The 68906-nt window shown below is 54.3% G+C and overlaps 3 protein-coding genes across 6 annotated transcripts; 1 reads left to right on the top strand and 2 right to left on the bottom strand.

Annotated features, from left to right (window-relative positions):
- Positions 1-26838: 26838 nt before the first annotated feature.
- Positions 26839-31490, top strand: VGF (VGF nerve growth factor inducible). 2 transcript variants are annotated; one of them, XM_083581013.1, is made up of 2 exons: positions 26839-26919; positions 29556-31490. In XM_083581013.1, the coding sequence occupies exon 2, from the start codon at positions 29577-29579 to the stop codon at positions 31299-31301; it is 1725 nt and encodes a 574-aa protein (XP_083437139.1). In that variant the 5' UTR covers positions 26839-26919; positions 29556-29576; the 3' UTR covers positions 31302-31490. The 2 variants fall into 2 exon arrangements, with proteins under 2 accessions (XP_083437139.1, XP_083437140.1); XM_083581014.1 differs by lacking the exon at positions 26839-26919 and adding an exon at positions 27746-27867.
- Positions 31491-46025: 14535 nt separating this feature from the next.
- AP1S1 (adaptor related protein complex 1 subunit sigma 1) lies at positions 46026-53659 on the bottom strand. Of its 2 annotated transcripts, none has more exons than XM_083581282.1 (5): positions 53553-53659; positions 51185-51363; positions 49741-49849; positions 47502-47645; positions 46026-46820 (listed from the first exon to the last, which is right to left on the bottom strand). In XM_083581282.1, exons 1-5 carry the CDS (start codon positions 53553-53555, stop codon positions 46773-46775), a joined length of 483 nt encoding a protein of 160 aa, XP_083437408.1. In that variant the 5' UTR covers positions 53556-53659; the 3' UTR covers positions 46026-46772. The 2 variants fall into 2 exon arrangements, with proteins under 2 accessions (XP_083437408.1, XP_083437409.1); XM_083581283.1 differs by having other exon boundaries at positions 47508-47645.
- Positions 53660-55439: 1780 nt separating this feature from the next.
- Positions 55440-68677, bottom strand: SERPINE1 (serpin family E member 1). 2 transcript variants are annotated; one of them, XR_014540798.1, is made up of 10 exons: positions 68482-68632; positions 67766-68073; positions 63770-64003; positions 62784-62978; positions 61713-61911; positions 60808-60908; positions 59887-59973; positions 58680-58763; positions 56576-57438; positions 55440-56538 (listed from the first exon to the last, which is right to left on the bottom strand). XR_014540798.1 is itself a non-coding variant. In XM_083581080.1 (9 exons), the coding sequence occupies exons 2-9, from the start codon at positions 68070-68072 to the stop codon at positions 57401-57403; spliced, it is 1245 nt and encodes a 414-aa protein (XP_083437206.1). In that variant the 5' UTR covers position 68073; positions 68482-68677; the 3' UTR covers positions 55440-57400. The 2 variants fall into 2 exon arrangements, 1 of the variants encoding a protein (XP_083437206.1); XM_083581080.1 differs by having other exon boundaries at positions 55440-57438; positions 68482-68677.
- Positions 68678-68906: the final 229 nt, after the last annotated feature.

The raw sequence follows: 68906 nt of genomic DNA, 5'->3' as shown, positions 1-68906 counted from the left end.
TCCCCACGACGGGGTGAGCTCCTGTTGCTCGGTCCCTGCTCCTGCCAACCTAGCAGTTCAAAAGCACATCAAAGTGCAAGTAGATAAATAGGTACCGCTCCAGAGGGAAGGTAAACTGCGTTTCCGTGCGCTGCTCTGGTTCGCCAGAAGCGGCTTAGTCATGCTGGCCACATGACCCGGAAGCTGTACGCCGGCTCCCTCGGCCAGTAAAGCGAGATGAGCGCCGCAACCCCAGTCGGCCACAACTGGACCTAATGGCCAGGGGTCCCTTTACCTTTACCTTTTACCTAATGGGTGGAGCAGAGTTTCTTAATTGCCTTTGTTCCATGCTGGTGGGGCAGGGGGGCATCTGCCCCCTGAAAGGCAACCTGCTCTTCTTGCCAGCCACATTTCCCTTCTCACAGACAGTGAGAATGGTCCCTCTCTGCTGCCTTGCAAGGGATCCGGCCCCTAAGCAGGCGACCATCTGGCCCAGAGAGCTTCTCTGTCGTCTCTGGCATTGCGACGACAGCGTGGTGAGACTTGGGCGAACAGGCCAGCAAGAATGCAGCCAAGATGTGTGTAGGGTGTGCAGCCATGTTGCAAATGCATCTTTTGCTACACAAGCACAGGACTAGTACACAGAAAGTTCTTAAATTTCCTAGAGAGGACCCTCTGTGTGCAGCCACTTCCTTTGCCTGTGTAGGAAAACTGTAACAAATACCTTACACATCTTTTTGCCCCTGATAAGACTCTCTCCCTTTCCACTATGCTCCCAAGATAAGTAGACATGTGTCTGGGGGCTGCAGTCACAAACACCCTATTTTGATACTACCAACTTTTATTTTACTGTAACTTGTAAGTCTTTTTCTGCACACTACTTTGCTGTATTTGCTGCCTGCATTGAAATGTAAGTAAACCCTTTTTTGTTTTGTTTAACTTACTTACTTTACGATGTGAAGAGGGGGATGTCGGCAGACCACAATTAAAAGGAGATACAAAGGTATAACTGTCTAATTTCTAAGCTTATGTAAACTGCAAACTGTATACAGTGGTACCTCGGTTTAAGAACAGTCCTGTTTATGAACAATTCGGTTTACGAACTCTGCAAAACTGGAAGTAGTGTCCCGGTTTGAGAACATTACCTCAGTCTAAGAATGGAATCTGAACGGTGGAAGGGCACCAGCGATGGGAGGCCTAATTAGGGAAAGCACGCCTCAGTTTAAGAATGGCTTCGGTTTAAGAATGTACTTCAGGAACGGATTAAGTTCGTAAACTGAGGTACCACTGTATGTGTTTTTACTCTCCTAGAAAAAGGCTTCACAGCCTGCTTATTTTTGTATTTCTCCCACACACATGCGATAGGAGGTTTAAATGTTACTCTACAGATTTAACCCTCAATCTATCTCCCATATAATGTGGCTCTCCAGTTCCATAGAATTCTAGAGTCTGGAGGGACCCCTAGAGAGCATCTAGGCCAACCCTCTGCAACAGCTAAATAATTCTGGACAGATGGCCATCTAGCCTCTGCTTAAAAACCTTCAAAGTAGGAGAGTCCCATCACCTTCTGAGATGTCTTCTTTCCTGCTTGGGCCAGACTCAGAAACTTACTCAAATGATCTTCGTTTCATTTCACTTTTAATTTGTGTTATAAGAATTCGAAGGTCTCAAATATAAATTAAATGCTCATAAATGTACAAGGCAAACACATACATAAGTATATAAACCACGTGTCTGAAATGGTGCAGGAGAGCAATCCTGAAGCCATTTTGACTCCCCCAAATTGACCTCAAATATTTCTCTGCAAGGAGGAAGGAAATGGGAAAGCCCCTCCCTTGTCTTTTGCTTACCTGTTTTTAGGGCATATCTGTGTATGAATAGGGTGAGCCTGTGACCTGGATTCAGGGACTAAAGTATTTACCATCACAAAAGAATGGCTGGGCTGCCCAGGTAAAGCAATCAGTGACCATTGTCAGGTATCCCAGCAGACAGGATTTCTGCTGTAGAGTGCCTCCTTCTGTGATGTATGTATGGTGTTTTGGGAGGCGGTCTTGGGCTACAGGGTGGGCAATCTCAAAAGCCTATATAGGGGCTTGTGCACCATTGTTCTGGGTCCTCCTCCTCCTCCTGCATATGAAGGGGGCACCCTGTTGCAACAGTTTAATAAAGATCAGGCTTACTAGCCGCTTTGCTTCTCAATATTCTCTGGTTGGCCTCTGTTAATTTCTCCTACCGATGGGGAACCCGCTTAAGGACTCTATACGGGTTCTTGGGTACCCCATCAGGGACAAAGGAGCAGGTTTTTCCCTATAACATTTGCACACCGTCTTTCTGCACTACCACAGGCAAGGCAACTTACAACAACAATCAGATCTTCTGCTAGGGGATGTATCTATTTCATTTTAAAAATGTCAAGACGACATTTTTACAGGCACCACTGGATTCCTCCTACAAACTGCTCCCATTTCGCTGGTCCTGAGTCACAGGAGAGCAGTTTAAAGGTTACTGCAATATGGAGGATAATCTCTTCGTCTTGGGAAATTATCTCAGGAAGATTCCTGCTTTTGCGCAGGGAGCCTGGCATCTGGGCGGCCAGAAAGGATAATTCAACTCCCGGTAGCTGAGTCATCGTCTCAGCCGCTTGCTGCCATTGTTTCCTGGGCTCTGACTTTCCCTAATCTCTGCCTTTTGTGCAAAGCCTTTTCCAATCTCGTGTTCGCAGCTCCAGAACCTGTTGACTGATATGCAAAGTTGGGGAGGGGGGTGCACGGAAGTGATCAAATAGCAGCACAGGAAAAAGGAGGGGGGGGGGAGATTGTATGTTCACTCCTCTGTCTGGTTGTTGTTGTTTTGTTACTTTCCAGTTGCAAATGAATCAGCTATAAAAAAAGAGAACATGAAAATAATAACATCAACAATGACAACAACAGGTTGGTAAGAGCAGGAGACTCTTACTAATTTCAGGGTCGTGGGTTCAAGCCCCACTTTGGGCAAAAAGATTCCTGCACTGCAGGGGGGTGGACTAGATGACCCCATGGGACCCCATCCAACTCTACAGTTCTCTGATTCTGTCACCAAAACAGGGGGAAATAACCCCATGTTAAAGCCATGGTTTCCCCAGTAGTGATGTATGGAAGTGAGAGCTGGACCATAAAGAAGGCTGATCGCCAAAGAATTGATGCTTTTGAATTCTGGTGCTGGAGGAGACTCTGGAGAGTCCCATGGACTGCAAGAAGATCCAACCTCTCCATTCTGAAGGAAATCAGCCCTGAGTGCTCACTGGAAGGACAGATCCTGAAGCTGAGGCTCCAAGACTTTGGCCACCTCATGAGAAGAGAAGACTCCCTGGAAAAGACCCTGATATTGGGAAAGATGGAGGGCGCAAGGAGAAGGGGACGCCAGAGGATGAGATGGTGGGACAGTGTTCTCGAAGCTACCAGCATGAGTTTGACCAAACTGTGGGAGGCAGTGGAAGACAGGAGGGCCTGGCGTGCTCTGGTCCAGGGGGGCACGAAGAGGCGGACACGACTAAACAACAAACAACAAACCCTTCTCAGCAAGCTGTGTGGCTGGACCAATGGTGGTGTAGTGGTTAGAACGCTGGACTATGACCTGGGAAGGACCAGGGTTCGAATCGCCACTGAGCTATGAAGCTCACTGGGTGACTTTGGGGGGCTGGCCCCCTGTATCGCAGCCTAACCTCTACACCACAGGGGTCTTGTGGGGATTAAATGAGGAGGAACCAGGAGCCAGGAAGAACTTTCTGACGGTAAGAGTTGTTTGACAGTGGAAAGGACTCCCTTCCTTGGAGGTTTTTAAGCAGAGGTTGAGTGGGCATCTGTCATGGATGCTTTAGCTGAGATTCTTGCGTTGGAGATGGTTGGGCGAGAGGACCCTCAGGTCATCTAGACCAGGGTTTCCCAAACTGGGGCCACAGGATATTCCAAGGGGACCACATGTGAAAATCGTGTAAATGAGGGGCCACAGAACGAGGTGAGGGAAGTGAGAAGTGAAGAAGAAAACCCCCTGAAAGTCTGGCTCTCCGCTTGGCCTATTCCAAGTGGATAAGGGGGCCTAGCGCTCCTTTTTGCCGCATGTGTTTTCCTGGAGCAGTCCTGGTTTGTGTCCCGTGGGAGAGGGTGATCGCTGAGGCTCCCGTTTTGACCAGTGGAGCCCGTGATCCAGGACCCCCAGGTCAGGTAAGTGTGGTGGTGGGTGGCAATGGGTAGAGCTGGAGCTGCTTGTTGCTGCCGCCAGTGTTGGGCCGGGTGGCAGCCTGGGCCTGACTCTGCAACCCACCCCAGTGCCTAGTGGATCAGGGCCTTCGGATGTTGTCAAGGGGTGCAGGGCCTAGCTGACTGGGGTCGTCTGGTTAGGGAGCAGGTTTTTTGCTAGGAGAGGGGAAACCTCATATCTGTATTGATTTTTACTTATTTTGGGGGGACAGCTGCCCCCCTGCCCACGCCCATGGGGGGGCCACAGGAAGCTAACGAGGTCGGAAGGGAGCCATGGTTGAAAACCTTCCCATCCTGGAATTCGAGGCAGCACCGGCCTCCCCCATTTGGAAGAAAAGTGACGTCCTCCCCATCTTAAAGTGGGAGGGGGAGAGCTCCCATCAAGCCCAGTGTCTAAAATGGCCTTGATTTCTACACTGCCTTTGGGCTGCATGACCCCTGAGGGAACCTTTTCAACTCTGCAAACCCAAGTCTACGATTCCAAGCCTTCGGAAGGCGGTGGGCGCTCCTTCACTGGGGATTTCCAAGCCACCTGCCAGGTAAGATCCTCACAGAACTCCAGCCCAATGGTTGCCATCAATTTGATTCAGAATTGATTTTAGAATGAATTGATTTTAGAATGTGTTGTTACTTTTATTGTTGTTAGCCGCTCTGAGCCCGGCTTCGGCTGGGGAGGGCAGGATGTAAATATAATTATTATTTTTTATTTAGCTGCGATTCCTGCATTGCTTGGAGGGGTTGGATTAGATGATCCTTGGAGGTGTCCCTTCAAACTACACATTCTTTGACCTGAGTGACCCACGTTGGAGCCCGCGTGCCCTACCGGGGCTGCTTCCATCCTGCTGTCTCTTCTCAGCGTATTTTCCTCCCCAAACCCCCGCGCTTTTAAAATAAACAAGCAAACATGGTCCGAGCACAACAGGCCCCTGCGAAGGACGCCGCCCCCCCCCCCCCCCCGCCTCGCGGATCCTGCAAAGGCAACTCGGGAGTGATAAGAAGTTATTCGTCACGGAGCGAAAACCGCCGCGTCTGACTGTGTGTCCCTTTGAACGAGGCACCGGGAGGCGAGAGGATGAAGCGAGGGCCGGGGGGGGGGGGGCGGCATCTGCGCAGGAGCAACGGGCACCGCGATGCCCCCCCCCCCCCCGCTTTGAAGAGACTCCTCCGAGTCGGGAGGGGGACGCGCGGAGAGCCTTTCGCGTAAGGTGCCTGCGATGGCGTCATAGAGGGCAGGGAGATTAATTGCCAATCAAAGCCCCGGGATGAGCTCAGCATGACAGCCCAGAGGAAGGCAGAGAGAAAGAAGGGGGGGGGGAGAAAGACCCGTCGCTGCCTCTGCTGCTGAGAGCAGAGGGCACCCAGAGGACAGCAGCAGGACCCCAGCAAAGTCTCCTGGCTAAAGGAGGAGGAGGAGGAGAAGGAGACAAGATGTCTCTGCAGCGATGCTTCTAGGTACCAGTTGCTAGAAGCCGCAGGAGGGGAGAAAGCGCTCTTGCGCTCGGATCCTGCCCCAGGGCTTCCCCATTTGTGGCATCTACAGTAAGGTTACCAGACTTCCCCGTTTCCCGGGGACAGTCACCGGATTTACAAATCAGTCCCCATACAAAATCCATTGAAGTTGAAAAGTGTCCCCGGATTCATTGACAAAAATCTGGTAACCTTAATCTACAGGATACTGGACTAGGTGGGTGTTCCCCCCCCCGGGGGGGGGGCTGATGCAGCAGGCTGGACCCAGCTAGGGTCGCCCAGATTCAGGACAGGCAAGAGAGGAAGTCAGGCAGCGCAAAGCTAATCTCTGGAACTCCCTTCCACAGCAGGCACACAGTAGGCGCTCACAAGCCACCTTCTCTCAGCAGCCGGGAGCATGAAAACGAGACACCGGAAGGAGCTATCAGGAGTGGACACGGCCAACTGGTACCCAAATGTGCGGGGAAACTGCCCTGCCAGAAAAGTTGACCAACCTTACAGGGACCAGCAAAGGAACCATAGAACTGTAGAGCTGGAAGGGGTCGCGAGGGTCATCTAGTCCAACCCCCTGCAGTGCTCAAACCCATTACCCTGGGACTAAGCGTCTCATGCTCTATCGACAGAGGCTATTTGCATGGTTCCCCTTTATCGCATACACAGCACAACAGGACAATGACCTGTCCGCCCACCTCAACAGCATGCAATTAACATGGCTAATCTGACCCAACAACAACAACAACAACAACAACATAATTTATTATTTGTACCCCGCCCATCTGGCTGGGTTTCCCCAGCCACTCTGGGCAGCTTCCCACAAAGATGAAAAATACATTAAAATGTCACACATTAAAAACTTCCCTGAACAGGGCTGCCTTCAGATGTCTTCTAAATGTCAGGTAGTTGTTTATCTCTTTGACATCTAATGGGAGGGCGTTCCACAGGGCGGGCGCCACCACCGAGAAGGCCCTCTTCCTGGTTCCCTGTAACTTGGCTTCATGCAATGAGGGACCCGCCAGAAGGCCCTTGGTTCTGGACCTCAGTGTCCGGGCTGAGCAATGCAGGTGGAGACGCTCCTTCAGGTCTACTGGGCCTTTGAGGCCGTTTAGGGCTTTCAAGGTCAGCACCAAGAACTTTGAATTGTGCCCGGAAACGTACTGTTTCCCAGCACCTGTCGCTCTTGGGGTTAAGCTCTGGAGCCCCCGTCCCAGACAGCAAGTGCCACAGGTGAGTCTTTTGCTTGCCTGCTCATTAGGCTGCTCACGAAAGGCAGTGTGGCTCTGTGGTTAGAGCGTTGGACTAGGACCAGGGTTTGAATCTCCGTTCAGCCATGAAGCTCACCTTGGGCCAGTCACTGCCTCCTGGCCCTACCTACCTCACAGGGTGATTGTGGGGTTAAATGAGGAGGGGGGAACCATGTGGGCTGTCTTGAGCTCCTTGGAGGAAAAGGTGAGATACGAATGCAATAAGAAAATTAAATAGGCCACAGGGGCTGAGGGGCTTCGCTGAATCCACCGGACTCCCCATTTCGCTTGCAATTCTCTCACTGCCATGGAAGGGGAGGGGTTGTTTGCCGTCTCCCCACACGGCCAAAGCAGCATCAGTGCTTCCCCTGCCACAAAACCATTAGAGACAGCGATGCTTTCTCATCTTGGGAGTTGCCAGTCAAGCCTGGTCATGCGCTTGTTCTGTGGGATTTCCAGTCAAACTCACAAATGCACGATTCCCAGACAGGCACACGAGGACCTGACTCTCATAGAGTTCCTGAATCAATATAGAAAGGACTGTGTGAGGTCACCTCCTTAATGCTTTGGCGGCAATTTCTAACAAAGGAGATAATTTTATGTAGTTCCTTCCTGCCTGAACTCTCACTCTCTCTTCTTTCAAGCCAGCGATGTGAGCAGACGCACATGCCTGGGTTCTACCCAGAGCCCAGACTCCATTTTGGAAACTAATTTTGTCTTTTGTAACTTTTTTCACCAACATACTGCTTTCATGTATTTGCTGCCTGCACTGAAATGTAAGTAAAACCTTTGTTTAACTTACAAAAATGTGTCCTTCATTCTTAGCAACAAGTACAAAGAGGACCACAAATAAATGGGGATAAAATGTGTTATTTCTAGCTTCCAGTAAGATGCAAAAGGGCATAAGTGTTCTTACTCTGCTACAAGGGCTTCATAGTCTGTTAACTCTCCTTCCTTAGAAGTTTTTATGCAGAGGTTGGATGGCCATCTGTCATGGAAACTTTGGCTGTGATTCCTGCATTGCAGGGGGTTGGATTAGATGACCGTTGGGTCCCTTCCAACTCTTAAGATTCTATGATTCTGCTCTCATATTTCTCTCACAACTGAGGGATAGGAAGTTCAAATTTAAGAGGTACCTGGGCAATTGCCAGTGGGGCAAAACTGTGCAAGGAATCCCTTTCTAGAGAGAAGTTTTTCTCCACCTCACATAACACAAAAACCAGCTCAGCTGAATGCTGGAGGACATCCAGCTCAGCTGAATGCTGGAGGATTCTGTGGGACAGGTTTTAATGGGTAGGACTAATTGCAATTGTGTGGATTGAACAGAGTTTCAAAATCCCACCCTTGTCAGTAAAAATTAAAAGCATGGGAATTGGGCTGCAAATACTACTTTTGAGCAAGTCCAGCTATGAAGCTTCCCCCTTTTTACCCCACTTAACAAAGAATCAGTTAACAATTTATAAAGTAAGTTTAAAAGTAAGGTTGACTTCCTTCATAATCATGCTCTGGTTCACAGCAACAGTAGCTGAAAAAACTATGCAGGCAAAGCACATTTACAGCAGAACCAGCTTCAGGCATGTGCAGTGGACACTCGGGTTGCGAATGTGATCTGTGTGAGATGCACATTCGCAACCCGCAGTGTTTGCAACCCACAGCGGCGCGTCTGTGCAAGCGCAGGTTGCGATTTGGCACTTCTGCTCATGCGCAAAGTGTGATTTAGCGCTTCCGCTAAATGCGCGACCGCTGAAACCTGGAAGTAACCCATTCTGGTACTTCCAGGTTTTGACGCGTCCGTAACCCGAAAAAAACGCAACCTGAAGCGTCTGTAACCCAAGGTATGACTGTACTTAAAGCTGGAGCAATGCTGGTCAAATGAAGTGAGAGAGAGGAACAGGAAGCACAACATGCTCCTTCCTCTCTAGGAAAGGAGGGGAAATGACATCACAAGGAGCCCTCTCTACCAATTGTATTTCTATGGTCTGAGTATCTGCCCATCTGCAATACAGCTCTGTGGGCTTAGCCCTTTCTCATGCGAACTAGCAAGAATATGCATTTGTTAGGTTTGGCGTCTAATCTCCCACAGAACAGGGGCCAAACAGATGTCCAAATTGGAAACCAGAGCAACTCTCCCACCTGTGGCATTTAAAAGTATCGCTGCCTCTGACCGTGGACGAATTGTCAAATCATAGAGTTGGAAGGGACAATGTGGGTCATCTTGTGCAACCCCCTGCAATTCAGGAATCTTTTGCCCAACATGGGGCTCAAACCCACAGCCCTGAGATTAATGGTCTCGTGCTCTGCTGACAGAGCCATCCCAGCAGACAGCTGTGTTTTTTTGGAAGCTTGACACCAGCCTAGTGCCTGCTCCATGTGGCTATTTGGGTTGTGGATGTGCAAGGAGGCTGCAGGGGAGTCTGCCACACTGCCACCCCCTTCATGGCAGAACTTACTGGCAGTGTCCGGCCCTGAAAGGCTGAGAGGGAGAACCACACCCTGTGGAGCCCAGAGCAGAGGCGGATTTAGGGGAGTGCGGCCAGTTCTCCTGCACTGGGCGCTGAGCCAAGAGGACATTGCAACCACAAGAAGCAAGAAACCAGCAGCGTCAACAGAGATTCATGAAGTATACACACTCAGCATAAACTTGCTCCTCGCACCTAGTCTATGTGGGATGTGAAACACAAGAGCAGTCAAGTACAACATGCCTAGAGTGAACATGCTTACACATGGGGAGGGATGTTTGTTCCGCCAGCAAGTAAACCTCCTGTTTCCTTCTGGACTGGGACAGACTTCCTCTGCATGTGACTAGAGGTGGGCGTGGCCTCACCTGTGCAGGTAACAACAAAAGCACAGGGCAGGGCAGCCATCTCTGTCTTTTAGACTACATGCATCGAAGAAGCAACATCTGCTTAGCCAAAGATGCTCTCTTGGCAAAGGGACTGTCTCCTTATGAGATATTTTCTAGGTATATGTTACTTTTCTAAGCTAAGTCTGCTTTCTGGGATCCTATTGTGAACAGAATGGTGTGTGAGTAAACCTTTCTATACTTTTATAGAAGACCGTGTCGTGTCTTATCTTTTATGAGGGAATAAGGGGAAAATACCAGAACAGTTATTATAGAGGCTTTAGCGAGCCTGAGCAAACACATCCGCTGCAAGTTTAAAAGGGGGAATGTTACTCTGCTAAATTGTGAACTTGTTTACACAAGTTGGAAAGGCTATAATCAGACAATATATCCTCTCCTGCATCCCTGAACATTCCCACAGTCTATTTTCTAAGTCTCAGGTCCTTCCCTCTGCCTATGGCGAGTCCCAAGGAACCCTCTCTGTTTCTGCCTGGTTTTCTGTTCCGTTACGTTGAATAACCATCCCTTCTTTTAGGGATGAAAGCTGGAGCTGGCAGGTTTTCAACAGCCACACTGTTGGTTGGTGCTGGTGTTCCCTCTATTAAGTCTGACTCCAGTCTTTGCTCAGCGCTGGAACATTTGCTTATCTGCCCCCATTCCTCTCCCTCCAGCCTCCCAGACTCCAGTATTTCCCAGCTCTCCTTCTCCTCTGGGGCGGATCCAGTCTCCCACCACCACGAACCTGGGTCCAAACGGTCCTTTCCTCCACTTTCTCTGGAGGCCTCTTAGTCTGGTGGTCTCCACCACTCCTCATCCACCCAGACCCTGACAAACGGAAGGTGTGTGTGTGTGCCCATTTTTGGTGCCACTGGAATTTCAAAGCCCAAAGTCTGCCCCTTCCCAGCGGCTTCGTGGCCCTCTGCCCGCCTGCCTCATCTTCCCCTGAGCTCCATCAGGGGAACCTGTTTCCCAGAAGGCCAGCCCTGCTTGCTGACGAGAACCGCCCATCCATTAAAGGAGGCTGGAGTGCGTCAGCTCCAGGCACCTGCCCAATGGGTAGCTGGCAGCCTGCCGAGATGGCTCATGGCCCGTGTGCCCGTCCGCTCCCTCCACACCCGCCCTGCCCGACTGGGGGAGCTGGGTGCAAGTCTTCCAACTGCTGGGGGGGTGGGCACAGAAGGGGAGAGTTGCTCTTGCACCCAGGTTCTGCTTGTAGGCTTCTTCCCTTTGGGGCAGGGGACAGCAAACTTTTTCAGCAGGGGGTTCATGTTACAAGAAAGAAGATTCTGACTCAACATCAGCAAGAACTTTCTGATAGTAAGAGCAATTTGACATTGGAAGGTGATGGGCTCTCCTTCCTTGGGGGCTTTTAAGCATACGTTTGATGGCCATCCATCAGGGATGCTTTAGCTGAGATTCCTGCATCACAGGGGGTTGGACTAGATGACCCCAGGGGGTCCCTTCCAACTCTACCATTCCATGACTTTCCCCAGCCATTCTGGGCGGCTTACAGCATATATTGAAACATAATAAAATATCAAACATCAAAAACTTCATGAAACAGGGCTGCCTTCAGATGTCTTCTAAAAGTTGTATAGTTATTTATCTCCTTGACATCTGGTGGGAGGGCATTCCACAGGGTGGGCGCCACCACCAAGAAGGCCCTCTGCCTCGTTCCCTGTAACTTCGCTTCTTGCAGGGAGGGAACCAGATTCTGTGATTTGGCTGGCCCCTGGGGGGGGCAGGATGCTGGGCTAGGAGGCACCCCTGGGGCCTATTCCCTCTCCCAGCCTCAGCCACCCAGCCCTTTCTTTCAGGGAACAGCAACATCCCTCCTCCCAGGGTTTTTGTGAAAACTACCAGGAGATCAAGTTGCAAAGCAGAGCGCAGTTTGCTTGTTATAGAGGCCTGCTGCACTTCCTGGTCTAGCCCGCAGGGCTGTTGGGAGGAAAGGTAAAGAGCTTGCATTCACAGTTTCTCCACTTTGGCTCCCCCCACTGCTCCCCCCACCCCCAAAAGCTGTGAGGGGCTGCCTGTAGCTACTGAGAAAGATGGAAAGGATTTTTTCCCCTGCACATTCTCAGAGGTAGAGCTCTGTTAGGCTCCCACCACGTCGTCCCCTTCCAGGGAAGCCCTGGATGATTCTCTAAAGTTCTGTGCGGGGGGGGGGGAGGAGGCTTCGAAGACCCTCCCACCTCCCCACAAGTGATCCAGAGACTCAGCTGGGAGACGGGAGGGAGGTCCACTACTGACCTCTCCCACCCTGGCCAGATCTCACCCCTCCTAGCTGCCCTTCTCTATGGGGCGCCTCTGGTGGTGGTGGGAAAAGCTTTCGTGGCCCCCTAGCCTTCCTCCTCTCCGTCGCCCTATATTTAGCTGCCGCTGGTCTCTGAAGCGCTCTCGGAGCGGCGTGACTCACTCTCTGCAGCCGCTTCCTGCGTCACCGGAGCGGGAGGAGGAAGAGGAGGAGGCTGGGGGGGGCTGTGCTGACCGGCGGGTGGGAGCAGCTTTCAGATGCAAACCCCTCACCCCAGGAGTGCACCCCAGGCCCGCATGCGGAGAGCAGCCCCGAAGCCTCTGCTGTCCCCGGTCGAAAACCTTCTCCGGGGCTCACAGCCGCACTGAGCCCAGTTCCCAATACAGGGAAGTGGGGGGGGGGGGAGTCAGTTGCTGCCTTTTGCCCCCCTACTCCATTCATGGAGGAGCGAATTGCCTCCTCCACCTTTCCTTAGAGCATGTACAGAGTCCCCTTCCCTCGCCCCCACTAAGTGCAGGGGGTTGTCGCGGGGCTTAAAAACCACGTGCCCTTTGCTAAGAACCAGGACCCGGCCCTCGGTACCCCCCCCCCCCGCCGCCTCCCAGCGAGGTAAGGGTCGATTGGTCTGCGCCGGTTCCGCCAAACAGCGACAGCGATGCTGGCGAGGTTTGTGCGGAGGGATCGTTTTTTCCCATTTAATCCTGACCACATCGGAACGCGGCTCTTTCAACCTCTGACGGCGGGGGCGGGGGGGAGAGTGTTTGCTTCTCGCGCTCCTGAAATGGCCCCCGGCACCTCTTCTGATAAATTAATCGCTTCCTCCCCCCCCCCGCCCGCCCCGCCCCTCACTCCAAGGTGGCAGCGAAAGGCCGAGGCGACACCGGAAAAGCGGTTCATCCTTCGCAAACCTTCATTAACTGTGACTCATCCGTCCGTCTTCGCCCCCACCTTCGCCCCCCCCCCCACCCGAGATACCTGCAATGAGCCTGTTTGCATGTGGATATTTGTGGGGAGGGAGGGGGGACGAGAGAGAGAGTGGAAAGAGGCCAATACTCTTCTGCAGGGATTGGAGCTCGCTCGCGTGTGCCTTCCGCCCGCCCCCCGCCCCATCCTGTAATGGCATTCATTTCTCCTGCCTGTTCCCCCCCCCCGCGCTCCCCGCCTCAGGACGAAGCAGTGGCAAGCAGCTGATAACATTTCGGAGCGCGCGCGGCCGCGTGATTCATCGCTTCCTAAAGCCCTAAACGGAGATCGGAGCGTAACAGCGAGGGAGAGAGCGCGGCTCTCCAGATTACACGCAAACTCCCCCCCCCTCGCCCCATCCACTATACACGCGTCCACGCAACGCCACCGCCGGCACGCTTCGTTTCATTCACACCACCCATTCAGAGGTTCGTTTCACGCTTTCCCGAGTGCCCCTGAGCAGCTGCAAAGTACTTTTCCGGAATAACTGCAAACAACCTTATTCTATGTTTTGCGTTTCTGTCTTCTCTGCGGCCAATAAAGGCTGATTGATTGAACTGCAACCAGCCCCCCACCGCTGTCTGTAGCAGCTGGGGCTTCCAAAGGGGGGCAGGTTCCAAGTCATGTCTGAGCCCCCACAGCACCTCTCTTGAGCCCCGCCAGCGCTTGAGAGGAAGCCGGGAATGGCCAGGGGGCGGCCAGGGAGAACCGCCCGGGGCAGCTGTCCGAGGTGCTGAAGGAAGCCGCTCCCCGGAGCAAGAAGCCGGCAAAGGCGCCGGGTGACCCTGTTTTCCTAGGCCCCGATTCCCCCGTAAACGCAGCCCGCCTGACCGAGAGGCCGAACCCCACGCCCTGCCTGCTTCTCGCGGGTTCGTTCCCTGCCGGCCACGCGGCAAAGAGGGAGATCTATAAAGGGCAGCAAGCGACCGGGATGCTGGAGAAAGAGCGCGCCGGCAGGTTCCCTCGCCACGCCGGAATGCGCAAAACTAAGGCAGGCTCCTTCTAGTCCCAGGCACAAAACGCAAAGCTCATTTACACCCCGGAGAAACACTTGATGCGCCGCCGCTCATGGGATCGAGGAAAGAGCCCTGCTCAAAGGATCGGGACCTCTCCGTGGCTCCCAGGCGCAAAGAAACCGTGATCCTAAACAGGCTGGATCCTGCCGGAGAGAGCAAAACTGGCACCTCTCCCGTGCAGGCGCTTGGCACTAGCTCGGCCGTTAAAAAGTGCTGATAGATCAGGCCCCCTCCCCTTGAATTTGGACGACCGGCTCTTCCCCCTGCGCTCAGATCCTGACAGATTTTCAAGCGGAGTGGGGGGGACACATCGGAGCTGTTGGATAATGGGGCGGATGACCTCGGAAAGTGGTGGGTCTCCTTCCTCGGAGTTTTATAAACAGAGGTTGGCGCGGGGGAGGCACCTGTCAGGGACTCCGTGACTCCCGCATTGCAGGGAGGTTGGGCTCGATGACCTTTGGGGGTCCCCTCTCCAACCGTTTGGTTCTGCGCTTTCAAGAAGATCTGAAGCACACCGGCCGTATAAGAGGGGAGCGCGCAAATATTGCAGCAACAGGCTCTGAACTGAGTGTGAGACTTTTGTAGGGCAGAAATGGCTCTTGCGCTTGGAATGGGAGCGGGGTGGGTCCGTTGCAAAGAGCAGGGGTCCTGCATTGTAGGGGAGAGCGGGGGGGGGCGCACACCAGGGACGGGGAGCGAAGCACCCCAGGAGTAGCAGCGTCTAGAGGCGGCGGAGAAACAGCTTCGCCTGGTGGGCTGCAGCAGCGCTGGTGTAGCGTGACACGTCTCTCTCTCTCCGCTGGCACGTGCTGCGCCACAGCCGCCCACTCGCCCACCGGGACCGGGACACGCACACACACACACACACACACACACACACTGGGCCCCCCACCTCGGGCTATTTCCAGATCCCTATTTTGCCATCACGTGCCCCACCAGCTGGAAGGAGAGTGACGGGGAGGAGAAACAGCCAGGATGACTCTTCTGCAGCGTGTGTGTGTGTGTGGGGGGGGTCTTTTTGCCTCTCACCTTGACAAGGATGGAGGGGGGGGAGGGAGGTGCTTCGCCGCTTTATTTCGAGGCCTCCTCCTCCTCACCCCTGGACTTTCTGCCACCGGAGAGGCAAGTTGGCAAGAGCAGCCCTTTCCGTGCGCATCAGCCTTTCACACGACCCAGCCAGCACTCTGGTGAAACTCAGAAGGCATGATGCGGGTGGGGGGGGCAAGAGCGTCACTCTCTCCCGCACGCCTGTAACATGGAGGTTCTCTTGAGCCCCGGACAGAGCTCCCCCCCCCCGCCCCATGGATCTGTCCCTTTTTAAAAGCCTCCTTCGCCCGATGTCAGTGAGCCAAACCCTGGCCGGCACGAAGCACGCACCTCCTTTGGCCCCACCCTGAATCCGATTCCACTCCGTCCCAGTGGGAAGCCTGCAGATTCCCAGAATGGTAGAGTTGGGAGGGATCCTCAGGGATCATCTAGTCCAGCCCCTCTGCAGTGCAGGAACCCCACCGGGAAATCGCAGCCTGGGGGCTCTAGGGAAGAGAGCGGGGCGGAGGAAACTCCCTCTCCGCAGCATCCCTGCTTCTTAATATATAACCCCCCCACCCCCGCCATAGCCTGCTCTTCCTGGGGGAGGCGCCTCCTCCTCAGTCACGTCAGTTGCCCCTCCAGGAAGTTTCCCGGAGCTCCTGTCCGGCCTTCCCCTCTCTCTTCCCCTTTGAAGGGCCCCCCAGGATCATTGTAGTCCAGGGGTCAGCAAACTTTTTCAACAGGGGGCCGGTCCCATGAGACCTTGTGGGGGGCCGGACCATAATAATAAAAAATGATAATAATGAACGAATTCCTACGCCCCACAAACAACCCAGAGATGCATTTTAAATAAAAGGACACCTTCTACTCATGTAAAAACACGGTGATTCCCGGACCGTCCGCGGGCCGGATTTAGAAGGTGATTGGGCCGCATCCGGCCCCCGGGCCTTAGTTTGCCTACCCATGCTTTGGTCCAACCCGGGAAGAAGCTCCAATGATTCCCCCCAATTTCTTTTCACCAACCCCCCCCCCAACGCCCACTCCCTCACATCCCTTCCCTTCCTTTCCTGGCCCGTCCTCTCTCTCCTGAGCTGGGGCCAAGGGCGAACCCCCCCCCCCGCGCCACGGAGCTCCCCCGACGCGAGAGGGAAGCGCCAGCCGAGGATGAGTCTCCCTCTCAGCCTCCCCCCCCCCCCCGCCTTGCTCTTTTCGCTGTTGGCGGCAGCAGCAGGCACTCACAACACGCGCAACACACGCAGACACACAACTAGCTCCGGCTGCTGCTTTCCTCCTCCTCCCTACAAATCCCCCTGAGTCGAGGCGGAGAGGGGGGGGTCCGCCTCCCTCCTGCCCCTCCCACCCCAGAGCTATAAACTGTGCCTAATTAACCAGAAAGGATGTCTCATCATCATCATCACCGCCATCATCATCTCCTCCTCAATGGCTTGGCTCGGCTGCTGCCCGCCTGTGACTCACACGCTCAGCCTCCCGCCCCGCGGAGAGAGGGGGGGGGCGGCTCCAGAAGCAACAGGAACGCAAGAACATCAGGAGGGCCTGGCTGCTGGATGAGGCCAAAGGGGGCCCATCGAGGCCAGCGTCCTGTCTTGGCCAGTCAGGAGCCCCAAAGGGAAAGCAGGCTAGTGGCCATTGATAGTCTCCTCCATGGATTTGCCCCCATCGTCTTTTAAAGCCATCCAGGCTGTCGGCCATGCCTGTCTCCAGTGGCAGAGAGTTCCTCAGTTCAACTCTGCGCTGCATGAAGAAGTAGAAAAAGCGGCGGCAGCACCATACCAGCCCCCCCTCCAGCTGACCCTGTTATCACCCCTCCAACACACACAGCACTGACAGGCAGCAGGGGCACCCACCCACGTTGTTAAAGCAAGAGCACTAAAAGCCTCACACCGGGCTAAATTGGAGCCTCCTGGCCCAGCAATGCCTACCTGAGGAGCCAGCCCTGACCTGCAGCCAGCCTCCTGAGCCCACTTGATCCACATGCTAGAGACAGCTCCTCTCACCATGATGTGCGCTGCCAATCAGTGCAGGCAGTACTGAACTGGGTGGACCACTGTGCATAAGCCAGTTCCCGACATACATTGCAGGGGTTGGGCTAGATGACCCTTGTGGGCCCCTTCCAAAGCCACAATTCTAGGATTCTACACATGGTGGGTGTGGGAGGATCTGCGGCCAAATCACGAACGGGACTCTGTGAGGTCATATCCTCTAAACTTTTGTGGCGGGAACAATAGAAAACTTAATATTCTTTCTGCCACCGCACACTCTGATTCTGACCTACAGTGGGGTAGCATCTCTGCAAGTTCCATTCTGAACTGGACTATGGACTTTCGTAACATCTCAGGATTATCGGCTGCCCGCTTTTCATCGCTGTCACTGTTGAAACATGGCAAGACTTTTAATGTGAGTAAACCACATATTTTTCTTGTTTACTTTAACAGTCTGGAGAGTGGTTTCTTTGTTAAGATGGAAACATAAAGGGAGAACGTAATCCAGGCCTGCCTAATGTATCCTTGGATATCATCATTTGTTCCAGAAGCTTGTACAACCTTCTCCTAAAAGCTTCTAGAGATGAGCTGTGCACAGATGGTGATATCACTCTGCTGAAATAGGTATTTGCATTCTCACACAAAGTGAGAAAGAGGGAGGGTAATAAATGAATAAAATATCCTCTCCTGCTGATCAAAATCCGCCCAACAGTGCGAAAGAGACCTCTGGGCCTTGAGAAGCCGGAGTGATGCTGCCGGTCAGATGCAGGAACACAAGAGGGTCAGGTGGATGGACAGTCTCTGGCCTGGCAAGGCAGCTCCCTTAATTGCGTCCGGGAAAGCGCAGTGGGGCTTGCCCTGAATCCATGGCCACTCCACACATCAAGAGGGCATCCCCACCTCACCTCTGAGGACGATGCAAACATCTGCACATGGCAAGGTGCAGTGGGGCAGGGGGTCCTGCTCCAGACCTGCCCCCTCAGTCATCTATGGGTGGGAGAAGTGTTCCCAGATTTGCCGCTGACCCACACACCGCTCTTCCTTCCTCCCTGGCTACCTAGTGAGGCTCTAAGTCCAGATGGAGCCTCTTTGTAGAGATGGGTCAGAAGAAGGTGCCCCCGCACCCTGCAAATTACCAGACCAAAATATTGCCGCAGGATTGAGTTAGTGGGGCGTCACTTGCACCCAGGACTCGGTTCTGCAACCTGTTTCGAATCAGACCTGCAGCCTCTCTCTCTTGCCCTCCAAACTCTGCTTGTGCTGCCCAGCAACAGAGAATCACCCCCAAACCTGGGATCAGGGCAAGGGGGGCATAAGCCCCAGCATCTCCCCTTCTATAAACTGGGGTGGGGGACCAGCAAAATGAATCCCTGGCTGTGCCTCTGCCTCTTCTCTTTCCTCTCCGCTCAACGAACAGAGGAGCGCCCCAGGCCTCTGACTCATGACTTCTGATTTCTCGCAGAGAGTGTTTAGTGCCATAAATAATCTTCACAGGAGTCTGTTATTCTTGATGGGTGCAAAAAATCACAGCTTATTTGTTTACCCAAAAAAAGAAAAAAGAAAAAATATTCCCGGGCTGTGGGGAGGCTGGAAATCTGCTGCCACCCCCATCGCACAAGTCCGTCCACTTTGGGGAAGGGCAGAAGAGGTCAAAGGTTCAGAGGGAGGGAGGCAGGCAGGCAGAGGTCCCCATGTGTATGGGGGGGGATTCAGGGCAGCTGGTTGTGTTGAAGGGCAGAATGGGGGGGGTGAATGGATGAGACATGGAGGGAGTAAGGGGAGGGCAAGCAGGGCCTCTGAGAGAGGGAGAGCTGTTTCTTAGAATCGTAGAATTGGAAGGGAACCCAAAGGTCATTTTGCCCATTGCAGGAATCGCAAACCAGAAGAAACGGGTGGAAGAGAAAGGGGGTGAATGGATGAACGAATGGGCAGAAACAGGAAGGGCCTACGTGGAGGCAGGCAAGAGAGTCCCCAGAGCAGAATAATGGAGAAGAAAAGGAGGCAGGTGTGATGAGGAGGCAGGTGTTCTTCAGGTAGGGCTGGGGCGAGGCAGCCCCTACTTCATGTCATGCCTCTTGGAGGATTGATCTGCTAGCTGTATGATGACACTGTATGATGTCATATCCTCTAAACTTTTGTGGCAGGAAGGGGAATGATAGAAAACTTCTTCTTCCTCTCACACTCTTCTCCTTACCTGTGATGGGGGAAAAATGCCTGTGAGCTCTCCTCAAGAGAACACACACCATTTTTGGACTACGTGCTTTGGTAATTGTTCAAGATTACTGCCTGTCTGATTTTCATCACTGGAGTTGTTGAATCCTGGCAAGACTTATAGGTGAGTAAGCTTTATATTTTTATTGTTTACTTAAACAGTCTGAGAGTGTTAAGAGGGAAACAGAAGGGAGAAGAGTGATCCAAGTCTGCATAGCACATGTTTGGATATCTTAATTGTTCTAGGTCACACCTTTTTGGAATTTTGTATTTTGTAACTAAGAAGTACTATTTTGATGTATTTGCTGTCTGCGTTGAATTGTAAGTAAACTTTTTTTTGTTTTTGCTGAAAGGGGTGGTTCATTCTTAGCAACGGGGACAAAGAGGGGTAGGTCAGCAGACCACTAACAGGGATAAAAAAGTGTATATTCCTAATTCCTAGCTTCTAGTAAGTTGCCAAAGAGGTTTCACAGCCTGTTCACTCTCACAATTCTCCCAAACACATGGGACAGGAGGTTTACATTTTAATTGACAGCTTTAAAGCTCAGTCCATCTCCATCATGAAGGTTGCAGTGTTATGGACGTTCCAGCTTAGAGAAAAGCCGAGTAAGAGGCAAAGTGATAGAAGTTTGAAAAATTATGGATGGCATGAAGAAAGTGGAAAGAGAAAAAATTGCTCCCTCTCTCCTACCACAGAGACTCGTGGGCATCCAGTGGAGCTGAACACTGGAAGATTCAGGGCAGATTGAAGAAAGTCCTTCTTCATGCAGTGCAGGGTTAACATGTGGAACTCCCTGCTACAGGAGACCTGGACAAATTCACAGAGGAGAGGGCTGCCAATGACTACCAGCTGTGAAGGTTCTGCTCTGCCTCACAGCTGGAGTCAGTGACACTTCTGAATCCCAGCTGCTGGAATAATTTTGCTCTTGTGCTGACGTCCCCCTTGAGAGTTTCCCAGAAGAGGCATCCGTTTAGCCACTGTGAGAACAGGACGCTGGACTAGATAGGCCATTGGCCTGATCCAGCAAAACCTAATTTAGCCCAGGCAGGGAAGGGGCTCACCCACAGGGGGGCCTTGAAGGGAAGGAGCGAGGCCATAGGGAGCATTTTCCCCTCAAGTCTTACCTCCAAGCCCCTCGGCCAAACTTCTCAGGAAGATTGTCTGGGTGTGTGGCCCTTGCAACCTCTGTAAGGGATTGGGGGGCCACGGCCTGGAGTTTGCCTTTGCAAACCTCCCAGATTTTATTCCCTGGTGAATGGCTGGTGGGAACCCCCTTTGTCTGCCTTTTCACTTTGTGTGGATGTTTTTTTGGGGGCAGGCAGAGGTATTGCAGAGTAGTGGGCCGCATAGGAGGAAGGGGGTGTAGCTGACAGAGCAGCCAGAAGGCCTGCCAGAAAGCGAGCGAAGTGGTCCTAAGCAGACCACTCATTCCCTTCCCCTCCTCTCCCATCTGTCCACCCACCTACTGGATCTGGCCAAGCATGAAATTGAATCCGGGAGCCTCTGCTGAATCGGGCTGCCCCTTTGCTCCACAGGTCCAGCACCCCCACCCCACAATTCCTCCACCTGCGGCTCCTCACTCTGGGCCAGCCCCCTCCTGCTGCAGTCGAGGAAGAGAGGCAGAGATCCAGGGAGAGCAGCCCTGCTTTACGCCAGCCAGGCAGGGATCCAGCCCCTTTGATTCATTCACACAATCAGAGGCTCCTGCTGCAAGAGTGACTCACTCACCAGGCATCAATCTAAGCTCTGACAGCCCGGAAATCCGGCATTAGCCCCGGGAGGGAGCAGCTAATTTTCCAGGAGAAAGGATGGGAAATGGCCGAGGAGGAGGTAGGAGTGATTGTGTGAGTCAATGTGGGCGTTGGAGGAGGGCGTCAGGTAGCCCATGGCACGGAAAGGGACCAGGGGTCACACGTGGGGAGGCTGTTCACACCCCCCCACCCTCTGAGCCCAGGCTCCCTTCCCTATTGCCCCCTGCAGGCTCACAGCTTCTAGACCTCACTGCTCACCCCAAACCCATGGCTTCTCACCTCACCCTTTATGGAGTAAGGTAAAGGTAAAGGGACTCCTGATCATTAGGTCCAGTCGTGACCGACTCTGGGGTTGCGGCGCTCATCTCACTTTATTGGCCGAGGGAGCCGGTGTACAGCTTCCGGGTCATGTGGCCAGCATGACTAAGCCGCTTCTGGCGACACCAGAGCAGCGCACGGAAACGCCGTTTACCTTCCCGCTGGGGTGGTACCTATTTATCTACTTGCACTTTGACGTGCTTTCAAACTGCTAGGTGGGCAGGAGCAGGGACCGAGCAGCGGGAGCTCACCCCGTCGTGGGGATTCGAACCACCAACCTTCCGATCGGCAAGCCCTGGGCCTATCTGGGCAACTCAACCAACAAGGAACCCCTCCTCTGGTCTCCGCAGTCTTAACAACCCTGTTTCATGGAGGAGGGGGCTATCGATGGCTAATAGCCACAGTGGCCCCGCTCTGCCTCTATGGTCTGGGACAGTGATGCTTCTGAACCAGTTGATGGAAACCCCAGGGGGGGAAAGGGCTCTTGTGTTTGGGTCCTGCTTGCTGGTTTTGCAACAGGGCATCTAGTGGGCCACTGTGAGAACAGGGTGTTGGACTGGATGGGCCCCCTTTGGCCTGACCCAGCAGATTCTTCTAATTCTCTTCTATGTGGAGGGGCAGAATAAGGAGTTGTGGCTTGTGCCAGCAAGGGGGTCTCCACTGGCCCGTGGTGGGTGGGAGAAGTGGGGGAGATACACAGTGATGAAAATCAGGCAGGTAATAATTCTTAAATGTTTACCAAAGGAGGAGGTAAATTTTTAAAATTATTATTTACCCTCTCCTTTGGTAATCCTCAAAGGGACACAGGTGGCACTGGGGGTTAAACCACAGAGCCTAGGACTTGCCGATCAGAAGGTCAGCGGTTCGAATCCCTGCAACGGGGTGAGCTCCCGTTGTTCGGTCCCTGCTCCTGCCAACCTAGCAGTCCGAAAGCACGTCCAAGTGCAAGTAGATAAATAGGTACCACTCCAGCGGGAAGGTAAACGACCTTTCCGTGCACTGCTCTGGTTCGCCAGAAGCGGCTTAGTCCTGCTGGCCACATGACCCAGAAGCTGTACGCCAGCTCCCTCGGCCAATAAAGCGAGATGAGCGCCGCAACCCCAGAGTCGGCCACGAGTGGACCTAATGGTCAGGGGTCCCTTTACCTTTACCTTGGTAATCCTCACAGAACTCTAGTCCAATGGTTGCCATTACAGTGGTACCTCGGGTTACATACGCTTCAGGTTACAGACGCTGGTAACCCAGAAATAGTACCTTGGGTTAATAACTTTGCTTCAGGATGAGAACAGAAATCGTGTTCCAGCGGCGCGGCAGCAGCAAGTGGCCCCAGTAGCTAAAGTGGTCTTCAGGTTAAGAACAGTTTCAGGTTAAGAACAGACCTCCGGAACGAATTAAGTACTTAACCCAAGGTACCACTGTAATTTGATTTTGAATTGATTTTAGAATGCTGTGTTACTTTTATTGTTGTTCGCCGCTCTGAGCCCGGCTTCGGCTAGGGAGGGCGCGATATAAATAAAATATTATTTTTATTATTATTACAAATATCCGCAGTCCAGTTCAAAAGGGGGACTGCTCTCTGGAGGGGAGCAAAGAAATGTCTCCCCCCCTCCATCGCAGGTAAGAAAAAGAGTGCGTAGTAGTGGAAGGAAGAAACAGAGGGAAAGTTTCGATTGTTCCCCTTCCCGCCACAAAAGTTCAGAGGATATGATATCCTGGAGTCTCCTGCCTGTGATTGGGCGGCAGGCCCTCCCAGAAGAAGGTCTCAAATCCACACATTTCCGCATAGGGCTGGGAGAGAGAGGTCCTGCAGGTGAGCCACTACACTTTGGTGCACCTGACAGAGAACAGGGTGCTGGGCTGTATCCAACCGCTGCAAACTTCTTCCACTCCTGTTGTTTGTGGTGGAGCTGTCGAATTTGAACGGGGCCACACAGGAACTAACTGCATTTAACTTTGCGCAACACAGGGAGGTTCAGTCTTGCACACAGGAAGTGATGCAATAAGGGGAGGGACCCTGGCCCTGGAAAAAACCTCCAGGACTGCATTTCGTGGTGTGAGGTTCTTGTGAGGTTCTCTGACCTCACAGAAAGGCTGCCTGGAGAGTATGGATACCAAGGAGGGAGGGAGAAAAGGTTGTTGCCCTCAAATCCTGGCCGGCCACCATGGAAAGCAGGAGGGTGTTGAGCTAGGTGGATTTTTGTTCCGCTCCAGATAAAGGGCTGTTCCTGTGAGGAGGGGGTTGCAGCATTTGGGGGCTTTTCAGGCAGTTAAGAGGCGGCATGGCAGGAGTTTATGCAATTATGCATGGCATTGGAGGAAGAAATGTTTCCCTCCCTCTCCCATGACACCAGGATTTGTGGGCATCTGATGGCGTTGAATGCTGGAAGCTTCAGGATAGATAAAATAAATAATTTAGGTGCAAAACTCCCTTCCGCAACCAAAAACCTAGATGGCTTTAGAAAAGAATTGGACGGATTCATGGAGGAGGAGGCAGAATTCCTTTTGAATCTTAGTTGCTGAAAACCAGAGGAAATGGGCCCTGGCCTGATCCAGCTGCAAGTTTGTCTCATGTTCTTACAGGATGGCAAGGTATGGTCCTTATGTATGTATGTATGGACTCTGGTTTCATAAATCTAGCCACATGGTGGACTGCTAGCGTCTCTCTCCAAGGAAGGAGCCTATGGATACTTTAGCAGCTTAAGACAAAAATCACTCAATTGTAGAGTTAGAAGGGACCTCAGGGGTCATCTAGTCCAACCCCCTGCAATGCAGGAATCTGTTGCCCGATGTGGGGCTCAAACCCATGACCCTGAGATTAAGAGTCAAGAGCCAGTGTGGTGTAGTGGTTAAGAGCGGTGGACTCTAATCAGGTGAACCGGGTTCGCTTCCCCGCTCCTCCACCTGCAGCTGCTGGGTGACCTTGGGCCAGTCACACTTCTCTGAAGTCTCTCAGCCCCACTCACCTCACAGAGTGTTTGTTGTGGGGGAGGAAAGAAAAGGAGATTGTGAGCCGCTTTGAGACTCCTTAGGGTAGTGATAAAGCGGGATATCAAATATAAAACTAAACTAAACTACCTGCACTGAGGATCTTCCTCCTCCCCAAGTTTCAAATTGCATTTTCACAGTGCTGTACAACTGAGTGACTCACTGCTTGTCTGCCCCAGGGGGTGTAAGGGGAGCGGGGATATAATCACCCGACGTGCATTACCTGTTTGTTTTCCCACACACCTGCAATCCACCCCCACCTGGAACTCCTGTTTGTAAAGCCGGCCTCTGCACATGCTCAAAGGCTGGCTCAAATGTCCACCTCTCAGCTGAGCTGAAAAGGGGGTGATGGTGTGTCTTCAGTTTCCAATTCAGATTGGAGCTGGCTTGAGGGGAGAATGCATGAAAATACACAAATAGTTACAGGGCGAGTATGAAGTGTGGCTAACGTCATGTCTATACGTCTTCAGAAACCAGCAGTGGGAGCAGGGAGGACAGAGGCGACGGCAAGATGTACACAGCTGTTGTTTCAACCCTACATTTCAGGAGAGAGAAATCTGCTGCCAAACCTCCTCCTTAGAGCTGAATGCTCGACAGCCACGTCTACCAACAATTTGGTCTGTGTTTAGCATCCAGAATATTTCAGATCTACAGCGGGTTCCAATATTTGACGTTATTCGACAGCTTGCATGCAGACGGTTGTTCTGCTTGGAGGGTTTATCATGGCTGAAACCTACCCAGCCCAAAAAGGATCTAGAAGGTTGCCCAAAAATCTAGAAGCAGACACCTTTCACTTGGGGGGGGGGGGGAGAAAGTGGGATTTCATTCAGGCAATGAGATATTGCTGTGTCCCAAGTATTTGTGAATGCCCCTTTCAGCTTTAAATCTGGGCTGCTGAGGAGCCCCTGCATCTGGGGTGGGGGGGGGGGGTGAAGTGGCAGAGTTCGCTGAAATGGGGCAGGAAGACCCCCAGAGACCCTTTTGGTGTTGTGTGCATACATGGGGGGCTTCAGGGACGGAGCCACCTTGCTCAACTGCAGCTAAAGAGGGGGGGTGTCAATGACCTTCCAGTGGATGCTCGCCCACCCCCAGCATTGTGCAGCGTAGATCCCTCCACTGCAGCGGGGGGGGGGCGCAAAATGAATCCCCTCATTCATTGCAGCAAAACATGAATGACAGTGTTGGGGGAGGGGGCAGAGAGAGAAGCAGAATCTTTGGAGGAATGTCAGAAAGGGAGAGGTGTGTGTTGGGGGGGGGGTTCCACCTGTAAGCATCTCTCCCTGCTCTAAGCTCCCCTCTCCCCACATATGGGGCTGTTGCAGCAGCCGAGCAGCAGCAGCCACCGCAACGCCCACCCCAACCCCCACTCCCAGGACCGTGAAGGGGGCGTGAAGGACGCAGAGGACTGCAGAGCGTGCGGAGGGTGACTCATCGCCCCTGCCCTTCTCCCCACCTGCCACCCCCCCCCCCGAGGCTGGAAGCACCCGGTGGCACGTACCCCCACCCAAAAGTGTGGGGCGGGAGCTGATCAACCTGGGAACTAAGAGGAGGAGCGCCGTCCAGGGATGGAGGGCAGGATTAAAATGCGGCGCTGGGGGGGCGCTCTTTGTATGAATGGGCGAGCACCGCGGTGAGAGGGGGCTGGAAGGAGAGAGGCGCGAGAGCGCGCACGTGGGAGGGAGCCGGCAGTGAAGCGCCCGGGCCGTCGGGAGACCGAGAGCCAGCCAGCCAGAGCGCATCTCCCCATCGAATCGCTCGCAAGAGGCGAGGGCGCAGAAGGAGACCCGCCGGTTAAAGCGCGGAGGAGGAGGAGGCGCGCCCCGGGTCCGCACTGGCGCGCGCGCGCGCGGGCAGGAAGGCGACGTGGACTCTCCGGGCGAGCGCCCGTCTGAACACACGCGCGGAGCACACGCGTCCTCCTAGCGCGCCCCACCTCGCCTGGTTACCTGCGTGCGCGTCCACAGGCGCCTCTCGCAAAGGGCGCCCTCCGCGCACCGGCCCCGAGGTAAAGGGCGCGGGAGAGAGAGAGGTTCTCTCGGAGCGGCGCCTGGGAACAAAGGGGTCTTCGCCCGCCAGCGCGCTCCCGAGCGCCCACACCGGCCAGAGGCAGCGGCGGCGGGGAAGCCTCCCCAGGCCCTGGAGCCGAGGCTTCCTCCGTGTCTCCCCCAGGCCCCGTCTCCCAGCCCGCCGGTCCATTCACGAATCCCTCTCTCCTCCTCCCGATTCTTCTTCAGTCATTCATTCACCCAACACTCCACTCTCTTCCCATTCATCCCCTTCATTCATTCCATTCGCTCGCTCGCCCGCTGGACTTTTTTCCCTTTCTTTCCTCCACCCCCCCGGTTCTGCGCAGGCGCGGGGCTCCCCTCCAATCGTGCTCGAATTTTATGAATGAACATTGACGTCAATGGGGCCCCCCACGTGGGCCCGGCTGGAAGTACAAAAGCGGCCGCCCAGCCCAGCCGCTCTCCAAGGTGCTGAACGGCGGCAGCGCAGCCCCGGCGAGCCAGCCAGCGAGCGAGCGAGGGGCGCCGGGAAAAGGCAGAGCCAGGCGGGCGGACCAGCGACTCCAGAGGGGTGGGGCGGACCCCAGACCCCCGGCCGGCGCAGCTGCCACGGAGCCGGTAACACGTCCTCCTCCCTTGCAGAGTCATTACACAGGCGGAGAGAGGGGGTGGGGGTGCGAGAGGACAACCCCCGGCCCGCCTCGCCCATCCCTGGAAGGATGGTCGGAGAGGGTGGGGGGCGCTGAAGGAAGCGCTGCTCGGTAGCGGTGGTTGAAGGCGAGGCGGCGGCCGCGGCTGTGGGGCGGCGGCTGCGCGTCTCCAGGATGGGAACCGCCGGTTGGCGAGGAGGACGTCTGCCCCCCCCCCCGCGGCTTTGCAGAAGGGTTGCCCCGAGATGCGGGGCTCAGGGTGGTCCCCTTGGAGCGGTTCCCGAAGAGGGGCGGGCGCCATTCGCTAGCGACAGGGGAAAGCCGGTCGTAGAGGGGGAGAGAGAAATGGAGGGGGGTCTCGGCCGCTTCGAGATATGGCAGGTAGACGGACGCAGATGTGGGGCAGGGGATTCTATCACTTGAGGATGGAGGGGGAGGAAAAACGCTTGTGGGGAAAAGAATCGGGACCTGGAAAGGAATTGTGCGAACGCTGGAGATGGCGAGGAATCCGGGGGTGTTGTTGGGAAGGATCTCTTGAAATTGGGGTGGGGCTAAGTTTTGCAGAGGGGCTGAAAATGGGGGGCGGGGGCTGCTACAACGGCATTGGAGCGGGGGTCAGCTTTCTAAAGGTGAATGGCTGTTGGGAAAGAGGGGGGTGGTAGCGGAGGGTCTCAGCCGGCAGAGGGAGGCGGCGGCAGCAGCGCTGAGGCTGCCAGTCATCTCCTCCCCTGCATGTGTGGGCGGTGGGTGTGGGGACTGCAGAGAGGGGGGGGGGAGCGAGCGAGCGAGCGAGAGACGAGCCAGCAGGTCTTTCGCGCGCTCTCTCTGATGTGGGGAGGCGCCGGGCGACGCTTTCGCTTCCCCAGAACCAGTCAGCCCAGTGACCCACAGCTCAGAGATAACTGAGGAAGAAAAGGTGGGCTTGGGGGGCGCGAGCAGGGGACTTCTTTGTTCTATAATAACTCTTATATGCGGGGTGGGGGGAAACGAAGATCCCATCGGTCCCATATAAAGCCGAATAGCGGGGTGTAGGAAAGAACACCCCAATCGATGAAATGAGGATGTTAGGAGCAGCTCCAGGAAAGTGGGTGGTGGGTGGGAGGCAGGGAAAGAATTATGGGGACCCCAGATCTAGCTGCAAGCGGACCCCCGCAGACTCCCCTCTTCCACAGCACGATTCAGACGAAAGAGCCTCCTCGTTCCCCTCACAGTATGGGGAAAATCTAGGCTTGGTGGAAAAGGCAAAAACGAGGGTAATAAAACTGCCAGTTCAAAATGCACTTCCGATAAACAGCAGCCGCCCCCCCCCAATTGAACACACCTAGGCTGAGAATGCAGGAATGTAGCCGGGTGCCAAGAAGATGGTCCTGGCGACGGAGGAGTGGGGGGTGGCGGCGCCCTCCTGCCCCCCCCCCTCTGCTGAGCACGATGAGCGGGCTCTTCCGTCTCGTGGCAACCCTTGGCAACCCCGGCGGAGTTGGGAAAGTGTGCGGGGGGGGGGCGGAGAGAGATGCACGGCGTAGTGTTTTGTACGTGCGCGCAGAGAGAGACGTTTTGTCGAAAGGAGCTGCCCGGGTGTGTGTGTGCGCGCGCGCCGCTGGCAGGCAGGCAGGCAGGCAACCCTACGAGGCGAGCAGGATCCCGGAATCCGGCGGCGATGCACGGAATTGTCAATGAGAGACCCATTACGAGCGTACAGTACACGACGTGCCTCTCCGCCGCTCAGGCAGCGAGCTGGCAGGAGACGCTTCCGGGGGAAACAAAACCCCATGTTGCAGCCGGGGCTTAAGAAAATGGAAGTGGGGGGGAGGTGTGGGGACGAGAGAGGACCACGTTAACACGAGGGCTGGAGCGCTGCGCGTGGTGTGGGGCTGGGCAGAAACCATTTTCCGAGGGAAAAGCGGGGGCTCAGCCCCACAGAAGGGGAAGTACTAACAAGGAAGAGGCTTGCTCCTTCGGGGAATTGAGAGCGGCTCGCCAAAGGACCCCGCCACCCCCTCCTCGGTGACAGAACTGTGTCACCTAGCCCGGCCAGCCCCCCTCAAAGCTTGTGGGTCGAGGCACCTCCCCTCCCGCCAAGGAGATGACGTTTCGTTTTCCAAGTTCGTTAAGTTTGTGGGTCTCGCCAAAGGCCAGGGCAAACTTGCATGAGGCAACAGTGTTAACAACATAACACAGAACAGCTCAGCTGGTCAGAGCCTGGTGCTGAAAACGTCAAGGTGGCAGGTTCGATCCCTGCAGGGGACGGCTGCCTATTCCTGCACTGCAGGGGGTTGGACTAGATGATCCTCGGGGTCCCTTCCAACTCTAGGATTCCATGGCACGTGGGGTTTTTGCTCTTCCACAAGACCACTCGATCTGCGCGCGTGAATCATAGACTTGTAAAGGGACCTGAGGGTCATCCTGTCCAACCCGCTGCAATGCAGCGCTCTTTCGCCCTATGGCTCGAACCCTGAGATTAAGAGTCTCCTGCTGTACAGAAAGAGAGAGAGAGAGAGAGAGAGAGAGAGAGAGAGAGAGAGAGAGAGAGAGAGAATGAGAATGGGGGGGTCTCCTCGACTTCATGCCGCTCTGACCTCGCCTTTGTCTGTCTCCCCTGCACAGCACCTCTCTCCGCGTGGCAGGATGCCGTGCCTTCACCACCTTCGCAGAGCTGCCTGGCTCCTTTCTCTCTGCCTACTCCTGGCGCAATCCCACCTCCGCGCTGCTGCGCTCCCCACTGGAAGGGGGCAGGAGGAGGAAGCCCGCCCAGGCGGCGGCGGCGACAACGACCGCGAGTCCCCCCAGCCTGAAAACTCTCCAGCCGGACGGGGGATCCTGCCGGGACCCCTCGGCGCCGAAGACCAGAAGCGGGGCGGCCCCGACGAAGGCGACCTCTTCCAAGACGTGGACCCCAAGGCCTTGGCCGCGGTCCTCCTGCAAGCGCTCCAGGCCGAGGCCGGCAAGCCCAGAGACGGGCAGAGCCTGAACCCGGAGCCCAGCGCCAACGAGGAGCGGGTGCGCAGCGAGACCAAGAGCTCCGACGCGCAGGAGCAGCCGGAAAAGAAGGCGCAGGGGCCGCGCTGGGAGGCGGGCGAAGACGGAGGCCGAAAGCAAGACGGGCTGGAGGAAGAGGGCGAGGCTGGCGAGAGAAGCTTCGGGCAGCAGGAGCTGGACGCCCTCAAGTCCATGCTGGAGGAGCTGCAGCGCTACAGCTCGGCCGCCAAGAGGGCGGAGCCCCCCCAGGGCCCGCCGGCCCCCCAGGAGCGGGACGACGTCCTGAAGGAGCTGGAGGAGTACGAGCGGCTGAGGGCGCACGCCAAGCGCAGCCCGGCGGCCCCGGGAGCAGAGCCCTGGGACGGGGCGCGCAAGCTGCGCCAGCAGCAGCACCTGGAGCACCAGCTCCTGCAGAGGCGCTACGAGGAGCTGGCCGAGAGCCGGCGCCAGGCGGAGGAGGCGCGGAGGGCGGCGGCCGAGGAGGAGCGGCTGGCGGACATGGCCTCCGACCTGCTGCTCCAGTACCTGCTGAAGGACGGCGAGGAGGAGGAGGACGGGCGCCAGGGGGCCAACGCGCAGGAGGAAGACGAGGACGACGAGGAGGAGCAGCCGCAGCGGAGCGGGATCCGCCGCAAGGGCAGCGGGCTCCTCTTCGAGGACGAGGAGGGCAACGTGGCCGAGGACAAGCGCTCCAACGAGGCGCCCGTCGAGGAGGAGGAGGAGGACGACGAGGATGACATCGACCCCAACACCATCGACCGCCTGATCGAGCTGTCCAGCAAACTGCACCTGCCCGCCGACGACGTCATCGACATCATCAACAACGTGGAGAAGAAGAAGAAGGAGGTCCCCGAAGTGGCCCCCGCGGGAAGCAAGGCCAAAGGGCCCGGGGCCCCTCCGCTGCCGCCACCGCCGGCGCGCAACAAGCCCAAGAAGGCGCCCGCCTACGCCGTCTACCGCCCGGAGCCGCGGCCTCCGCAGAAGCCCTACTACCCTCCGGCGGACTACAAGTCCTACCACCACCGCCGCCTCCCCAAGCAGAACGAGGCGGCCTGGAACGAGGTGCTGAAAGGGGACGAGTATCCGGCACCCAAGTGGTACCCGGCCCGGCCCAGCGGCCACAGAGGAGGAGGCGGCGTCGGCGTCGTCAGCAACTACGCGGGCAGCAACAAGATCTCCAACTACATCAACCCGCGGACTTTCCAGCCTCCGCCCTACGCGCGCTTCCGCGGCCCGCTCCCCGGCCCCGTGGTGCCCCGGGAGGAGTTCTACGACGACGGCCCGGCCCGCGAGGAGGACGGCGGCGGCGAGGACGAGGAGCTGCAGAACTACATCGAGACGACGCTGATGAAGCGCCCCAAGGCTTTCCAGTGAGAGCCGCCCGGGGGTCCCCTCCGCCCCTCTCCTCGCCCCCCGCCCAAAGAAACTTTGCCATCCGCCGTGTTTCCGACATGAAATTCAGGTTCTTGCATGAGTCAGGAGAACAGAGTCTCCCCCACCGAGCGAAAGGTCCGCGCGGAGGACGCCCGGTTGCGACCCCACCCTCCTCCTCCTCCTCCTCCTCCTCCTCCTCCTCCTCGCAGCCAGCTACCTGGTTGCCTCCTTACCCCCCACCCCGGACACCAAGCCGCCGCCCCCTGCCCACACCCTCATCAGGTGCGCATCTCACATATCTGGCCTCCAGAGGGGAATGAAAGCTGCCGCGGAGCGTTCAGACAGAGGGACAACTGTTTTTCCTCTGCAGTGAGTCAAGTCGGAGCTCCCCATGCAGCCCTGGGGCAGGACCCCTCACCCGCCTGTCCCAGCTGTACAAAAGAGCAGGCAGCAACCCTGTCAATGCAAAATTGTCAAGGACCCCCTTCCTGGCCTCTCCTTCCTGGGGCAGGAAGCAAGCATTCCAGGTGTGACGCTGAAAATCCTAAGGGGTTTTCAGTTGAAACCACCACCTCTGTCTGGATCTCCCTCCTGCCCCCTTTCGAAATAACCACCCCCCAAAACCGCACAATTTCATGGGCATAGCCAGTATTTGTATTAGGGGGGCAGGTTTCATGTTAGGGGGGCCAGAACCTCAGATAGTTAAGTATTTTTTATTGATTTACTTGGTTTAGGGAGGGCAGCTGCCCACCCCCCATGGCTACGCACATGCACAGTTTTACAGCACACTCAAGAGAGGAGCCCCAGCAAACAATGGAGAGGGGAGAGAGAGAGGAATGAATAATTGTGGCCACATCTCCCCAGGTGTTTGTGGTAATGAAGGCCACCAGGTGGCACTGAAAGGGAAGACCCAAGAGAACCTGATCCTGCACCCTGAGCAGGGCAGCAGGGAGTGGTTTACTCTAGCAAAAGCATAGACCGGTGTTTCCCAAACTTGGGTCTCCAGCTGGTTTTGGACTACAATTCCCACCATACCTAGCTAGCAAGACTAGTGGGAAGGATTGTAGTCCAAAAAACAGCTGGAGACCCATGTTTGGGAATCCCTGGCCTAGAGTGAGGCTCTGAGCACCGCAAAAGCTCCTCACACTGCTGGATACAGAGATGACACCCCTTTTATCTGCAACAAGAAGAATAGCAGAATCCCAGAATTGCAGAGCTGGCAGGGACCCCAAGGGTCATCTAGTCCAGCCCGCCCTTTAAAACACAGACATGTTTTGGAAATCTAACATAGCTGCTAAAAACCTTGCCCTTCTTTGCTCATCCAATATTTAGCCTACCAAAAGCGGAGGGGGTAAGAGATGTGACACAGAAGTGCCCCCCACCCCAATTTCCTGGCTGCAACCCCGTTCAAAGAAAGGTGTGTGGAAATTCAGGGCTCCTGAGAAGCCACAAACATGGAGGAGTATTTGCCCTCAAATACTCCGAGAGGAGGACTTATTCTCACGGACCTAAATTAACCCAGTTCACTTGTGTTCAGTTTACAAACCCTCCCGCTCAAACCAAACTTTCCTTTGCTTAGTAGGCATGGGAATCTAAAGAACCAGGCTGGAAGCTAAATAAAATTTGAAACCAATGTTTAAAAGGAGCCAGGGCGGGTTTCCCGGCCCCTTGGGGCAGACTTTTGGCTCCAGAGCCTGGCTGAGGTTTATACCGCCTTAAATCAGGTGGAAGAGGCAAAACTGCCACAAAAGCCACACTCCTCCCCCTCAAGTGCTGGGGGCCGAGAGGCTCTCTGCTGCTGCTGCCGCCACCCCCCCTCTCCCCACGGAGTTCTGTCCAGAACGAAAAGATTCCCTGGCTGAGACGGAGGAGGACAGGGCAGCAGAAAGAGAGACAGAGAGGATCCTGACCACAAACTGCCTTACCACAAACTCTTCCCGCGCCCCGAGCCGTTCCTTCCAGCACCCAGGCGTGGGGCACCTTGAGCTCCACAGGCACCCCGCACCCAGAAACAAGTTGGGGAGGCTTTGAGCATGCTGTATCGATACCTACTTGTGTTAAGTCCATGACCATCTAAAGCTGTACCTGAAAGGGTCCACCAGGGCGGGTTTCCGGAGAGCAAGCCGGGCGGGGGGGGGGGAAGGGGGAGGGTGGCGGTGAAGGAAGCAGTCTGCACGCATCCAAAAAAGAACCCCCTTCCGCCGGCATCAGTCCTAGAGTGTGCGAGTTTCTTCGCTTTGTGGCGTCCAGTCCTGTAAAATAATAATAATAATAAAAAGAGTTGTTTCGATGTCCTGATCCATTTTGTTGTACTTGAAATAAAACACCTTTGGCCTGTTGTAAATAGCATGTGGAATTCCTAGTTTTGCTATAAAATAAAAGCAACTATTTTATTACGAGTTACTCTCATTATTTGCAGATCTGGAGGGTCAGTGGTGGCGCAGGAGGGGGGTGGATTCAAGGTGCGGCGTGACCCCCCCTCCAAAGAGCACCCGGCCACATTTCAATGGTAGGTTAAGGTGCACCTTTCTGCACAGGTATCCGGTCTCTCTCTCTCTGCGTGTGTGTGTGTGTGTGTGCAGGATGAGATTAAAAACCTCCCTCCTGTTGCAGCCGCCACCGCTGTTCTCATTTCTTCCTGATGCAGCATAACTTACAGCCTAGAAATGATTATGCATTACAGTTTCCTTGCATTGCACTGTACATAACCCACCCTGGGAGCACATGGGGAAGGCCTGGTTTGAAATCCCAATTTAGAAATAAATTAACAATAACCTCTAGGGCTGGGTGATGTCTGGTTTTCAACATTGCAATATTGTTGTTGTTGTTTAGTCATTTAGTCATGTTTGACTCTTCGTGACCCAATTGCAATATATCATCAACTAAACATAATGACGCCATGATATATCACCATGTCTGAAATAAGGATGGAGCTGTGTAGAGACATCGGCTGGCTTCACAGTTTCTCCAGCACTGTGATTTTTGCCGGCGCCTGCTCTTGTGATTCGCTGCCCTCCTGCATGAGGCAGGGGAGAGCTGAGATGGCAGAGGTTTTATTATTAATTATTATTATTAATTTTATTTATTTTATACTGCTTTATATTTTTAAGAAAAACCTCAAAGTGGTTCACAGCATTTTAAAACATCAGTAAAACAATCCAGATTCAAACATTTCTAAAGAAAGTCAAATATAGCGTATACAGTCAAAGCAATATGATTAACAGAAAACTAAAATATTATCTTAAATATTTCAAAATAAAACATTACAAAGGAGGTCAGCTACAGAATACATATGAGACGGCAGAGTTACCCGGGGCTGAAGGAACCAAGAGAAACATTGGCCGGCTTCACAGGTTTCCCCACATTGTGATTTTTGCATAGCACACGCACACACATCATGATTCGCGATACTTTTGCCGGGTCAGCAATGATGAAACTGGTATCACAATATGGACTTCAAACTGGTTTTGGACAATATGTCAATATATCACCCAGCCCTAAAAATCCCCCTCGTAACCTCCACACCCAGCAGAGGCATGGAGCCTCCCAAGAGGCTGCAGGATCCGGCCAGGGGCTCAACTCGTCCAGCATTCTGCTTGCATTATGGCTAACCAGGAAGTGCCAAAGCGACTCTCCCCTCCAGCAGCTGGCATCCGGAAGCGTGCTAAGCCATGTTGACGTTTATTCCCGTGCTGCCTTTCAGCTAGAAAAGTCCTCCAAAGCAGCTCACAAAGAAAAACACAAATGATTATTCAAGCTGGGGTGGCAGGCGGGTGGGATGCAACTTTCCCAAATTTAAAACATTTTGGAAGAGTCTACGATGCATTTGTGTTCCTGCCCAAAAGGCAAAGGCAGCCCCAGAAAATTGTCTGAGAGCAGGAGCAGCTCCTGATTCTTCTAAGGGTCTTGATCTGGGCTGGGTGAGGTAGGTGGTCAACAGGTCCTAGCTCCAGAATCAGCTTCTGAGCATGTACAGAGTGGTAGCTGAACCTTCCCACATACACACTTGAGAAAGAACAGTGACATATGTTATGGCACTGTCTTATCCAGTCCACTTCCATCAGCTCCATGAAGTGTTATCCTGAATTATAGGTACATATGCACAGGGATTTTGTTGCAGGGATTGTAGGCAGTGAGGTTACAGGCAAAAGAAATGCGGAATTCTCTCTGACCTCCCTGTTTACACACAAACACTCCCCAACACACACACCCCAATAGACATACCTGTAACTCAGGATAACACTTAGTGCACCTGTCGCTTCTTAGCCTGTGAAAATCTGCGCAGAAACAAAGACGATCAAGGCATCGCCAGGTTATTTTTTTGCTGCAAGTGCCTAATGCAGCGGTTCTCGAGGGCGGGGCAGCAGAGAAAGGCAAGAGTGGCGGACCATCAATATGATATTTTGGGGGAAATTCATGTCCTTGTGTGGCTGCGTTATTTCATCCTTTCTGGACGTCCCGTCTGTGATCGTGTCATAAAGCAGTTGCGTTCTGCGACGAAAAAGTTCAGCGTGGCGCTAGCAATTTTTGTGTGTGAAAGTGCGGCCCAGAGGAAAAAAGTTTTGAGAACTACTGTTCTAGGGGGTCCAGCCGCCCGCAGCCCCCCCTCCCGGAAACAGCTGCGCTTTCAGGCGGGTGGGGAGGAGCTGCGTTGCCCCTCGGGACCCTAAACTGAGTCACGGGATATTCTGAGCTCGCTCTGCGCAGAGCTGGAGGAGGCAAGCCCGGATTTGCACCTCGGGGAGGCGGGGAGGGAGCCGAACCTCCACAACTTTCAGGACTGAGGAGTCCTGGTGCCCTGTCCCCCCCCCAAAAAATCAGGCCTTCCCCAAGGCAGCAGATGGGAACCCCGCACTTTCCCATCCCGCTAGGGTCGCCTCGCCCGCCCCCTTGCAGGGCCACAGCCCGGACCCGAGGCAGGCGGAGTTGGGGGGTTCGGAGGAGGGCAAGACGAAGCGACTAGCCCCCACCGCCTCCCGCCACTCACCCGCGCCGGAAAACTCCCCGAAGAGCCGACCCGTCGCAGCAGCGGGACAGAAAGGCGCCTCCCGGCTCGGGCCTCGCCCCTGGCCCCTGGGGCCGCCCCCTTCCTGGCCGCCCACCCCACATGCCGGCCTGGAGGGGAGGGTCTCGCGGGACTTGCGGCGCGGGACTCGGGAGGCTCTCCTGGGCAGCTGTCCAGTGGGGAGAACGGGAGCCCCCCCCCAGCCCCACCGACACCACGTGGCACTTTCCTCAAGGGGCAAGAAGAGGCTTCCTGCAGCTGGATCGGGTCCCAAAGAGCGGAGCGCGCTCCTTCCTCCTGCTGCTGCTGCTGTCGGGGCCGCCCCCTTGACGAAGGTCGGGGGTCCTTCGGCATCATTGCAAGAGAAGCCCCCGACGGCGCCCCCGCTTTCCTCGGGCGATTTAGGGGAGCGCAACAAGGACCCAGGGCGAAGGGAGAAAGTGCGGGGAGATGGCGCGGGTTTGGGCGTCTCACGGGGCGCCCCCTGGAATCTGAATGGCCAAATCCCGCCCCTGGGGTGCGGCAGGACAGCAAGCCAAGTGGGGAGCAGACTGAGGGGGGAGGAAGCCCCCCACCCACCCAAACGCGCGGCGTAGGAGGCCTGCTCCCCATTGCGCCCTCACAGCAACCCTGCGAGGGAGGCGACACTAAGAGCTCCGAGGCTTAACCGTTACGCCACACGGGCGCCCCCCAAAATAGCTTTGCAGTGGGGGTTTTATGGGGGGAGGAAGGAGATGCAGCCCCCCCCCACGACGGAGTCAATGCCAGGGAGGGCCGGACCAATTTGAGCTGGTCCGCCCCTTTGCCTCACAGCCCGAGGGGGACGCGGGGCAGAACTAGCCCGCCCGACGAAGCGGACCACCCGGTCGGTGTCCAGGTTTCCCCGCAGAGGGAGCCGAGGGGTGTGTGTGGCCATCTTGGGCACCCCGTGGGACAGGACGCCCCCACTCGAGATGGGGGAGAGTCAGCCTCACAGGGTTGTTGTGGGGAGGATAGAGGGGGCAGGTGGGCTTGCTCTCTGGGGGAAAGGCAGAAGGTCTGAAGCATCTTCCTCTCTCTGCGCGGGGCTGCCCGGTCCTCAGGAGCAGAAATCGCCGCCCCCCCCCAACACACACACACACTGCGGAATTTGCGGGGAAGCGGAGAGTCAGGAGTTAGCCCCCTCGCTTGCTGGAAACTTCTAACTTAAGCGAGGAAACACAAAAAGCCCTTCTCTAAACTACCCCCCCCAAACAACCTCCGCCATCCTTATTTATTTGCTGATTTGCTCCGAAAGAAAAAGCCAGGATTCAGGAGGCAACCGCCGGTTTTTGTTTTTAAAATGTAGAGCATTATTACCTTGTGCCTCTGTTGCATTCCACGGGGCGGGGGGGGGGGCTGATAGAAAACAGGGGGTGCAAGAGAGAGGGAGCACACACACCAGTCCCGGTGGGAGGCGCCTTTTCTTCCTTTCCCCGTTTCCGTCGAGGGCGAAAACCCAGAGAGAGCGTGAAGGAAAGCTTCGCTTCTGCATATGATGCGGCGCAAACCGTTCTAAGCTGAAACATTCCTAGAATGTTCAGTTCACATTGAGTTCGTACCTGACCTGTTCTTAATGCATACTTGACCACATCTACGGATGAATGCTATATCAATCACTAGTAAAAGTTTAATAAGGAGGTTTTCACTCCTGTCCAATTCTGTGTTCCCTTTCCCAGCCTTTAATCTATTGGTGATTAATGCCTATATGCAACCTTTGCTTTGTACTTGTGTTAACCAGTCAGCAATAAGCACATACGTGGCAATGCTGTAATATTCAATAAAAGAGGCTCCTCGAGACTTGCTCAGGAGATGCCTCCCAGATGACACTCGCTACCTGTCTGTCGTTATTTCAACCCAACATCTGGTGACCCCGACGTGATTGCCAGATCCCTTACGCAGCCAAGCCCCTGTACTTCACTCGACTGGAAAAGTCTCAGCGCGCTAATTCGTGAGTATGGGGGTGGGGGGGATTGACTAAATTCCAAAAAGAGCATGCCAAGGAGCTGCTCCATCTCGTTAGACAGCGGGTGGCGGGTGCTCATATTTCTTGGAATGAAATTGAACAATTGTTATGTGAGATTGCTTGCCAATGTCCCTGGTATCCAGAATCGGGGCAAAAGATCGGAAAAACCCTCTTTGCAGAACCGAGGGCTCCGAGTCATTGTCTGCTTACTTGGCAGAAATGTGCAGACGCCGTCGCTAGATTAGGACCTCAGGCATCTCAGCCCCCGACGGCACCTGCTCTTTTGCCAGTTGCAGACAATCCTCCACCTTACCCTCCCTACGCCTCAGCCCACATCCACCCCCCCATCCCTCCTTCGCCTGCCCCAGCCCCAGTGTGCTCTCCTACAGGAGCTGTGCACGCCGCGCTTTCTTTAGCTAGGCCGAAAGGGCTCCTGTCCTTAGAGGAAGTGTCTGAATGGGCTGGGGAAATGCCATCTGCTTTCCCTATCTCCTATACCAACCCAGGCACTGCGCAGCAACAGGTAATGTACGAGGCGCTTCCTTATTCTGTTATGAGGGAACTAAGGAGAGCCATTACTGATTCTGGCTTAAAATCCTCCTATGTGATAGGGATGCTGGAGGGGATAGCAAGCGGTTACACAATGCTACCCCAAGATTGGAAAGATTTGATGCGCATGCTTTTATCGCCTGCTCAGTATGTAGTTTTTGAAAGCGAATTTAAGCATAGCGCAGCAGCCCTGGCTGATCCACAGCATTCAGCCGCTCAACTCTTTGGTGCTGGTCTGTATGATACTATACCAGCACAGGCGCAATTAACACCTTTGCATTTTAGTCGCACCGCGACCTGTGTGCAACGCGCCTTTCGGAAAGTCCCTGTCTCAGGGCAACCACTGAGCTCCTTTGTTAATATTAAGCAACAACATTCGGAGCCTTACCATCAATTTATAGATAGATTGAAAGAATCAATCGCCAGGCAGATAGATGACCCTACAGCTCAAAATGAATTGATGAAAAAATTGGCTTTTGAAATTGCTAACACCGACTGCAAGAAGGCATTGCAGTCAGTTGTACATCGCCCCAAATATGACCTGGCCGATATGATTCAAACCTGTGCCGATGAAGGAAGCCAGAGCCATGTGATGTCTTTGCTTGCCGGTGCCATCCAAGCTGGCAATAAGCCAACAGGCAACTGCTTCAACTGCAAACGCCCAGGTCATTTTGCTAAACAATGCAGAGCCCCTGGCGGATAATACCCCCATCTTCGTAAAAAGAAAAGAAAAGTGGGAAATGGAGATTTGCTTCTGTGTCTCATTTCCTGCCTTAATATAAATTCCATGATAGTGCTCATTTTCAGTGTTTTGTTTTTGCCCCTCTCTGCTTCTGCTCCTAATAGGGGTGATTCCACACCAATAAGTGTGTGGGAATCTTTTGCAAAAACCCTCAATGTTTCATCCTTTTGCCTAACTCAACAGGTGTCAATAGGTGAAATCCTTGGCTCCTGCCTCATCCCTGTTTGCCATGACCCTCTCAATTTGCAAAATGATACCTGGTTTTATTCATCCTTACCCCAAAATGATTCTCTCCGCACCCTTGGTTATTCTGGTTACCATAACTGGGGTAACCAAGTTCGCCGACGCCCATCTCTGGCCATTGATTTGTTGACCCCATACGTGGCCTCTTTTAATATCACTTGCGCCCGTATGGTCAATTGCACAAAAACCAACTGTGTGAAAATGGGCAAGGATAATTTTAACTGCTCTGATTATGTAAATATTTCCTATGTATATAAATATACAGAGCTGCCTGAAGGCTGGTTCTGGTCGTGTCCAGGCTACACATTCAATTATATTCCAGCGAACATTAGCCATGGCACACCTTGCTGCTTAAGCCGCTTGTCTATCATTTTACCCAAGAAGCATCATTTATCCCGCTCTCGATATCGACGCTCTGTGGAATTGACTAATGATTGTGATGATTCTGTTTCTCTCCCTAGCAGATCTGAATATATTTCTCTAGCTGTCTCTCTTTTAGGAGTCCCTGGATTGGCTGTACGGAATAGCAGGAATATTAACTCTTTAGCTTGCTCCGCAGCAAAAGCTCTGAACTTTACCTCACAAGCTCTTCACCTTTTGAATAAAGAGCAGAGTGAACTCCAACATGGACTCTTGCAAAATCATGCGGCAATTGATTATTTGCTGATGCTTCATCATTATGGTTGTGAACAAGTGGATGACATGTGCTGTTTCAATATTACTGACAATTCTAAAGCTATTCAAAAGCAAATTTCTCATTTGCAAAATCTCACACATCACATCAAACAGGACGTTGGACTTTCTGGCCTCTGGGATTCGTTTACCCAGTGGCTCACTGGCTGGTTGCCAAATCTGAATTGGCTTCGCAATCTTTTTCAATATGTTATTATCATAATATGTATATTAATTTTGTTATGTTGCTTCATCCAGTGCATCCCTGGCCTCATACGCCTTTGGTCTCAGTGTTTTTCTCCTCCTCAGCCACCCAATAAAATCATTGCTGCCTACTTTGCGAAATGTCAGCACCAACAGTAAACATTAGGGGAGATGTGGGCAGACTTATTTCGGGCATGCGCTGGCAAACCACGTATCCCGAAGTATTTTTTGTCCCATTCACCCTGAAATCACATAACAACATCGGTGGGCAGACTTATTTCAGGTATGCGCTGGCAAACCACGTATCCCGAAGTATTTTTGTCCCACTCACTTTTAAATAAAAAAGAAAGGAGGAGATGAAGGAAAGTTTCGCTTCTGCATATGATGCGGCGCAAACCGTTCTAAGCTGAAACATTCCTAGAATGTTCAGTTCACATTGAGTTCGTACCTGACCTGTTCTTAATGCATAGTTGACCACATCTACGGATGAATGCTATATCAATCACTAGTAAAAGTTTAATAAGGAGGTTTTCACGCCTGTCCAATTCTGTGTTCCCTTTCCCACCCTTTAATCTATTGGTGATTAATGCCTATATGCAACCTTTGCTTTGTACTTGTGTTAACCAATCAGCAATAAGCACATACGTGGCAATGCTGTAATATTCAATAAAAGAGGCTCCTCGAGACTTGCTCAGGAGATGCCTCCCAGATGACACTCGCTACCTGTCTGTCGTTATTTCAACCCAACATTGCGGGTCTCAGGATGCTGGGAAAACGCCCGACGCTTTTTGCCCCGTGTTTCTCATCAGGGGTTAATCCGAGCCGGGATTTGGAGCTACAGAGATCTCGGGGGTCCCGGTGAACGTTTCCATGGGAGATCAGCCTGCAGAGATCTTGGCTGTGTCTCCTCCCAGATACATTAATGAATAACTGTGGGGTCCCGAGATTTATGCAGGCTGGGTCCTCCCCACACCCACCCATTTTAAACCCTTCTGAAGGCCTTTAGCAAAAATTGGGCGAAACGCGTTGGGCTGGCTGTCCCCTCCACTGATGGTGCCAACTTGAAAAAAAAATATTGGGGGGGGGGGTAAGCCCCACTCGACATAATCGATAGAAGACGCCGTGCGCGCACACACCATTTGAATGGCAATGCCCATCAAATTTGGGGGCGCCTGCCCACCTCAAATATTTTATTGGGGGCTGAAGGGACCTTAGGAGTTGGTTCCTCTGTAGGCAAACTAAGGCCCGGGGGCCGGATCTGGCCCAATCGCCATCTAAATCCTGCCCGTGCAGGGTCTGGGAATCAGCGTGTTTTTACATGAGTAAAATGTGTCCTTTTATTTAAAATGCATCTCTGGGTTATTTGTGGGGCGTAGGAATTCATTCATTGTTTTTTCAAAATATAGTCTGGCCTCCCACAAGGTCTGAGGGATGGTGGACCAGCCCCCTGCTGAAAACATTTGCTGACCCCTGGCTTTGGGGCTCAGTTTGGACCATTGCTCCGGTTTTTGCATCTCCTTCCCTCCTCCTGCTCCCCACCTCTAGCCCCAAGGAGACCCACGTTGCATTCACCCCCAGCCCACCCAAATTTCCTCCCCACTCCCAGCAGCCACCGCAGGGTTGATTTTCCAACAAGCCAGGCCTGAGGCGGCTGTTGGGATGACCTCTTGCCCGCTAATACCAGGAGGCCAAGCTGTGCAGGGAACAGGGGGAATTGTGCCAGGGGACTGGGCTCCGTTATACAGTGGCAGTGATAATAATAATAATAATAATAACAATAATAATAATAATAATAATAATAAAGCTGAGGTTCCTGCATTGCAGGGGGCTGGGCTGGATGACCCTCAAGGTCCCTTCCAACTTTACGATTCTGATTCTGTGATTCCTGGCACCCACAAAGTCCTTGCGCACTCCAGGAGGAAGATGGAAGAGGGCTGTTCTTCTCCACATCCTCTTTCAGCTCCGTGCACTTGGGTTTAATTCTCCGGATCAGACTATCAACCAGATCCCCTGGAAAACCAAAGTGAGGTGCTCTAGCTTTCTGCTGGCCGGGAGGGGGGGTTGGGGCGTGAGAGGAAGGACTAGAGGCAGGGAGGGGCACCCACAGCGCTCATCCCAAAACCCCAACGTGCCCAAACGTAGATTGTCAGGAGCACCTCCTTCCCAAAGCCCAGGGCCTCACTTATCGGACGTTGGGAAGGCAGTGCAAGGGCCAGAGGGGGCATAAAATTTTTGCACTCACTCCCGCCCCCCTGCCCCGCCCGACAAATGCGGTGTGCAGCCTGGGGGTGGAGCGTGGGAGTACATTTGCGGCCCACTTGATCTGGGAGGTTGGACCGCCCTGACGTAGAGCAGGGGTCAGCAACCTGTGGCCCTTGGGCCACAAACAGCCCATGGAGGTCGTTTAAATGGCCCACGAGCAGCCCCCAAACCGAGCCGCCTGCTTGGCGAGTCCCCATGTGCTGTGCTAAACCGATGCAGCAGGGACTCACTTCCACAGTGCCGAAAATCGCATCCACGGAGACGCGATCCGGCCCACAAAGTGATCTCCACAAGAGTGAACCGGCCCTCTCTTCCCGGCCCTCCTCTCCCCTCCCCACCCCATATAGCAGCCACAAACCCCCCATGGGCTGCCAGTTTGCTCCCAGGTGGGGCCCAAGGTGATCATTGCCTGCCTTAAGCCCCAAATACCTGAGAGGCTGCCTCCTTCCTTGCAGGCCTTCAACCCCAGGTGTTTCGATGCCCTCCTGGCAACTCAAATATCCCCAGAAGGTGGGTCTCCTCTGGCAGCCCCCAAACTACAACTCCCAAACACCTCTCTTTTGGTGAACCTGGGCACCCAAGGCGTCTGTGTTTTCAGGGCCCACCCTATTCCCACAGCTGCAACCTGTTTTAAGCCTTTTTGATTCCGAATTTTGGAATCGTGACCTGCTGGCAAAGGACAGGTGATAAATTTTAAGGCATTGTCAAGCTGGAATGTTGACTGGCAGAGGAGGTCCGACCGAGATGATCAAGGGTCTGGAAACCGAGCCTGATGAGGAACAGTTGAAGGAGCTGGGGTTGCAGCTGGGCTCTTGCAAAGCTCATCTCAGTGGGCAGCTGCGCTCTTGCAAAGAACACCCACCTCAATAGTTTTGGCTCTAGGGGTTCCTCTTCCTGAAAGATTTGGGGAGTCAGATCCCTCCCCCAGGTGCTGCCTCTGTTAGACCCCCGGCTGGAGTTCTGGGCACCCCAGTTTGGGAAGGAGATGGCAAGCTGGAAGGTGGGCTGAGAGATTGACAGGGGTCTGGGAAATGAGCCTGATGAGGAACGGTTGAAGGAGCTGGGGATGTTTAGCCTGGAAAAGAGACTATGAGAGGTGATATGGTAGACGGCTTCAAATTCCTTAAAGGCTGTCACATGGAAGAGGGAGCAAACTTCTTTTCTCCTGCTTTGGAGGGCAGGACCCGAACCCATGGCTGACAAGGTGCCCCATGATATTCTTGTAAAGAAGCTGGTAAAATGCGGTCTTGACTATGCTACCACTCAGTGGATTTGTAACTGGCTGACTGACCGAACCCAAAGGGTGCTCATCAATGGTTCCTCTTCATCCTGGAGAAGAGTGACTAGTGGGGTGCCACAGGGTTCTGTCTTGGGCCCGGTCTTATTCAACATCTTTATCAACGACTTGGATGATGGACTCAAGGGCATCCTGATCAAATTTGCAGATGACACCAAACTGGGAGGGGTGGCTAACACCCCAGAGGACAGGATCACACTTCAAAACGACCTTGACAGATTAGAGAACTGGGCCAAAACAAACAAGATGAATTTTAACAGGGAGAAATGTAAAGTATTGCACTTGGGCAAAAAAAATGAGAGGCACAAATACAAGATGGGTGACACCTGGCTTGAGAGTAGTACATGTGAAAAGGATCTAGGAGTCTTGGTTGACCACAAACTTGACATGAGCCAACAGTGTGACACGGCAGCTAAAAAAGCCAATGCAATTCTGGGCTGCATCAATAGGAGTATAGCATCTAGATCAAGGGAAGTAATAGTGCCACTGTATTCTGCTCTGGTCAGACCTCACCTGGAGTACTGTGTCCAGTTCTGGGCACCACAGTTCAAGAAGGACACTGACAAACTGGAACGTGTCCAGAGGAGGGCAACCAAAATGGTCAAAGGCCTGGAAACGATGCCTTATGAGGAACGGCTAAGGGAGCTGGGCATGTTTAGCCTGGAGAAGAGGAGGTTAAGGGGTGATATGATAGCCATGTTCAAATATATAAAAGGATGTCACACAGAGGAGGGAGAAAGGTTGTTTTCTGCTGCTCCAGAGAAGCGGACACGGAGCAATGGATCCAAACTACAAGAAAGAAGATTCCACCTAAACATTAGGAAGAACTTCCTGACAGTAAGAGCTGTTCGACAGTGGAATTTGCTGCCAAGGAGTGTGGTGGAGTCTCCTTCTTTGGAGGTCTTTAAGCAGAGGCTTGACAACCATATGTCAGGAGTGCTCTGATGGTGTTTCCTGCTTGGCAGGGGGTTGGACTCGATGGCCCTTGTGGTCTCTTCCAACTCTATGATTCTATTCTATGATTCTAAGTTGCGAGAAAGGAGATTCTGAATAAACAGTAGGAGGCTAAGAGCCATTTGATGGTGAAACAAACTCCCTTGGAATCAGAGACTTGTAGAGTCAAAAGTGACCCCGAGAGACATCCAGCCCAACCCCCTCTGCAATGCAGGAATCTCAGATAAAGCATCCCTGACAGATGGCCACCCAATCTCTGCTTAAAGATCTCCAAGGAAGGAGAGCCCACCCCCCTTGAGTGAATCTGTTCCACTGTCGAACAGCTCTTATTGTCAGAAAAGTTATTCCTGGCGTTTGGCCGGAATCGCCTTTCTTGTAACTTGAAGCTGTGGGTTCGAGTCCTACCCTCCAGACCAGGAGAAAACAAGCTTGCTCCATCCTCCAGCCCTTTAGGTGCTTGGAAACGGTTCTTTCATCTCCTCTCTTCCAGGCGAAACATTCTCAGCCTGGAAAAGCGGATGGATGACTTCCCTGACATGGATTCCTTCGCCGCGAATCCTGCATTTGCAACGGGTTGGGCTGGATGACCCCTGGGGTTCCCTTCCGACTCCACAATTCTAAGAGTGATGCAGATGAACCCTGTTTATGCTCAGGTGCTCCTTCTGTGCGACGCCAAATGACCTGCACCTCCGCCAGCCGTGCCAAGGGATCTCCGGGCTGGACCCCCTCTGCTCTTTCTGCCCCCCCTCTGAGCTGGGGCTGGAAGCATCTCAGCCTGCGCTGGAGGGGCAAGAACCACAGCCAGGCCACCGTCTTCCTCACACGCTTTATTCCAAAACAGAGAAGACACTCGCACTCACGCCTTGGGTCCGGAAAGATCATGCCTTATTGGAAAGGGGCTGGGGGGGGGGGAGAGCGGAGGGGGGAGGGAATACAGGCACCCAAAGTCAGGGGGGGGGCTGCTGGTCTTCCAAACGGCAGGCTCCTCCGAATCTCCGGCTACCTGCGTCCATGTGCCCCACATGCATGTGGGGCGCCTGCCCCCCCCCAACAAAAAAAATGAGAAAGAGGGAAAGGGAGGGAAGACGGCAGAGGCACTGCTGCTGCTGCCGCCACCCTCCCTCCTCTGGGATCTGTCACATGCTGCCCGGGTGAGTCACAGGTTGGGGGCGGCAGGAAGTGCCATGTTGCTGGTGTGAACAGATTGAGGGTGCTGGGGGGGCGGCAGGAGAAGTAGGAGAGTTTGGAGGGGCACAGAAAAAACGATGGAGAATGGAGATAATTCGGTGCCCCTGAATTCCACGCTGCGCTCTCTCTCTCTCTGCCCCCCAACAGGCGGGGGCAAAATGCCTCCTTGCCCCCCCAAACACTCTGACGCAGGGCACCCCCCACCCCCAGCTGGTGGTTCAGTATTTACATCGTGCGGTTTCCTTGGCCAGGAGGCCGGCTGCAGAGCTTGCGTGGCCGCCACAGGCTCTCAGCCCCACTGCGTGTGGGGGGCAAAGGGGCGCGAGGGGCAGTGGCGGGTGCAGGGGGGGAGCCTGGTCACGATCCCAAGTCTACGCCAAGCCCATCTCCTCCAAAACGCTGCGGGGCGACTCATCTTCCTGTATCAGGGAGAGAAGCAGAGGGGAGGAGGGTTCAGAGGAGGGGGGCGGGAAGTGGGGGGGGGAAGCAGCCTGCCCCCCTCCCCATAAGACCCCCAGCCTAACTGCTACCCCGACACTTCCCGGGGGAGGGAAGGCTTTCTGCGCTTGCTCAGAGGTGCTCTTGATGCCCCGTAGAGCAACTAACAAGGCCTTTTTCCATTCTAAGGGTTTGGGGGTTCCAGGTGTGCCAAAGTCCACCATGCTGGGTTTTTTTTTCCTTCAGGGGGGGTGGTGGCAGTGGCTGGGGGTGCCAAGGCTGCTGCGTCTCCTTCCTCCCCACCCTGAGGATTTGCACTCGGCCCCAGCGGCAGGCGGGTGAGTCGCTCACGCCCACTGCAGAGAGAGGGAGTGATGGCTGCTGGTGACTCATTGCATGCAGAAAGCAGCCGCCGCAGCAGCAGCCAGGAAGGCAGCTATCTTGGGGGGCTCCTCCAGCAGCAACCCCCCCCAAAAAATTTCCTCTGCGGAAGCAGACAGAAACCAGGCATGGCCAGGGCAGCAGCAGCAAGAAGTTGCGTGGCCCCACAGCTGGAGGGAAGTGTATGGTTTGTCTCTTGGGGAGGTGCAGGGAGAAGGCCCCCCCCAGGCCTTGCCGCCCCCCACGGTTGAGGCATGCAGGACCCCCATGCAGGGGCCCACCTCTACCTCCTGCAAGAGGTCCGCCTGCTCAATGGCTTTGAGGACGCTTTTCTTGGAGGTGTCCTGAACTTCTCCCCCCATCAGGAACTCGTCCAGGATGAAGTAGGCCTTCTCAAAGTTGAAGATGATGTCCAGCTCACACACCTGTCGGGGGGGGGAGAAAGGGGGCGTGAGAACCAAGCAGGGGCCCCCAACACACACACCCCACCTCTCCCAGGATCACAGCTGTCAATTTCCCCCCTTTTTAAAAAGGGAAATTCCCTTATTCCGAATAGGATTCCTCGCAAGAAAAGGGGAAAGTTGGCAGCTATGCCCAGGATCCTGACCCTCCAATCTGGCTGCGTTTCCTGGGGGGTGGGGGCAAGCGGCTCAGGCGCATTAGCAGCAGGAATTAGCTGGGGCGGCTGCCAAGCCCTCGTTAAGCCCAATTAGCAGCCATGCTTAGCTGGATTTTGTGGGTCTAAGAGCAGGCTTAGGCGAGAGAGGCTGGAGGGAGGCTTTCTATGGGGCAGGGAAGTGGGGGGGGGGCGGATTAAGTAATCAAAATGACAGCAAGAGTAATTAGTGGCGGGGTTTGGGCTCTGCCCTCCTGCCTCCCCACAGTAGCCGCAGGTCGGAAACTCTGCTGGGGGGGGAGCAGGGGGCGGGGAGCCCAGGACCTCCTAGACCCCCCCCTCCCAGGTCTGCCAGTGCCCCCCAACTGCCTCCGCTTAAACAGAGCTGAACGTTGGAAGGTTCAGGATGGAGAAAACTTCTGGCGCAGAGTGGAACTGCGGAACTCCTTGCCACTGGAGACAGCGACACCCAACAACCCGGTTGGCGTTAAAAGAGAACATGACAATTGGAGACAGCAAAGCTTCTGGGTACGAGTTGCTGGAAAACACAGGGGTCTCCTGCTGGGATCCCGCATGCTTTTAATGTCTGACGTCTCATGCAGTTTGTAATCGTTTGCTGGAAGCTGCCCAGAGTGGCAGAGCCAATTTATAAAGTAATAAATTAATATTACTACTGCCGTTTCCCCTTTGGGGCACCTGGTTCATCATTGTGAGGTGGGCTAACATAGGGACCCCCTTTGTCCAGACCCAGCAGGGCTCTTCTCATGGCTCAGTTGGAAGAACGCAAGACTCTTGATCTCAGAGCCATGGGTTCAAGTCCGGGGGGGGGGGCGAAGGATTCCTGCACTGCAGGGGGTTGGACTGGATGATCCCTGGGGGTCCCTTCCAACTCCACAATCCTATTATTCTAAGCCCTCAATGGCCTAGTATCCCTGAAGGAGCGTCTCCACCTCCATCGTTCTGCCCGGACACTGAGGTCCAGCTCCGAGGGCCTTCTGGTGGTTCCCTCATTGCGAGAAGCCAAGTTACAGGGAACCAGGCAGAGGGCCTTCTCGGTGGTGGTGCCTGCCCTGTGGAACACCCTCCCACCAGATGCCCTGTTTAGGGAAGCTTTTAATGTTTAATAGACTTTTGTATTTTAATATTCTGTTGGAAGCCGCCCAGAGTGGCTGGGGAAACCCAGCCAGATGGGTGGGGTATAAATAATAAATTATTATTATTATTATTATTATTATTATTATTATTATTATTATTATTAAGGAAATAAACAATTACAGTCATACCTCAGGTTACGGATGCTTTGGGTTGCGCGCTTTTGGGTTCTGCACCACGCCAAACCCGGAAGTACCAGAACAGGTTACTTCTGGGTTATGGCGCATGCGCAGAAGTGCTAAATCGTGCTTCGCATATGCGCAGAAGCGCCAAAGCGCAACCCACGCGTGCACAGACGTGGCACTGCCGGTTGCAGACGCTGCAAATGTGCCTCCCGCACGGATCACATTCGTATCCTGAGCATCCACTGTGTCTGACTTTTAGAAGACATCTGAAGGCAGCCCTGTTTAGGGAAGTTTTTGATGTTTGATGTTTTCTTGCATTTTTAATCTTTTGTTGGGAGCCGCCCAGAGTGGCTGCGGAAACCCAGCCAGATGGGCAGGGTAAAAATAATAAATTATTATTATTATTATTCCAGGTGTCTCTGCTCTAGGGTTCAGGACTGAAAGGAGAGAGTTGAGATAAAGTCGTGTCCCCCCCAACATACAGAGAGAGGGGGACAGAAGGCTGGTGCTTTTTACACCCACAAAGAAGCAGGAAAAGAGCGCTCTGCAGTCACGGAATCCGAGAATTGGGACCCCCAAAGGTCATCTAGTCCAGCCCCCAGGAGAAGCCCCCCCCCCACAACTCACGCTGCCGAAGTATTTGTCCAGCAGCTCCACGTATCGGTGGATGAGCTCCAAAGTGATGAGTTCGTTGTCTTGGCCCTCGATGGCGCAGCAGAAATACAAGCTGGCGTACCTGGGCAGGAGGGCGAGAAAATGGGGTCAGGACAGCTACCTGGCTCACTTGGGGGGCTGCCTCCTCCCCCTCCCCACTGTGCCCCCTTGAAGAGTCCGCCAGCTGCCCACCACCACCCAAGCCTGCCTTGCCCTCCCTGGGGCGACCGGCCAGCCATTTCCAGGCGAGGCGGGGGGGGGGAGCAGGTGCCTATGCTGGCAGGAAGTGGGGTGTGTGGGGCGCAGGGCCCTTATTAACCCCGTGCGCACCTGCAGAGGCCCCCTTTGGCCACAGAGGAGCCAAGGTGAGCTCGGGGTGCCCCCTGCAGGACAACGCTATCCCTGCAGGCACCCATAGAAAGGTGCCGTCACCTGGGGGTCACCTGCCCACCCCACCCTCTGCCCCACAGCAGCAGTGATGGGGCAATAATTAGTCTCAGAAGTGTAGCTGTCAACGTTTCCCTTTTTTTAAAGGGAAATTCCCTTATTCCAAATAGGATTCCTCGCAAGAAAAGGGAAAAGTTGACAGTTATGCTCCGAAGGCTTCTCCCTTCAGCACAGCCCTGCGAGACCGTTCAGAGCACAGAGAAACCGAGGGCCACCTTCCGCTTCTGGGCAAGCCTCTGAGGGCCACACACTCCAGGGGGCGGGGCCAGAGGTAAAAGGGGGCGGAGCTGTTGCTGTTAAAAATATATATTTTAGTATTGTACAATGGGGTAGCACCTGCTCAGACTTCTCCCTCTGCGAAGCCAAGAAAGAGACGCCAGCAGAGTTTGAAGGAATCAGCCGGGCAAAGAAACACAAAGAAGAGCTGGCAAGGGCCACACAGAAGGGAATGGGGGGCCACATGCAGCTTGGGAGGGAGGCTTTCCAATCCACACCCCAGGGCAGCTATGGAGAAAGAGACAACCAGGTTGCCCCCTTCAAGGTGGGGGCTGGGGGCCCAGAGAAAGTGGCGCCCCTCTTGGGCCAAGGGACCTCCTGCAACAGGAGCAGGGCAGGGCCTTCTCGGTGCAGGCACCACACTTGCAACACATTTTTCCCTGGCAGAGCAGCCCGGCAAAGCAAACAAAGGCTCCTCTGCTTCCTCCTGGACTTTTCCAAGCAGCTGCCACCTGTTTCCGGCCTCCAAACATTGTCCTGACGCTCTTGTGGGCAAGACGGAACGGGGACCCCCAGGGGTCATCCATCCCAACCCGCTGCAACGCAGGAGTCGCAGCCGAAGGGTCCCTGATGACAGACCTCCAGTGGAGGAGAGGCCGCCACCTTCCAAGAATTGCAGTGTTGCAAGGGACCCCCAGGGGTCATCCAGCCCAACCCGGAGTCGCAGCGGGTGGGGAGCGGGTTCGGGAGTCACCTTTTGTAGACCACCTTGAGGTCCCTCCACTCCAGGAAGCTGCACATCTTCGGTTTCCGCGCCAGGACCACCTGCATGAGCTCCCTCACCATCTTCTTCTTGTCCTTGTCGGACGTGGCCAAGTACCACTTCTGGAGGCGCAGTTTGCCTTGGCGGCTGAAGAGGAGCATGAAGCGCATCTGGGGGGGGCAGAGAGGAGAGGTGGGAGGTCGGGGGGGGCCTCCTATGGCAGCAAGCAGCAACCCCCCCCCCAAAAAACCCCCAATAAAATTAAATCCTGCAAAGCAAGGGGGTCCTCTGCAAGCGCAGAATGAGGCCCTTCCAAGGTTTCTTTGGGTGGGGGCCACACAGCCTGCCGAAAAGCAGCCCAAGGGAGGCTGAACAGAACTTTCCCCTCCAGAGGCAGAACAAAAATTCCTTCATTTATTACATTTTCCCACAGTCCTTTCTCCACAGATCTCAGGGCGGTTTTTGAAAAAAGGGTCGGGGGAATTAGGGGAGTGGTCCTTGGTTTCTTCTTATTCCTATTTTTACTATGCATTTTGCAGTTTTTATGTTGTGGTTTTATGCTGCGGGCTGCCCTGAGATCTACGATGACGTACAAAACCAGTAAACAATAAATGAGTAATAATTTTAAAATGCAATATATATATATAAAAAACCAATCCACAAAGACTGACCCCCACAGATTCCCAGGTTCCCCCTCCTCTTCCTAAAGAACCCAGGAGTCCAGGCCCCTCTCCCTTTCCGGACTCGTCTGACACCCCCTTCTGCCGGAGATGATAATAATAATGGCTCCCGCCCCTTCCATAGCCCCTCTGGCAAAAGGATCTCTTTCCTCTTCTTGGGATCTGGCCAACAGCTCATTTCTCGTCCAGCCTCCTGCTCTCACTGTGGCCGACCAGTTACCCCAGTTATGGGAAACCAGCAAGCAGGGGCTGAGCTCCATAGGACCCCTCTCGCCTCCTGGGGTTTCCTGACACTGGGATCTACACCTGTGGCCACAGCTAGCCCTCTCCTCCTCCAGGAATTTGCCTTTTAGAGCCATCCCTTGGTTCCTGTGGCAGGGAGTTCCGCAGGGCAACTGTGCGCTCCTGGTGCCAGCTGGTGCGTCGGAGGGAAGGCGGGTCGAGCGCAGCTGAGCAATCCTCCCTGGGAGAGTCACCAACAAGCCTCAACAGGTGAGCCAGGAGGGGCGGCTCAGGTAGGAAGAGGCGGCTAATCCCCACCCTCTGGAGCCGTGGGAGAGAGCGAGAAGGGGCTTTGCAACACCCACTAGGCGCCACTTCCCTCCGGGCCTGCCCAAAATGCCTGGCGAAGGCAGTGACCCCGAATCCACACATTGGGTTGGAAGGGGACCCCGAGGGTCATCTAGTCCAACCCGCTACAATGCAGGAGTCTTTCGCCCAGTGCGGGAGTTGAACCCACAACCCTGAGATCCAGAATCTCCTGCTTTACTAACTGAGCTAGCCTTGCCTCTTTATCAGCGCCCCCCCCCCTTGATAAAAAGCACACCGGGAAATCCTGCCCCACAAGTCCTGCCTTTGCCCCCGCCTCTCCCCCCCCCCCACCCGAGGCCTCGCCAGCCAATTCCGCTAATGGCCCGGGAGGAGGGAAGGAGCTGGCAGGCCAGTCCGGCAAGGACGTGCCTTTTCCGTGGGGCGGGACGGGGGGGGGGGACGGGGCGGAGGCGCCAGGAAGAGGCCGGGGGGGGCAGCGGGAGGGGGCTCCGGAAACCCCCCGATCCTCGGCTCCAAGACCCCCCTGGGCGCTGCAAGGAGGGAGGGAGGGGGGGCGCAGCGGACCCCCACCCAGGGGACCGGCTGGTTCTGTGGGGTGGGGGGTGAGCAACTCAAAGCCTGGTGGGGGTCAGCGGAGACCACCTCTCTCTCCCGCCGGGGACCCCCATTCCCCGCCGAGGATCTGTGGGGTCTTCCTTTGGGGGGGGGAATCTCTTCCGCCTGCCAAGCCCCCCTGGGCGCTGCGAGGAGGGAGAGTTGGGGGGCGCAGCGGACCCCCACACAGGGGACCGGCTGGTTTTGTGGGGTGGGGTGAGCAATGCTGGAGGACCCCCCTGCCCTGTGATCTGTGGGGTCTTTCCTTGGGGGGGGGAATCTCCTCCGCCTGCCAAGCCCCCCGTGGCGCTGCTCTCCCCGCCGTCTGCACATGCTCAGGGGCGCCCTTGCTCTGGAGGGAGGAGGAGAGGGGGTCCCTCTGCTCTGGGGGGCGGCCCCCCTCTCCCGGGGAAGGATCCAGCCCCCCTTGCACCCGGGGCCGGAAGTGGCCGCCCTGCCACGTGGGAGCCAGCCCCCCTCCTCCCCACGGGGCGCCGGATGGGGGTCCCTCCCCTCGCCCCCCCCCCGCTCACCATGTCGGGCGTCGGTCCGTGGCGGGCCGTTCGGCGCGGCCCCTGCGGCCCTCCGGTTCCTCTTCCGCGGCCCGAACCTGCCCAGGTGCCTCCCGGCCGGACCCGCCCGCCCCGGGGCCGCGCCTGCGCACTGCGACGCCCGCTTCCGGGGCGGGAGGGGCGCCTCTCGCTCCCCGTCGCCAAGGCAACCGGGCGGGGGCGGAGCCTGTCTCCCCGGGCGACGGGAGGGGCGGGGAAGCGGAGAGGAGCAGGGAGGGAGGGGCCTCCTCCGGTGACGTCATCCGAGAGGGAAGGGGGCGCGAGGAGGGAGTTCTGGCCACGTGGGAAAGGGGGCGCAACTTGCATATGCTAATTCATGAGCCCCCAACCCAGGGTCTGCTGCCTTCAGGATTCCTGCATTGCAGGGGGTTGGGCTAGATGACCCCTGGGGGTCCCTTCCAGCTGCAGGTCACCTCAACCCATAGCTGTCAACTTACAGATTTGAAAAGAAGGGACCGGCAGCCTCGAAAATAAGGGACCGGCAGCCAAATAAGGGGTTTTCCAAGGGGCACAGGTATGTTCAACTTCTGAGCGCTTCGAAGCCAAAGGCAGAAAGCCCAGCCAGCAGCCAAACGAAGCCTCCTCCATAAGGGACAGCAGCGGGACATGGCGCTGGGATACGGGGCTGTCCCGCCACATAAGGGATGCCTGACAGCTATGCTTCAGCTCCTCTTATTCTGCCCCCCTGACAAAGCCACATTCAATCCATTTTTCCCTCTCCCCTAACCCTCATTTCTGATAAGAGGTGGTGGTGGAGTGGAGTGGTTACAGTTCCTTGGAGGTTTTTAAGAAGAGGTTGGGGCCTTTCTGCCTTGGTTGCTTCAGCTGAGATTCCTGCATTGCAAATAGGGGGTTGGGCTGGATGACCCCTGGGGGTCCCTCCCAGCTCTACAATCCTATGATCCCATTATAGGCACTCCGCTTCAGGAACACTTGCGCCCCCCCCCGTCTCCCCCATCCAGTTCCTCCTCCTTGACCTCCCCACCCCTCGCCATTCAAGTCCCCATGAGTTCCATCTGCGGCTCCTGCGCTTCATGGGGTTGGGCTGGATGACCCCTGGGACTGGTTACAGCAGAAGGGTCTCCCTTGGGAGGGGGTGGTCTCTCTTTCCTTGGAGGTTTTTAAGCAGAGGTTGGGGGGCCCTCTGTCTGGCATGCTTCAGCTGAGATTCTTGCATTGCATGCAGGGGGTTGGGCTGGATGACCCCTGGGGGTCCCTGCCAACTCTACGATTCTCTGTTTCTATGATTGCTGGACTAAGACCTGGGAGAGGCCTGGGTTTGAATCCCTGGGTGACCCTGAGGAGCCAGTCCCTGCCTCTCACAGCCTAGTCAACCTCACAGGGTTGTTGTGGGAATGAGGAAGAGGGAGAACCCTGTGATGCCACCTGGAGATTCTTGGGGGGAACAGGGCCAGTGCAATGAATAAATATCCCGCACAGCAACCCAGATCAAAACCATGTCAAAAAATAAATAAATCAGTTTCCCCCCAAATTCACCACCCAGCCAGCAAAACCTCAGAACGTACAGTACAGGAAAATCCTTTGGGGCTGCTTAAGTATCTCACTGGCCCACCCCCCATTTGTGGTGCCAGGCAGGCCAGGACCTTTCTATGGGGTGGCAGGGGAAGTGGGGCTCGGACTGAAGCAGAAGGTCTGCAAGAGGGAGTTTTGTGGGGCTGCCCTATTGTCGCCTTTAGGCAATAAACCGGGACTCTCTTCCCTGGGTGCCAGAGGCTGCTGTAGGTGGCACCAACCTGTAGGTTTGGGAATGGGCTTGCAGGGGTGTAGGAGAAGCCCAGAATCAGGACCCGATTTGCACAAGAGAAAACTCAGGACAGACACAGCCGCCAGGATGGTCGTAGTGTTTTTATTTCCTATCAAAAGTAGAATGCAAAATACTCTCCCCGCAAACACACACACGTATAGAAATAGTTATATATATACAAATATAAATCAGATTTCTGTACAGAAAAGTGAAAAAATAACCTGCTCTGGGAATAGAATTCGATCTCTCTGTATAAATACTGGTTTTTGAGGCAGCACAAGGGGGCAGGGGGGAGGCGTGACCTCCAAGTGCAAGGCAGAGAATAGCCGTGGGGCAGACACCCTGGGGAGCCTCTCACAAGAGATGGATACTCCTGAGTCAGCTAAAATCACCAGGCACCTGAAACTGAAGGTGACTCCCAGGCCCCAATTAAATATCTAAATGCTGGCACTTTTACTTCTTGAGGAGGGGGGCGCTCAGAATGGACTTGCTCCCAAAACGCTTCCAGTTTGCTCTCTTTCAGCGCCAACACTGCACAAAACCAGCTTTCCTTTGGGATGTCCTTCCCCACCTATGTGGGGGGTGCCCTCTACCTCCCCCACCCCCCAATTTGTACCAAGCTCAGCCTTCAAGGGCCCTCGCTGGGGGGTCCCCGGCAGCCGCCCGGCTCAGCGGATCCAGAGGGGATAATCCACTTGGAGGGCAGCCAAGGCCTCTGGGCAAAACATCGCGTCTGCTGGGCTCAGCAATCCCAGTGCCATTTTTACAATTAACTGGAAGCTGTCCTGGGAAATCACAAGGACGGGGGGAACTCGGGCCAGAGAGCCATTAAGCAGAAATGGGGGGGGGACCCTCAGGCTGGCAAACGCTGCTGGCACAGTGCCATTCATAGCAGCTTCTGGGCCCGTGTGGGTCGCGGCAAGCTTGCCTCAAAACTTTGCAGGGTTTCCAAAAGAGAGGCCTCTGTTTTTTGCTTGGAGAAGACCCCATGGCTCTTGGGGGTCTGGGCAAAAGGGCTCCTTCTGTGTGCCAGAGAATCCGTAGCATCTCAAAGGTCTCCGCGTCAGGAAAACTGGGCCGTGTTAAGGCCAGGCGTGTTGGGGTTTGAAAGAAAGGAGGAGATTCTTTTCGGGAATGTTTGGAGATGCATGCAGTTTTCTTAGCCCTTTCCAGAGCAGGCATCTTGCAAGAAGGAACAGGAAGGAGCGGTTTGCCCCACCTGCCCCATGGGAGGGATGCTGTCCTTCCTCAGGGGGGCACAAGAGGAGGTGGAAGGGAAGGTTGCTCACATCATCATCATCATCACCACCCCAACAACGTATTTCATTAAATTCAAACAGTAAGCCAAACATATATTAAGCCTCTCTGTTAAAACATACTTCATAACAAATGTCCATCTCAGCAGTGCAGAAGGAAAATGGACGTATTCAAAGTGCTAATCTGCAGCCCCCACCCATCCATATCCGATGGGGGGGACGCAACCCTCATCCCCTCCCCGCTCCAAACACATACATACATATGTAATAATAATAATAAGAATAAAGAGAGAAGGCAGAGATCCCTGCTCTACTCCGACGTAAACATCAAATGAAGCCACTAGCCCTGACTGGGCAGGGTTCCAGTCCAGTGTGAGGTAGGGGGCACACATCATCCGGGGATTTCTTGGCAGCGCCACCCCATGCGAGGGTGAGCAAGGGTGCTCAGTTGCTCTCCGGCCCCCCAGCAAGGAAGACCCTGGCGGAGGCAGAAGCGGCTGTGCAGACATCGTGGCTGGAGCCTCGTCTTTCCAAAGAGCGGATCTCTCCTGCCCCAGGAGGCAGAGGGGGCAGCCTCTTCCCAGCTGAAAGACCAACTGAGGCTTCTTCCCTGGGGGGTGAGAGGGCACTGTGCCTGGTGCCACCACTCAGCAGCAGGGCGGAGGGAGGTCACGGCTGGCGACAGGTCTCTCTTTGGGGGTGGGGGAATGTAGAGGGAGGGGAACAGAAAGGGAGGAAAAACTTCTTCCCGCTCCTGAGAGATTCTGGCTGAATGAGGTGGGGGTCACTCAGGGCTCCATCACTTGCCCCATGAACAGGATGGTGCCTGTGAAGGAGAGAAAGAGACGTGTTGCAGGAATTTATGTATAGGTTGGGGGGGGTTGCCCCTCCAGCAGATATCACGCACATGCAGCCCACTACCAAAACCAGCACAATCACTTTTGTGACTTTTGTGATTTGTCCCCACAAAACACTTCATCACAGTTCCTTCCTATCTATTCAAAGGGCCTTTGCTGCACGATACCAAATGTAAGAATTCACTGATCAATGGATCTATGTACTGGCTCACTGGGAAAACTTCAGAAATTCATATAGACATGTGAGCTCAGCTACTCAGCAGCCCCTCTGCCTGAGTGATAATCCCCTGCATCCTGATACCTGAGTGCCAGACAGGTAGCCATTCCAGAAAGAACAAAGCCAGATGAAGACAAAAGGGTGGGATTCACTTGGCTGGGAAACAGGGAAATGTAAAGATCTCTTTTGTTCCACTTGATGTGTGTTTGGTGGAGGGCAAGGGGAACTATGGGGCAGGGTCCAGGATGCTCAGATTCCTGCCACCAGACCTCCCCTTTCATGATGTAACTGTGATGTATTAGTGATGTAGTTTGGGGGGTGTAACATGGGGATGAGCAGCTAATAAAAGTTGGGGGGCTCTTTTGTTTGGGGCTTCCATCTTGTTCCACCTGGTGGCAGGTGGGAGTCCTGTCGCGACAGTCTTCAATCAAGACCAAGCCTACTGGCTGCTGTTTTGCTCTGGTATTCCTGGCTGGGGTCCTTGCTTTTTGTCCAGGGGAGACCTCAGATTTCTACGCTAACACAGGAAATGTGGGATATAAAATGCATTGAGGACTATATAATATAGGTGGGTTCAAAGGTCACTCCTGCCTTGGAGGAAAAAAATAAAATAAGGCTGGGTGGTCCCAGAGGCAGCCACCAGGGGGCAGCCTTGCACCGTTCCCAAGCACAGCCTTGCTCTGTTTACAGGGTTTGTCACGCGGAAGGTGGAGCAAATTTGTTCTCTGCAGAAGCAAAACCACAAATTGCAAGGAAGGAGATTCAGACTCAACATCAGGAAAACCATCCTGAAGGCGAGAGTCGTTTTGCAGTGGAACGGATGCCCTCGGAAGGTGTGGGGCTCTCCTCCTTCCTTGGAGGCTTTTAAGCAGAGGTTGGCTGGTCATCAGAATCAGGGTTTCTTGAGCTGCAATTCCTGCCTCGTGGGGGGTTGGGCTAGATGACCCTTAGGGGTCCCTTCCAACTCTACGATTCTGTGAAAAGTGCTCTTACCGGTTGGGTTGTGTCGCACGAGGAAGAGGAAGGGCCTGTCCATCACAATCTCCAGGGGGGCCATCCGGGCATAGATGATGACAGCTGAGGAAAGGAAACACGATTCTTATTGCATCATACTTCCTATTTCTCTTTAGTTTTCTTTCTGTTTGATATGTTGCTTTTTTATTTTTCTGTTTAGCTTAGTTTGGACTTTACTGTATAGTATGTTGACGTGGGTGGCGCTGTGGGTTAAAGCACAGAGCCTAGGGCTTGCCGATCAGAAGGTTGGCGGTTCAAATCCCCGCGACGGGGTGAGCTCCCGTTGCTCGGTCCCAGCTCCTGCCCACCTAGCAGTTCAAAAGCACGTCAAAGTGCAAGTAGATCATCAATAGGTACCACTCTGGCGGGAAGGTAAACAGCGTTTTCGTGCGCTGCTCTGGTTCGCCAGAAGCGGCTTAGTCCTGCTGGCCACATGACCCGGAAGCTGTACGCCGGCTCCCTCGGCCAATAAAGCGAGATGAGCACCGGAACCCCAGAGTCGGCCACGACTGGACCTAATGGTCAGGGGTTCCTTTACCATTTCCTTTTATGTTGATAATAAAATTGATATTATCAATATTTTTTAATCAATTAATAAAATAGATTTTTAGAAAGGAAGAGGAGTTTGAGGGCTGCATCAATGTGAGGAACGGGAGGCAGCCCAGAGGACAGCCCGCGAAATGAGCTGGCTGCTTGGGGTCACCCCAGGAAAGAGATGCGGTGGGGGAGGGGTGTATCTAGATGAAACCTCCAAAGACCCCCTAAGCAATAGGGTCAGTGGCCATCTGCTCTGCTTTGGGGAAAGGTGAGAGGTTAACAAGGGCCTTTTCTGGGATGATGCAGGAAATGAGGTTCCATCTTTGGTCACCTGCTCCAAGTGTCTTTTGGATACAACCCTTCCCTCCCCCAGGCTTTCCCTGGCCGTTAAAGGTGGGCCTGGCCTGCCTGTCATTCTGTCACCTTGTCTTTTTGGTACTTCCCGATGTTATCTGACACACGGACAGCATTACTGCATACCTGAATTTTATTGCTCACCGATTTTTATATTAAGCAGTTCAGAACATTTCCACAGGGGAAGTAAGCTGATCAGAGCTCTGATAAGCAGGTTCAAAACTCCCCCCCCCAAAAAAAATACAAGGGCAGGAAGGAGAAGTGGGTCACCCTTTCCCAGCAACGGCGCCCTCACCTGTGGCAGAGGAGGCCTCCGTCCCGCTCTCATTCACGTCGATCTTCACCTTCTGCAGGGCCTGAGCCACGAAGAGGGATTCTTGCTCTGCAAAGGGGGACAAGGCAGTGAGCAGGGAAAGGGGGCCACAGAAAGGGGGCAGGAGGGGGCAAGGGGGGCCGTTGGCCGCCTCGTTCTCAGCTGGGATGCCCGAGAGTTTTCAAACAGAGGTCAGATGGGCGCCTGCAAGGACTTCTTTCGCTGCAGTTCATGCATCCCATGTGGGGTTGGGCTGGATGACCACTGGGGTACCCATCCAACCCTACAATTCTATGAGTTGTTTGAGGTTTCTAAGCAGAGACGGGAGGCACATCTGCCAGGGATTCTGTTGCTGTGATTCCTGCGTTGCTGGTGCGGTTGGACTAGACAACCCTTGCGAACCCTTTCAGACTCTACGATGCTAAAAGCAAGCTGGGCATCAATATAGCCGCCCACCCATCCTCTGCAACAGTGCAATATATTTTTATTTGGAGTGTGGAAGGAGAAAACAGCTCTCCGATTGGGTGGCTGCTTCTGCAGCACACCCCTAAAAACCTTTCCACTCCAAAATGCTATTGGACTTTCCTGTGTCGTCTGGGAGCTGGCTGCGGCCAGGTCCAGGCCCTCGGCACATGCTCAACAGCACCTTCCTCTTTGTTATTACTTTAATAAGAGCTTGCTCAGCACCCTGCTCTCACAGGGGCCAACCAGCTTCCCAAGGGAGAATTTCCCAGCACAAAAGCAGCTCTCCCTTCCTGTGGTTTGGAGTATCCAGGATTCAGAAGCATCGCTGCCTTCACTCTGAAACACGTTCTCACATACTGCAGTTGGGGAGCCACAACCAGGCACCCTGGGGTGCAGATGCCCAGAAGGGTCTTCACACAGCGATCAGAAGGGACTGACCTGACAGGCTGCTGAAGTTGGCTTTTCTTGCGTCGAACATGTCCTTCATCCCCAGGGTCTCCAGGGGCCCACGGAGGTCCGCTTCGCTCTCCAAGGAGAACCTGCAGAAAAAGGAAGGCAAGAGGTGAGGCTGTGTGTGTCACAGTCCAGGCAGCCACCGGCTCCACACCTTGGCTGGGAGATGTGGCAGGATCTGCACCCAAATCACAGCTTGCCTGATTGCTAGATAGTCACAGACAGGGGACTCCAGAATGTCACATTCTCTAAACGTTTGTGGTGGGAAGGGGAATAGTAAAAAGTTAATTTTTGCTTCTCCCTGTCACTGCACACACTTCTTACCTATAATGGGGTAAGATGTCTGTAAGCATCCCTCCATAATAATAATAATAATTTATTATTTATACCCTGCCCATCTGGCTGGGTTTCCCAGAAAGCACACTCCATTTTGAACTGGGCTGTAGAGTTTTGTAATGTTTAGGGATCACTGCCTCTTTGATTTTCACCACTGTAACTGTTGGAACCTGGCAAGACTTTTAATGTGAGAAAACCATATGTTTTTCTGGCTTACTTAAACAGCCTGAGAGTGATTTCCTTGTTAAGAGGGGAACATAAACGGCAGAAGATAAACCAAGTTTGCATCCTTAGAGATCATAATTGTTCCAGGAGGTTATATAAACTTCTCCCAAGAGCTTCTACAGATAAGCTGCACACGGGTGGAGATTTTACTCTGCTGTAATAGATACTTGCGTTCTAGTGAGGGAGAGGAAGGATAATTAATAAAATAACCACCCCTGCTCATCTAAATCCATCCAACAGGAGAGATGGGGGCCTGGCGTGGACCCAGGGGAGTCTTGGTTCCCCACATTCCCACCTGCCCTCCTCAGGTGAAGTGTTGAGGCACCTACTTGGGCAGGACCAAGAGCCTTGTCACTTCCGTCATGTTCCTCTTCCATTCGGCCACCAGCTGGGAGTCGATGATGTTGGTCAGGGCAGAGAGCGGGGTGTCCAGCTCGAAGGGGGCAGCAATGAGCATGCTGAGGGTCTCCCCCTGGTAGGGCAGCTCGATGACATCGTACTCCACTCCTGTAGGGCTGGAGAATTCGCCTGCAGAGGAAAGGACAGGAGAGCGTAAGAACAGAAGGAGAGACTGCTGGGTCAGGCCAAAGGGGGCCCACCTGGTCCAGCATCCTGGCTGAGAAATCTAGGACTCTAGATGGACTGCACCTGGACCTGGAGGTTCCATAAGAGAAGCCCAGCTGCTGCATCAGCCAATGGCCTATCTAGTCCTGCCTCCCGTTCTCACAGTGGCAAACCCACAAGCGGGACCTGAGCACAAGAGCAAGTCTTTCCTCCTGAGCAGCTGGGATTCAGAAGTGTTCCTGATGCAGAGCATCGCCATCCTGACTAGTAGCCATCGCATAACGGTCTCTGGCAAACAAGCAGCCTGATAAGCAGCAACGGCTTTATGTTGCTTACAAGTTTAATTACAAGTTTAATTACAAGAAGAAACACGTCCAGAGCACGTCCCTCCCACCTGCTCTCATTAACAGTAGTTGCTCAGTCTGACTCATTCTTCCAACAGGAAGAACGCCAAAACCCCGCCTTTCTTCTCCTTCCCTTCCATTGTTCTCTGAGCTTCTCTCGTTTCCTAGTTTGGGGACTGAACGGCTGGCCTGTCTTCTCCCCAATCCCCGAAGACACAGCCTCAGGCTTATCTGCTAGTTGCCTGGCAGCGCTCCTGTCGACTTCTAACTCTCCCTGTCCTTGCGAGCTAACAGCTTCTTCCCTGGGAAGGAGGGGGCTGGGCTGTGCTCTCTAAACTCAGCTCCTTGCTCGCTTAGTTCAATTTCTGAGGCTGCGCTCTGGGGGGCCACGTTCCTGACACATTGATGACCTCATTCTCCAGGAGGAGGAGGAAGAGGAAGACCCCTTCCCACCCCACCTCTCGGCAAGCCCCTCTTGACGCCGCTGCTCACCGTAGTTGCACTTTGCCGTCTGCTCCATCATGGGGACGGAGAGGGTGCTCCCGTCCAGCTTGTGGAAGAGGCGCTCCCTGGTGGCTGCCTCTGGGAAGGGCAGGTTCCAGAGGCCCTTGAAGTGGATGGCGTTCACCAGGACCAGGCGGGTCATGTGGTCCAGGGTCCCCTCGGGCAGGAAGTCCTGGATCATCCCTGGGGGAAGCCATGCATGCTGTCAGATGTGCACACCACCCTTCGCCCACAAACCTCAGGGCGGTTCGTAGCGTAAAGACACAAGATGCATAATAAAGATAATAACTGGATAAATGGCATCTCTTGCACCCCATGAAAGGGTCCCTTGCAGGCAGAGATTGTGCAGGGACAAATTTAATGACCTTTGGAACATATCTATGGAAACCATAGAGACCCATGAATCAACATATACTGGAGGGAAACAATAAATTTATCCACATATATATAATTCTGTAACTTTGATTATATATATTTTTTGTTATTTTGTTCCTGTTGCTTTTCTCTGCTTTTTTACTTTTACTTTTCCTCTTTTCTTCCCTTATTTATTTCAGCTCCCTGCAATACTCTCAAACACTGTGTGGAAAATTCTTTTTTAATTTCATTTTTCATTTTCAACTTTTACAAATATTTTAGTTGGGGGGGAAACTTTATAAATCTAACTTTCCTCCCCCTCCCTTCTGCGGTTATTTATTTCATATATTTTTATTACTGCATATCCAATTCAAATACATTTATAAATTTTCCCTCATCCTTCCCTTTATTATCTCTTACTGCACGTGTTTATATCAACCCCACTAATGTTTTAATTGGTTTACAAGATGTCCTCAAATTTAAAAAAAAAAACCCTTTCTGGCAAGCGGGCTGGATCCTGCGTTGTCCCCCCATGGACCTGCCTACCTGTCAATCATTGTGACTGTCAGGCGTCCCAGTTCCCCCCCTTGCCTTGCAGTGCTGCCAAGGGAGAGACTCACCTTTCGTGTGGTCCTGCACCCAGCTGTTGATGATCCTGCGCGCTTCCTCGCTCTCCGTGAAGTTCACCTGCTTGACCGTCTGGCGGAAGACCCGGTGGAAGTGGGGCATGAACCCCGGGCTGAGCTCCAGGTCCCTCTGCACAAAGAGGGCGTCAGCCGTGTCCACTACGTCTTTGTTCCTGGGGTCCGTCAGCGCCTTCTGCAACCAACGCAGGGCTCTGGGGGTGCCCCACTCTGCAGGGAGGAAGCGCCCAGCGAGGGCAGGAGATCATTAATAATAAATAATAATACATTTTTATTTATACCCTGCCCTTCCTGGTTCAGAAAACCGGGCTCGGGGCAGCTAACAACAAATTTAAAACACTTAATTGATGCAACAAAAAATAGCAAAAAATACAGTTGTTGTTGTTGTTGTTTAGTCGTTTAGTCGTGTCCGACTCCTCGTGACCCCCTGGACCACAGCACGCCAGGCACTCCTGTCTTCCACTGCCTCAGAATTCAAAAATCAATTTAGGGAGGAAACCCACCCAATAAACATTAGATGATCACCAGGGCTAGCTGGCTAAATTAGTCCTATTTGGGCCAGTGAGGAGACCAGGGGAGAATTAGCTGTGGGATCCCAGAGCGGGGAATCTTCATAAAAAGGGAAGGAAGGGGAATAAAAGATCAGGCTGAATTCAAATTAAAGGCCAGGCGGAATAGCTCTGTCTTACAGGCCCTGCGGAAGGAGGTTAAATCCTGCAGGGCCCTGGTCTCCTGGGACAGAGCATTCCACCAGGTCGGAGCCATCACTGAGAAGGCCCTGGCCCTGGTGGAGGATAGTCTGACTTCCTTAGGGCCCGGGACCTCTAAACTATGATTATTCATGGACCTTAAGGTCCTCTGCGGGGCAGACCAGGAGAGGAGGTCCCGTAAATATAAGCGTCCCCCCCTTTTCTCTCTCTCCATTTGTTCTACCTTTTCACTGTCCACTGCAGCTCGTTTCTCAAGGCACCATCTACCCAAACCAATGGCTTCACATGACAAGGAGGGTGATCCTCGAAGGCATTACTTGGCCGGGTGAGGCTGACGACTGGAATGTCGGAACTGAAGGTTATAACCGGTTCAAGAGGAACAGACCAAACAGGAAGGGAGGAGCAGCAGCATTGTATATAAAGGATGTGTACACTTGTGGAGAAATCCACGACTTGGAGCATGGAAGGCAGGTTGAGAGTATAGGGGTATAAATTACAGGAGAGAAAAACAACAGGGACCTTACTGTGGGTTTCTGCTAGAGACCGCCAAGCCAGAAGACTTGGGTGATGCCTTCCTAGAGCAGACTACCCAAGATTCAAAAAGGAGAGATATAGTAGTCATGGGAGACTTCGATGACCCCAGTATCTGTTGGGATTCCAAACTCTGCTAAGAATATACGGTCCAAAAATTCCCCGGTTGCTGGCTGGCCATTTCGTTTCCCAGAAGGTGGAAGAAGCAACAAGGAGACCATCTGTCTTGGATCTGGTCCTCATCAACAGGGAAGAACTGATTGATGAAGTGGAGGCACCAGGAAACTTGGCAGAAAGTGATCATGTTCTCCCGGGTTTCAGGATACAGACGTAAGGGAAAGCTGAGCATAGTCAGACACACACTCTGGACTTTAAGAAGGCCAATTTCGAAAAGCTGAAGGAGCTACTGGGTGAGATCCTGTGGTCAGAAATACTCAAAGGGAAGGGAGTCCATGATGGAAGGGAGTTTCTAAAAGGAGAAATGTTGAAGGCCCAAATGCAGACAATGCCAACAAGAAAGAAAAGTGGGAGGCATCTAAGGAAAGTGCTGTAAGGAGCTTACAGATGAAAGTTTTCTACCCCGCTTCTCTCTCTCTCTCCACCCCCCATCTCTTTTCCCGCCTCTCTTCTCCCCCAACCTTATGCTGTAAAGGGTAAAGGGACCCCTGACCGTTTGGTCCAGTCGTGGCCGACTCTGGGGTTCCGGCGCTCATCTCGCTTGATTGGCCGAGGGAGCCGGCGTACAGCTTCCGGGTCATGTGGCCAGCATGACTAAGCCACTTCTGGTGAACCAGAGCAGCACATGGAAACGCCGTTTACCTTCCTGCTGAAGCAGTACCTATTTATCTACTTGCACTTTGACGTGCTTTCGAACTGCTAGGTTGGCAGGAGCAGGGACCGAGCAACGGGAGCTCACCCCGTCATGGGGATTCGAACTACCGACCTTCTGATCTGCAAGCCCTAGGCTCTGCGGTTTAACCCACAGCTCCACCCGCGTCCCATACCTTATGCTGTATACAGCATCAAAGTCTCACATCAAATATAACTGATCTGTAGAAAGGACTTTATGATCTGAAAATGTACAAAAGTATGTACTTTTGTAACCCAGGAAAAACTTTAATAAAAACATTTTTTAAAAAAGTAGGGAGAAATGTAATGTTCTGCACTTAGGCAGGAAGAACCGGCTGCATAATTGTAAGATGGGGGGCATCTGGCTTACTGGTAGTACATGTGAAAGAGATCAGGGAGTCTTAGTGGTGCACAAGCTGAACATGAGTCAACAGTGTGATGCAGCAGCAAAAAAGGCTAATGCTATTCTAGGCTGCATCAACAGAAGTCTAGTGTCAAGGGAAGGAATAGTACCACTCTATTCTGCCTTGGTCAGACTGCAACTGGTGTCCTGTGTCCATTTCTGGGCACCTCAGTTTAAAGAGGACACTGACAAGCTGGAAGGTGTGCAGAAGGAGGCAACCAAGAGGATTAAGGGTGTGGAAACCAAGCCTGATGAGGAACGGTTGAAGGAGCTGGGTATGTTTAGCCTGGAGAAGAGGAGCTATGAGAGCCAACATCAATTATTTAAAGGGCTGCTACGTGAAAGATGGAGCAAGCATGTTTCCTGCTGCTCCAGAGGGTAGGACTCGAATCCGTGGCTTGATATTGCAAGGAAGGAGATTCGGACTCCCTTGGGAGATGGTGGACTCTCCTTCCTGGGAGGTTTTTAAGCAGAGGTTGGAAGGCCATCAGTCTTGGGTGCTTGAGCTGTGATTCCTGCATTGCAGGGGGTGGGACTAGATGACTCTACAATTCTATGGTCTGAATGCATGAGTCGCCCCAGTTGCATAAGAGGTAGTTAAAAACAACAACTAATTCCCCAATTAAAGCAAAACAAAACATGAATGTTGACACAGTGGGTAACTCCCCCTGTATCACCACCTCAGCTAGCAAAGATTTGGGGTTTATTTTGGTGCTTTGACCAGATAGCTTAGAGGAGAGCAGCCCATGACAGACTCTGGCTCTGCTTGGAAGAGGCAGGGAGCTCAAGAAGGAGAAGAAGAAGAAGTTTGGATTTGATATCCCGCTTTATTACTACCTGAAGGAGTCTCAAAGCGGCCAACAATCTCCTTTCCCTTCCTCCCCCACAACAAACACTCTGTGAGGTGAGTGGGGCTGAGAGACTTCAGAGAAGTGTGACTGGCCCAAGGTCACCCAGCAGCTGCAGGTGGAGGAGCGGGGAAGCGAACCCTGTTCACCAGATTACAAGTCCACCGCTCTTAACCACTACACCACACTGGAGGCCAAGGAAAAGAGGACACCCACTCACCCCTCAGTTCCTTCTCCCAAGACAGACCCTTGAATGTCACTGCAACACCAGGGATGGGGAGGCAGCAGCCTTCCTTGCATGGGGTGGGGGTCAGCTCAGGGACGTGGAGAACAGCATCACTACCCAGCTTGGCCACTGCTGGGGTGTCAGGGAAATAGCTGGGGGTTCTCCCCCCATATTTCTTGCCTGAGTGGGCTGGCTTGCTCCGGCTAGTGGTGGGGTCTGTCCTGCGGGGCTTCTCCTGCCCCCTAAGGGGATGCATCCTGCACCTCAAGTGGCGGAACTTTGTTGCCACCCTCAAGTTTCCCTTGTTGCAGCAAAGCCAGGACAAAGTGTCGGAGGCTTCCCTGAGCCGCTGCGCCCCACGGCCCCCTCTCAAGCGAGCGCCCCCCTCCCGGGCTGCGGACTCACCGTCGAGGCTGAAAGCCATGCTGTCCTGGATCTGTCTCCGCGTCTCGCCGGCAGCGGCCATCTGCAGCATGGCCAGGACGGAGGCGACGCCGTAGGGAGAGAAGGCCACGTTGCGCTCGCCGGAGGCGGCGGCCACCTCGCGAAAGACGCGCACGCCGAAGTCGGTGGAGAGGCTCGCCACGCGGGAGACACCCGGCCGGGCGAGGGGCGCCGGGGACGCCCAGGACAGGGCCAGCAGCCCCGCCAGGGTGACAGCCCAGACCAGGCTCCGGGAGGCTCCGGGGATAGTGCTCGACGGCAGAGGCATCCTAGGAAGGGGAGGAGAAGGCGGTGAGAGAGGAGACCCCGACGAGAGGAAGGCGCACGGCTCGGCCGTCTGGGAATAGGGGCGCGGGGCTGGGGGACGGGGTAGGGCGAGAGCCGGGCTTGGAGAGGGGTCTCCCTTCCCCGGGGGCGCCTTCGTCCAGATGCGCAGCTCGAGGGGGCGGCGGGACAGCGCTTGGTCGTCGTCCCCCCGCCCTAGGGCCGCTTTCGGGGCTCTTCCCGGTCCCGATTCCCCTCCGGAGGAAGCCTGAAGCCCCTGCAACGCGGGAAGGAAGGCGCGGCGGGTACGGGACCCTGCTTGGACACGCGTCCGCCTCTCCCGACGTGCGTTGCAGCCCGCAGGACTGCCCAAGCGCCCAGCGAGCGAGCGAGCAGCTTCAGTTCCTTCCTACCTGCTTGTTTTCTCTCTCTGTCTGGCGGAAGAGACTCTTGCTCGGTGCTGCGGCTTTTGATGCTGGGGCTGCCTGCCGAGAGCTGCTTTTATGCGCGCCCGCCCGCCCAGCCGCGGGCCAGGAAGCCGCGATGAAGTCACCGGCCGGCCCCGCCGCTTCCCTCCCTCGTCGCGATGAGCAACGCCCGCAAACAACTCCCGCCGCCTCGCTGCGCCCTTGTCGCGGGAGTGGGGCGGCGGAGGGGCGCGGAGAGGCTGAGTCACGCCCCGGCGGCGGCAGCGGAGGGGGCTTGGCTGCCCAGATGTGGCCCCTCCTCCTCCTGCTGCTGCTGCAGCCTCCCCAACCCCATCCCTGCCCCAGGACCAGGAGTCTTCCAGAAGTGGGGGGAGAGAGAGAATCGCAGGATTGTAGAGTTGCACGGGACC

Source organism: Podarcis filfolensis, assembly GCF_964270895.1.
Source record: "Podarcis filfolensis genome assembly, chromosome: 13".
Lineage (NCBI taxonomy): Eukaryota > Metazoa > Chordata > Lepidosauria > Squamata > Lacertidae > Podarcis > Podarcis filfolensis.
The sequence above is the reverse complement of the archived record's forward strand: the minus strand, read 5'-3'. Positions and strand labels throughout refer to the sequence as shown.

What these genes read in the sequence shown, in the direction of transcription:
- VGF (XM_083581013.1), top strand. Translation starts at nt 29,577, where the DNA reads ATGCCGTGCCTTCACCACCTTCGCAGAGCTGCCTGGCTCCTTTCTCTC.
- AP1S1 (XM_083581282.1), bottom strand. An exon ending in CTCAAGGTGGTCTACAAAAG is followed by an intron (nt 49,850 to 51,184) that starts GTGACTCCCGAA and finishes CCTCCTGCCCAG; the next exon opens with GTACGCCAGCTTGTATTTCT. An exon ending in TGGACAAATACTTCGGCAGC is followed by an intron (nt 47,646 to 49,740) that starts GTGAGTTGTGGG and finishes CCCCCCCGACAG; the next exon opens with GTGTGTGAGCTGGACATCAT.
- SERPINE1 (XM_083581080.1), bottom strand. Translation starts at nt 68,072, where the DNA reads ATGCCTCTGCCGTCGAGCACTATCCCCGGAGCCTCCCGGAGCCTGGTC. An exon ending in CAACTTCAGCAGCCTGTCAG is followed by an intron (nt 59,974 to 60,807) that starts GTCAGTCCCTTC and finishes CCCCCTTTGCAG; the next exon opens with AGCAAGAATCCCTCTTCGTG. An exon ending in CGTGCGACACAACCCAACCG is followed by an intron (nt 57,439 to 58,679) that starts GTAAGAGCACTT and finishes TCTCCTTCACAG; the next exon opens with GCACCATCCTGTTCATGGGG.